The sequence below is a fragment of the Perognathus longimembris genome, chromosome 9 (assembly GCF_023159225.1).
Source record: "Perognathus longimembris pacificus isolate PPM17 chromosome 9, ASM2315922v1, whole genome shotgun sequence".
NCBI classification, from domain to species: domain Eukaryota; kingdom Metazoa; phylum Chordata; class Mammalia; order Rodentia; family Heteromyidae; genus Perognathus; species Perognathus longimembris.
In genome coordinates, this window is record NC_063169.1 from 43236042 (window position 1) to 43308130 (window position 72089).

Genomic DNA, 72089 nt, shown 5'->3' on the forward strand with positions numbered 1-72089 from the left:
TTATGAAAAATCCTGGCTAAAGAAAATCCGGCTTTATGTAGGTTAGAGAGAGAATTAGAAATTGGGTGAGAATTGAGGTCTTTTGGTTTTAATTTTATGTAACCAATATAATTTGATCTGAGACTTTAAATCCATAGCATCTCCCTGAAAATTTTCCCCCTGAAATTTTTATTGTTATAAGGCATTTACATTCAAATTTGAGACATCTTTATAGGTGGGACTTTATTACTAGAATACCTCTATTACTAGTACTTTATTACAAGTGTGTCATTCAACATCATTGCAACATTCTGACAAGCAATTTTGTACATTCCAGTCACCCTTAGTATCTATCAAAATGTTAATTTAGTTAGTAAACTATTCTGACTTATTTGAGAGATTTCTGGGTACAAAATATTTATCACCAGCTAGTAGTTCCACAAAGCTCAGTAACTGACAAGAAGATAGTGGCCTCACAACAAAGAAACATCTCAAAAAGTGTATCCTTTTCCTTGAAAGGGAAAGCCATCATGGTTGAACATAGACTTAATGGTTAAACAAATGAATGATATACAATAATCCATGGAGTTAAACCACGGTAGAATACCACATTCACTTCAAGCTGCCACACTACAATACGATAAACTGGGGAGTTTGTAGAAAACAGAAATTTATTCATTGTACTTCTGGAGACTGGATAAAGGCACCTGGCAATTTCAATGTCTGCTTCTTTACCTTGTTCTTGCTTTAACCTAACATGGCACAGTAGCAATGGGTCTTTCTGAGTCCTCTAGTTTTAAGGATACTATCTCATTCATAAGGACTCTGCCCCCAGGACATAATTATCTCCCAATTCCCTGCCTAATATCATCACCTTGTAGAGAGAGTTTCAGCATATAAATCTGGGGAAAGAGTAGAGAGGGAGAGGACAACTCAGCATATTTTCATACTGACAATTTTGGGAACAAGCACTGAACAAACTGAGCTATCATCCTTTCTCTTCCCACCTCATTTTTGGGAACAATCTGCCTAAAGAGAGTACACATTATTCTTTATCCTTAGCATGACTAAAATTTTACAACTCTGCTTTCTCAGGGGTAGTTTGTTATAGACCAGATAGGCTTGTGGTTGGGAAAATCTGCTTGTTTATGAGTGCAGTGTTTATGGAGGTCAATAATTTTGCCACACACACAGAGAGACAAATTTTCAAACAGCTCTGGCAGTAACAAAATTAACATGCAGATCTTCCCCAGCTATAATGCCTTGTCTATCTCAGTTGAATCAGAACTAAGAGAAAAAAATCAGAGGGATGTTATGTTCTCCTCCTCTCGAATATCAAATCTCTTTAGTTCCTAAATCTCATGTTGATCTTACCCCAAATAGATATTTAAAAGTGGTCTGTGGCAAGAACAATCATGTCAGGAGTACAGAATTAGATTTGGATTCGATTTGGTGGTAGATTGGTGATAGATTGGTACTATGTGGGTAAAATGAAGAAAACGTAATGATAAACACTGGATGTTTTACTTGGGGGGTAGAGAAGTAATTTGCAAAATGATAATGCTGCCATGAAGAAAATGAGAAGAGAACATGGATTCCAACAAGTTGTTTTTATTTTTTAACAGACATTTTCCTGGAATATACAATATGCCAGGCACTGTGTTATGAAGTAAGGGTACAAAAAAAATGAAAGGATATGGAGGCGGCTCTTTGTCAATTACCCATTGTCACTTGCTAGAAATCCCTAGCAACAAAAACATGGATACAGAATACAAGTTCTAGAACTTAAATTCTTTAATACAGTTATGAAGATCCAAATGCATAGATCAGAGCAACATGGAAGTAGCTCTCTCATCTCAATTCTTTATCATCACTTGCAAAAGTCTCTATTTAAAAAGTCTTAGTCTCTAATATTTTATCCTTTCTCTTCAATTTTCTTTGAACCTGATTGATGATCCTGAATATTCCCCATGGACAATGGACTTCCTGCAATATATCATCCTTAACATCCATGAATTTCCCCTCCCCCCCCCCAAGACTTTAATTTTTCCTACTGACTTTATCCTTTCCATGTGCACACCTATTTCCTCATCTGGCAACAATGTAAAAATATTCTCTATAAATTTCAGAACCCTGTGAAAGGTAATGGAAGGAATGAAGCTAAGTGAGCAAAGAAAATCCTTGTCACAAAAAAACTAGAAGAACTAAAAAACTTATATTTTAACCTCATACGATCTATGCTAAACATCACTCATGGATGACGCCATCTGTTGAAGTAACTCTTCAGGATAATAACTATTAAAATTCCTAATGCAGATATAAGGCTTAGCACAAAGCTAAATGGAAAGAAACAGAGTCCGTAACTAGAACTTGGTTCTGTCTGAAGACCTCAAGCTCTCACTCAGCTTGCTTCCTCTACCACCGGAACCATGCCTCTCAGCAAGAATTTTGATTACTACTTGGAGATGGAGTCTGATCGACTTCTATGCCCAGGATGACTTCAAATCTTAATCTTCTGATCTCAGCCTCCTGAGTAGCTAGGATTACAGGGGTGAAGCAATGGCACCATGCCTGACTTGAGATTACTCAACTACTTTATGTCTTTCTTTAGTACATGAAAACTGTGTTTTGCCTGTTTGTTCCTAGTACACACTCTCCAAAAAAATAATATTTTCACAACCTTTTGCCCTGCAAAAAATCAGAAAATGTAAGGACTTTAGAACAGTATGATATGTATAAAAACATATACATGGTACCAACACATTGTCAGCTCTAAGCAATATTTATATATTTGATTTATAATATCTAAAGCAGAATCACTTACTTTCCCCTACATCTCCAAATCAATATCTTGAAATTATCTTGCTTCTGTAAGACATATCATCCCCCTATTCCAGGCAAGGCCATAACATCAATTTAAAAATCCACTCTTTTTCAATCTGTTCAGTTAGAAAATAGCCTTAGGAAGAAATTTTTTCATTGCATGATTGGTATGACACTGAACCTAAGGACTCAAATTTTTTTTATCTTAAATCATCACAAGACCAAAGGAAAATCTTGTGTCTAGCTTTTCAATTACAATAGTTTCTACTCACTACATAGTACCTTTACTTAAACTCTTTAATGAATTTCAATCATCTATGTTCTTCAGTAAACTACATCTCTTACAGCTCAAATATAATATCCTCTGAACTCCTTAATCAAAGATTCCATTTCAAATTGCTTTACTTGTATTCCTCAAATATATTTTTGCATTTCTTTTTCTTAAGTGAAATGTGTACAAGCAATAATATAAATAAAATATCTCATCCTCACTCCCTAATTACAATGTATTTATAATTAAAGGTACACGAAATACAATGTTAATCCAGTAGAAAAGCATAGATAAAACACAATGATTAGTAACATTTAGTATTAATGGAGACTAATAATGGGGAAATACACTGTCATTTATTGGCAACAACAATTCAGTATTTGGAGAGCTATTTCTATTAAAAAATTGAAACAGTACTTATAATTATTAGTTCTACAGATATTTTTAAGCAGTTGAACAGAAACTCTAAGATTGTATACTAAATGTCATGTTATTGAAATGCTATCCAGTTCTGGTATTCTTGTATACAGCAGGAAAATTACCACTGACAAAATGTACTATGTATTTCGAGCAAGCTAGAAGGAGAGGAAAGGCCTCCGCATGCTTTCACCTCAAGCAAATGATGTTTTGAAGAGATGTGTGTGCTTACTTTTATTTGAACACTACACAATGTATACCCGTATCAAAACATTTCATTTTAACAAATAAATATGCAAAATTCTAATGTAAAGTTTTTAAAGTACTACTTGGAAATAAGTAACTAGTCAAGTAAATTATGATCCAATAGTACATTTCACTATGCAGAAAAGCACACACACACACACACACACACACACACACACACACACATTAGGCTGGTCCTTATATATTGTCATGGAAAAATATTTCTAATATTCAAAGAACAAGTTGCTACAGCAATTTCAGTGAATCTCAAGAAAATTATAATATGCTTTTAAAAGGGCAATCTCAAAAGGGTTATAGTGTAAAATGCTATTTATATAACCTATTTAAGATAGAAAAATTTTGGAAACAATGATTAAGTTTATTATTGACAAAGGTTAGGGGTGGGTGTAGTTATAAACGGGCTGCCTGAGGTAACTCTGGGGGGATGGTGCAATTTTATGTCCTGACTGTGATGGTAATTGCTGGAAATTACATATATGATAAAATCATTGAGTGTTGACACATATATACACACATACACACATGGGCACATACATAACTAATAAACTGTCAGTGTTCTCCTGTGGATACTGAACTATTGCTGTTAGTATTGGGACTGGTTAGATGAGCGGTACATAGGATCTATCCATGAATATATTTGTCACTACTTATGCAAATATTTACAAATAAAAGCACTTTAAAAACACATAGGAGGGCCTGGGAATATGGCCTAGTGGCAAAAGTGCTTGCCTCGTATACATGAGGCCCTGGGTTTGATTCCTCAGCACCACATATACAGAAAATGGCCAGAAGTGGCACTGTGGCTCAAGTGGCAGAGTGCTAGCCTTGAGCAAAAAAGAAGCCAGGGACAGTGCTCAGGCCCTGAGTTCACGGCCTAGGACTGGCCAAAAAAAAAAAAAAAAAGAAAAAACCACATAGGAAAAGGCAGAATATTGTTAATATTTGAAGGGTATAGCTAAAATACTATGTATTTCTTTCAGTAATTCACAATTGATCAGGAAGATAAAAAAGGAGAAATTGAAAAGAAAAATAAATGAAAATAAGTTTCCCCTCTGAGCCTTGGCCTATCGTGTTTCTACAAGACCTGTTTTAAGATTTCCTTCCTGTATGAGATAATAATAAAACTCTCAACTCCATAGTTATTGTTTGATACTAAACATTTGGAATTTAGGAAAGTCTTCCCTTGAAATACCAGGCCCTAATTTAGGTTCTTCAGAAATGTTTATAAAAGTAAACATGGAAACGAAAAATCACTAAGTTTTTATATCATAAAAATTCATATTAATATCTATAAAGTGATTTGGTCCAACTGTATTAGTCTTGTATTCATCCTACTGTATTAATCCTAGGATCAGTAATCAGTAATACCATATTATTTCCTCCAAAAGCTTCTCTGAACTCTTGTGGTGATTTTGCCCTATACAACAAGCACCTTCAGCAGTATTTACACTAAAGAGAAGATAATCCAAAATGTGTATGGCCTTGTTCAGATTTCATCCCTCTTCAGCATCAGGTTAAAAGATAATGATTGTTTAATGTATATGAGTACTTAGTAGCAATATCTTCAAGAATGAATCTAAAGTATTTGAATGTACTTGGACATAGATATACTTTACTTTCTACTCTGATATCCATAAAATGGTGATGACCTTAGCATTTTAATTTTTACTTGAAGTAACTGAATGACACTGATCTGCTATACATCAAAGTTTTCTTCATTGAGGGTGAGGAATTTATATTACAATCATATCAAGAAAAAATCCTACCTGCATTTTACTGCCCTGCAAGAAACTGTTGTCAACATCCTAATAGGTCAAATATACAATTGCCTACACTACTTAACTCTTGTGACTATATAGAAAAGAAGACAATTTGGTTTTTATTCACACTCAGTAAAATATACGAAGGCTTTAGGGATCTTTCTATTGACTTTCCAACTTAGATGTTCCATGTGTGCCATCTAGAGGAAATGAGTAAAGATCATCTGAAAATAAATGTGTTTGAGTTACAGACAAATGAAACAATATCATGAAATTCACAAAATAGAAACTGCTTCATCTGCTTAAAATTATTTTCACATAGTCTTGCTTGGATATGACTTCCATAATTATGTAGGTAAAGTCAGATAAAAACTGTAATCTAGTATTAGTATGTTTTATGGATGTATTACTTGACATTTTACTCAAATATAATTTACACTCTATTTTGCCTTAGGAAATTGGAAAGCCTATAACTAAATTTTCTTCTAATACTAAATCTATTTTTCAAAATCAAATATAACATTTGTGTTATCATTAGCATTAAAAATAATTTAAAGAAAACATGTCTTCTTGTTTTCCACACAAATAAAATTTGTATTACTGACAAGGAAACTACAACCAGTAAGTTCAGGCCCATTATGTTCTTACTTCTCCTGTGTTCTGTCTATGACACTATGAGACTTGGAAGTCCTCCTTGGAAAAATCCCCCTTTCTCTTTCCTTATCTCATCTATCATCCAGACCACTGCTTTAACAACAGGCTAAATCTAATGCCCATCTCCATGTCTGCAAGTCTAGTTCTAAGTACCAACACTCTGGTCTAGGCAGCTGTCATAACCTTAAAAATCATTTTCCTTCATCACATTGCCTTTGCCTAACTCTCCAAATAGAAACCAGAATATTCTCTTTGCTTCTACTCTCCAAATTCCTTATATTTCTGCTGCCGCTTGTTCCGAGGGACCAAGAACCTTATCATGAAAGTGCCAGAAACCACCTGTCCTGCTTCGCCAGTGTCATGTCACATTGCAGTTGCCATTTCTTTTCCCCTCCCACTAGAGTCATCGCAATTCTTCCGTTTGTGTTAAGCACGGTGCATTCTCTTCTCCGGGTCTTAGACTTGGTAAATGTAGTTGGTTTTTCCCGAAACACTTTCTTTCACTTCATTTTCACCAAACGATCTCATTTTTTAGTGACCATTTAGATGTCAATTTTGAGTCACTTTATTAGCGAATTTGCCGTCAGAGGTTATTAGGTCAGGCACTCCCTTTCCACTCTTACTTGCTCCATTTAGAGTCAACAAGCACAAAAACTTTGGAACAATTCATCTGTTTATTTTCAATAAAAGACACAGAGTCGGTAAGCACTTGAGAAATATATCTTGAGTGAAAACACAGATACATCAACAACCATAGTCATTTTTCTTCATTCTAGAAAGCTAACAAAGATGGAAGTCAGAGCACCTAAGTTATGTATATCCCCACTTTCTCAAAAAAAAAAAAAGATAGTCAAAAGTATACCAAAAAATGGTATAAACCAACAATAAAGAGAATGTAGAAAAGGTATCCAATAAAAAATTCAAAAACTGTTGTCAAGAGTATGTTCAGATGATGAATAAGTGTCTGATAAACAAGGCAAAGACAGATACCATGAAGTGTACACATAGGAAAGGCAAAAAAGTCCCCATAGAATCCAGCAGACTGAGAACCTTGATTTACTAAGGTGGGGAACAGAAGCAAAAATGGGGTTAAAAAAAAAAAGAGAGAGGTTAATCTTTGCCATACCCACCAACTTTATGTCATTCTTTTTTCAGAAAGTCCAACTGCTGCCTATCATTAATCCCTCTTCCAACTCCAGATGAAAAAGAAAAAGGAAAGGAAGGGTAGGAAAGAGTAGGAATAAAGCAAGAAGGAAAAGGAGGAAAGGAGTGAGACAAGAAGATAAGGAGAGTGAAGTCTCACGTTCTTCTCTACACAATATACTTATTTCTTTGGAAAAGTAAGGCACTTTATATGGGAATTGTACTTTTGATATTTCAGAGTCCAAAATTATAATGTTTAATACCCACCCAGCTTACCATTACAGTAATTGTACCTGACAGGAACTCACTCAGCTTTTCTATGGCCTGTTTCTTTATGCACACAGTCAAAAAAAAAAAAAAAAAAACAACAACAACAACAACAACCAAAAGTGAAGGGGGAAAAAATGAAGCTTGAGTGAAAAAGCTCAAAATAAAAACAAAATGACTCCAGGAAAAACAGAGATAATTCATCAAAGAAACAATCTTAGGGAAAAAAGGAAGAAACAAAGAATGAAAGGAGTTGCATCCTCAAGGGTATTTGAGGAGATATTATATCCTCTATATCTACAGAACAAATAGAAATGGGAACAGGATGTTATTATATGTAGAAATAAGGAAACAAACTTGTTCTCAGAAATTAAGATATGAACATGAAAAAAGCTTTCAGAATGACAGAACTAAACAAGCAACAGAAAAATAAGCACAGATGGATTACTTCAAGATGCCCATCATTAGAGAGAATGGAGACTAGAAGAGAAGTGATGAAGACAAATAATAGAAGAAACCTCCAGATGAAGTGAAAATTTGCAGACTGAAAGAGCTCAGGATGCATTTGTCTCAATAAGAAGTCACTGGCTGAGCCATGTCAATATAAAATGGTGCTTACAAACATCTCTCTGTGATCTTCCAAATAAAACTGCTTGAGTGGTTAACTCTTATTTGTTATGCTTATTTCTTTACCACCTCTGGTTTTGAGGGGGCAGTAAAGTAGTGGAGACAGATTCACCATGTCGCCTAGTAGGGCCTCATAGTCTCAATCCTCCAACTTCCCTTGGGCTATGATTATCAGCATCTACTCATTTCTTGCACTTCCTTATATTCTTTCTCTCTCCTCCTTTCTCTTTTCTTTGTCTTCTCTCCTATACTGCTTGCTGTGCCTAAACTTTAGTCTACTACTGATCTGTCATACAGTCTTGGTTTATTAGTTGACATTTAATATTTAATGGTTTGATTGTTATGGAAAGAGAATTTCAGAAATCAGTTGAGTGGTTGAATACAGTTGTTATTGTACATGAATTAAGTTTATTAAATGTTATAACTATATGCTAATGCTATATTTGTTTTCTAATATCTCAGATTACATGTATTTAAAGAAAATAACTTTTTTGTAGTGGAGTTTAAACCCAGAATCTCATATTTGATATCACACACTCCTATTTCTTTTTTACTTAATTAGTTTCACAAGTGTTTCCCCCCCCCCTCAGGAGAGGAAGGGTGTACTGGGCCAGTCTTAGACAATGTTCTTCATTCCCATGCTAAGTTTACAGCTGTGAACCTTTGACCCCAGTTTATTTGTTGAGATAAGGATCTCTCTAACACTTTTCCCAGGCTGGCCTAGAACCACCACATCCACCTCCCTAGGAGCTTAGATTAAACATGTCATCATGCCAAATCACTAAGAAAATAACTTTTTCTATAAAATGTTTAAATATTTATGACTATAAGAATATTCCAAATGCCACTTATTTAAATACATCAGAGAATTTATGTGACTTTAACATCATCTAGATTTTTTTTTTCAAAATAATATCCTTGAATAAAAGCATTTGCTCCACATTCATGTTTTATCATTAATCACAAAAAGTCTGATTATAGGGAAGGGGGAAAATACTCATCCTGGGAAACAATTCAATTCAGATGCATTCAATTCTAGTTCTAGGAGAGTAAAAATTAAGACAACAATCATTTAAACACCATTTAGGCATTCTGAAAATGAGATTCAGGTTTCTTATTTTTCCTACAAGTGGTCTTTTTCTTTTTTTGTAGGTAACAGGAGTAACACAGCATGAACAGAAGAGGGCGCTGCAGGCACAGTGCACCCAGTGAAGGTCAGTAAAATTACAGTGTTCTCTTGGATCTATTTGTGTTTATGCAAATCTCTGCACCTCTTGACTAAGATTACTGAGAAATTTCTTCAGTCTTCAAAAGAAGCCAAACTACTTTCAATATAGTCCATTTTGTGCCAATCTTAGAACAAATATTACTGTTATTTTTGTCTGATTTTAAAAATATTTTGCAAACATTAATTTCAAGTATCTCAAGCAAAAATTCTTGAAATTCTTTTATGATTCATCTTATGAGTATCATCAGCAAAGATAGGTCATCAGCAAAGGTAGAAAAGGGGTAAAACAAATCATCTATTTTTTTTAAAAAAAGAAAGAAAGAAAGAAAAGCTTCAAGTGACCTTGTTTCTGATGGGACATTCTTTTCATTCCTATTTGCCACTCCCTTTTCTATGCTCCGTGTTTTCTCACCTTATGTATTTTTTTTCTTTTGTATTTGTTATTATTTTTGCACCTCAGAAACTTTCTTTCCAAATGTTTCCTGTTTCTTTTGCTTTTACAATATCAGTTGTTCCACTCACATTTTATTTCAGCCTTGTTTTAAAATAATTTCTTCCCCTTTCCCTCTTCATCTTTTTTGTCCTTCTGATTGAGAAAGCAACATCATTAGCACTTCTTTCAAACAGAAACCACAATATATTTACGTGTGTTTATTAACTTGGTCATACTGTATGTATCGAGTGCTTATGATTATTCCTGGACCATATTAAATGCTGTAACAGTTGTTTTTTTTTAATTCGGGATTTTATTGTTATCCTAAAAATTGTTTAGAATGAGTTCACATAGTCTATGTTCTTTCCACAAAGACTTGTCTTAACTCTCCAAATCACTCCAATCTTCTATTTCATTCTACTGTGGGTCAGGTACCTGCATAATAATTATTCTCTTACTATTTTGTGTCTTCATTAGATCATAAACTACTCTTGGTAAATACCACAGAATTTTGGATTACTTGTCTGACTTGTCTCTGGAACTCTTATGACTGAAATATCTCATAGGCACTCAAAAGTATTAATCGAATGCACGTCCTAGCTTAGAAACAAAGACCAGTACTGTGAGACATAAGCTCATGCATCAGTTAACAGAAAGTGAAAATGGTAAATAAATTCATAGTATATCTGAGGAAAAAAAAAATTGCTCAAATAAAGGAACTTTCATTGTTTCAAGGTTATTTTGTAGCAAAACAGATTTGATATCTACTATTATGTATATATTATTCACAATGAATTAATTATTGTAATTTTTATAACTTTATGAGGTTTGTTATGTTATATAGTAAATTATCTAAGAAGCTGCATATTGAAGGATTGAATCTTGGAGTTTTTATTAGAGCATTAGCAGTCTGCAGACAGCCACTTGTTACAAAGGCCTGCAGTCCAGAAATATATTAACTCTATCAGGAAACAGGCCAGAGAGGGAAGAAAGAAAAAAAAAAAAACATACCAACAAACCAACCTAGCTCCTTTGGAGAGCTGACTTAGGACACCATGGTGACCAGAGACAAGCCAGGAGACAGGACACAGGACTGGAACACGGAGATATGTGGCATGGCCTAATGGCGCCTACACTGGCCTGACAGCTCCCAGTCCCAGGCACTTGACTGACAGGTTCGGTAACCTATAAGCCATGTGCCCACCCCTGTCTCTTGGGATTCAGGAACACCCTTCCCCAGGTGATGGGACTTCCCTTCCTCTAGGAATTCAGGCACACCCATCAAAACAAAATTCCAGATAGTATAACTTGCCATGTGGCCAATGATGGTGCTGACCAGATCGAACCTCCATACTACAGTAAGTGGGTTTGGTTCATAGAGGTCCTCAGCCTTACTGTTAATAGTAATAATAGACCTAAGATTCATATATATGTATATATGCATATATATACATATATCATACGTTAAGTGTATATTACCCTTTCTTTTATAACATCTTCAACAAATATAAGTAAATTATAAGAATAATTCTCATGTTTTATTATGTAAGTATAAATTTAAGCAGAACAATTATGGACTAAGCAAACTAAGTAAAAATAAGAAAAATTAAAAGGCATAGTTCTAGAGGTTCAAGAAATAATATAGAGGAGATACTATAAAATGTTTCAACATTGACTGTTGGGGGGGGGAGGTTCTGCCAGTCCTGGGGCTTGAACTTATGGCCTGAGCACTGTCCCTGATTTCTTTTTTGCTCAAGGCTAGCGCTCTACCACTTAAGCCCTGGTGCCACTTCTAGTTTTTTCTTTATATGTGGTGCTGAGAAAACGAACCCAGGGCACCATGTTTGCCAGACAAGCAGCATTCTACACAAGGCCATATTCCCAGCTCTCAACATTGACTGTTTTAAAAGATTTGAATCTTAGCTGAATACTCTTAAACATATAATATTGTCATTATTTAGTGGTGAAACAAATACTTTTTATGTATACATTGAAGTCTTGGAAAGGGTTTATTATTGAGAGTCACAGTTCCTAACAAAGATGAGCATTCAATTTCTGTTTTGTTCCCACGAATGAACTGTTTCATTATTAAGCAAAGAGAAAAGCCTTGCCTTTGTGTCAAGTTCCTGAAACAGATTCTTTTTATCTTAGTTAATTAAATATGTAGTAAATCTGTTCTTGCTCATCCATTTTAAACCAATGTTTATTGACCACCTATAATATTTCAGGTACACTTTGAGAGTAAAAAAAATAATAATCCATAGTTTTGGAAAATAAAACTCAAAGTGATTGGATTATGTGGGGTGGGAAGGGAATCTTCATGGAAAAGATGATTACTGAGCCAAATCTAGAAATAGAGGGAGAGAATTCAGCTCTGAGGAAATCTAAGGAAATAGCATTCCAGACAGGGGAAGCTGTTACTACAAATGCTCTAAGGAAAATGCTGTTGACATGTTTGACAGGAACCAGAGTAGTAGGACCTGAGCTGGGCTGGAGTAGGTGAAGGAGGTGGGAACACAAGTCAGATAGGTCCTTAAAAGGATTGAAAGGATTCTGGCTTTTACTTGGAGATGAGAACTCTGTAGAATTGTACCACAGAGGTAGTATGTTCTGAGATATATTTTTAGTTAAAAAATAAATTACATAATTCTTTTAATAAAATTCTCATCTAGGGGCTGGGGATATGGCCTAGTGGCAAGAGTGCTTGCCTCATATACATGAGGCCCTGGGTCCCCAGCACCACATATACAGAAAACGGCCAGAAGTGGCGCTGTGGCTCAAGTGGCAGAGTGCTAGCCTTGAGCAAAAAGAAGCCAGGGACAGTGCTCAGGCCCTGAGTCCAAGCCCCAAGACTGGCCAAAAAAAAAAAAAAATTTTTTTTTTCCATCTAATTGTTGTTAGAGGATATCTCAAAAGTAGGAATCAAGGAAAGAAGAAAAAGGATTTAATAACCAAAACATCAACAATCCTTTTTTCTTCTGAAGTATCAGGGATTTAGTGCATGTTCACTAAACCTTTTATAGCTACTGACAAGTATCATGTGGATACTTAATATAGGTAAATAACTGGTTGTTCAGCTAAGGCTTAGAATAATATCTGGATGTGTCATCAATAAGTATTAGTTATTTAAAAATATTGATCTTTAAATGTGTTTATTACTTTATTCCACCATTGTTAGTAAACTGTCTTAGTAAAATACTTTGGTTAAAGTTGCTCTACTATATGCATCACAGATTTTGGTGTCATTGAAAGTCATGAACATATGGAACATATATTCGCTGTCTTCACTGCAGGGTTTGCAGTAATAACAGTATGCAACTGAGAAAAAGGGAACAGGTAGAACCAGAGTGAGGAGTAGGAACTGGATTCAAGCCAGAGAGGAGTAGATGGAAACAACTTCAATCACAGAATTCAGTGAGTATGGTAAACTCCTCTGTTTAGGCCTGCAATGATTCCTAAGACCAGGAAACCACAGAAGAGCCGGAATATTACATTTTTCACCTAGTGTGTTCATGTGAGAGGCTGCCATAGCATAACACTAAGCATGGCACAAGGCAACTCACAGTTCTGGAGGCAACCAGGAGAAAATTAAGGTGTTAACAAGCATAGTTTCTTCTAGGCCTCTCTTCTAGGCTTGCAAATTCTGCCTTCTCTCTGGGCCCTCACATAGTCACTCCTCAATCAGTCTATTTTCTGTATCCTGTATCAGTCATACTAGACTGAGTCCACTCAAATGTCCCCATGTATCTTAATGATAACGTAGAGCCTTATTTGCATCTATAATCACCTTCTGAAGTACCAAGAGAGTAGGATTTTGACATCTATGAATTCTGAGGGGATATAAATCAGCCCATAACACCCACTATCCAGACCCAAATAATCTATCTGGTTCCAACAAGACTCGAGGGCCACTGTGCTCAATTACCTACCAAGACTCTGGGACAAGTAGAAGTACCCAAAACAGGCTTGTGTCTGTATGACTGTAGAAGTGGGGGTAAAAATCTGTGTTCATTGTCGACTCTGATATTATAAAAATTAACATTGTCATGGAAAGCATTTATTGTACCTTTTCACACTTAGTAATTTTAATTTTTTTATCTGGTTTCCAAAGCCTTAGTCTTCCCAAGAGAGCAAGTGGGTGACTATAGGAGGCCTGATTACACTGCACAAAAATGGCACTACAAGTCAGAAAATGATGAGAATGCCAAATTACAGACTTGAGAAGTGGGAAAAGAGACAGAAGGAAAGGCTTCTACTTTGTGCTGGGGATTCCAGGCATATTAAACATGGGTTCCTTGAGGAGTATTGGAAAAAGTCAAAGTGGAAATGTTCCAAGTATTCTGATTATGATTCTAAGAGAATCTGAGCTTCTCTCCATCTCCTTTACTTTTCTCTTTTCTCACAGCTGAGTAAGACTACAGAGAAAGTTGCCGAAAAGTGTGTATTGACCTACTGAAATAACAACAGAAATAAATCGATCACAAAGCAGCACCAAATATATTTTCAGCTTTTGATGTACCGAAAGTCACAAGTAATAAAATTTATTTTCCAGGCATTACATTAATGTTTTGTGAAGCTGCTAGAGAATAAATGCATTTCCTTTCATTCCTATTCAATGGTGAAATCTCTATTGAACACCAAATATTAGATTCTTTTGTCAAACTTAAACATTTGATATTGCCATAGAAGCATTATGCTGACATTTTATGTTGCTAGGAACTTCATAACTTTGGATGCATATATAATACTATCCTGCTGGTTCAAATGTAGGGCTTTAAAATCGGTGTAACCGGGCTGGGGATATGGCCTAGTGGCAAGAGTGCTTGCCTCATATACATGAGGCCCTGGGTTCAATTCCCCAGCACCACATATACAGAAAATGGCTAGAAGTGGCCCTGTGGCTCAAGTGGCAGAGTATTAGCCTTGAGCAAAAAGAAGCCAGGAGCAGTGCTCAGGCCCTGAGTCCAAGCCCAGGACTGGCCAAAAAAAAAAAAGTCTTAAAATCAGTGTAACCTCTTTTGATATGCTAGTACTAAAATGGAAAATACAGATTTACCATGCAATTTATACATGAAAATCTGCATTCACTATTCATAGAATAGAATCTGCATTCACTAATCAAAGAAATAGCAGCATCAGTAAGGACCTGTATTTAGCTGGGCATAGGACTACACCTGTAATCCTAGCTAATCAGGAGGCTGAGAACTGAGGATTGAGGTTTGAAGCCAGCCCAGGCAGGAGAGTCCCATGAGACTCTTTTCTCCAATTAACCACTCAAAAACGGAAGTAGAACTGTGATAGAGTGCTAGTCTTGAGCACAAAGAGGCTCAAGGACAGTGCCCAGGCCCTGAGGTCAAGTCCCACAACCAACAAAAAAGAAAAAAGAAATTGTGACACGATACAACGTGGATAAACTCTGAGTAAATGACACTAAGTTTAATTAGCCTAGTTTACAATCCCATATACTTGAGACATTTTCCTGTTGACCACTAGATCCACCTTTTTTTTTCATTTCTCATCATCCCCTCCATTCTGCGGCTTTCAGCAAGACTTAAAGTAGGAAACTCCATTTCCTCATATTCATCAAAGAGCTGGTGAAGTGCCTCTGTTGGAGTCCCTCCATTCTGTTGCCAGAAGATTAAAGCTTCATTAAAGTGCTTGCATATTCTGTCAATACTAGTCACTACAAAATATGTTTCTGAGTTAAGAAAGCTGCTTGCATAACATCAATCACTGGAAGAGGCTACAGATGAGGTAAAAAATCCTTCCTGTTTGGATTTAAGACAGTCCTTAGAGCATAGGACTTTTAGTACCAAAATGAAAGAAAATGTCAAATTAGGACTCATCCCCCATATTTGGGTGACTACCTGGATTCTAGAAAATGTATCATAAATGTAGATTTAATACAGCTACAGCTGATTTTTTCTAAAGAAATTCTTGTGGCTAGTGTGTGTTACAGCCAAGTTGTAACGTCTTGTTTGGTCTTCTTGTCAAAGTTTTAGGAAATGAACTTTTCACAGTCTTCTCACTAGTTCTGAAATGCCTATCCAGCTGTGCTCAAACACGTTGCCACTGTCATTTCTTGCGAAGTTATAAATGACCTCAACTTGGCCTTCTGTAACATTCCATTAACATCTAGCAATTCCAGGATTCTGATATTTGCCTGGTACTAATTCCTCAGCCATATGCCTTTCAGGGGAGCAATTTTTAACCTTTATTATTTCCAATCTATTCTTTGGAAAATCAAAATATTTATACTGACAGGGAAATCAAAAGAGAGAGTACATTTTAATTCTAAGAATTTTTAAAAACTGAAATTATTAAATTAACAAGTATTTATTGAAAAATTCCTATGAAATTGGCAATGTGTTCAGTGCAAAGGAAAAAAATGCAGTTTGCCAGCTTAATGAGGGTTGCTGAGAAATAAATGGGCAACTACAGCAGAATAAATATTATGAAGGTCATGTTCCACAAGCTATAGGAGCACATGAGAGGAAATTAATCCAGATCTGAGAGTCACGGAAGATTAAACAGATGGCTATAATCTCTCTGTTGATGTACTTAATGACTTATTCAACAAATAATGTTTGAGAATTTAATGTATACTAATAACCACTGTAGATGAATGAATATAGATGTAAGTCTTTATATCAAAATTTTCATAATACAGGAACAAAAGGCATATCAATGAAAAAAATCACAACTTGATGTAATAAGTGCTAATGGTCATCAAGAAACATTTGACAAATGAGTTCTAGCCAGGTTGCTCATACCTCTCATACTATCTTCTCAAGATGTTGAGATCTGAGAATGGATCTGAGGATGTTTGAAGATAGCCTGGGCAGGAAACTCTTTACTCTTATCTCCAATAACCACCCCAAAGCCCAGAAATGGAGTTGTGGCTTCAGTGGTAGAATGCTAGCCTTAGGTAAAAAGCTCAGAGATAGCATCCAGGTCTTATGTTCAAGTCGAAAAACTTGCACACACACACACACACACACACACACACACTTCTTGACTTTTATTGTTAAGGAGGAATTTGGCAGAGGTAAACACATGAGAAATGACACAGAAATTTGAAAAACTGTGACCCCCCCCCCCCCACAAAACTACAGCAAAGCAATCTGATATGGATAAATTGTCAAGAGTTTTTGTTTTTCTACTCCTTGGGGATAGAACTCTAGGCCTGGGAACTGTCCTTGAGCTTTTGTACTCAAGGCTAGTGTTTGCTCCTTAAGCCACAGCTATACTTCCAGCTTTTTGTGGTTAATTGAGGTAATAGTCTAGTGGACTTTCCTGCTCTGGTTGGCTTTGAGCCCCGTGATCCTTAAATCTCAAGCTCTTGAATAGCTAGGATTATAGGTGTGAGCTACTGGGACCTACTCAAGGTGTCAAGATTTTTAGACAACTAGAACTGTAGATGGCATTAGACCACTGCAGGTCTTTTATGTAGTCTTAAGCAATTTTAACTTATTTGGGAAATATGGAAAGCAACGAACTGTTTCAAGTTACAAAGTGACCATTACTGGATTTGAACTTTAGAAAGATATCTGTAAAACTGTGGAAGTGAACTACAGGAAGAAGCAATTCATTTTATCTTCACTTGTGAGGTAACTATAACAGGTATATGGCATATTATATATAAATGTTAAAAAGTTTACTTTTGTAGAATCCTCCATATTTTCAAATCACTTTCACAGCTAGCATACTGTTTAAGCCATTCATAATAAGTGACAAGATATTCTTACTCCGAATGAATAGGAAAAAAAAAAAACTGTCACCGATTAAGGAATAGCTTTAAAGGACATAGTACTAGCTGAGCCTAAATTTCTATTTACTACTTGTTCATTTTTTCTTTCTATACTAATAATGATCTGTAAAGTACATGTTTTAACTCATCAAAACAGTGTCAGACGAATTTGTTTCATGCTGGGCCTAGAGCAGGTGCCTGATGTTTGAATTCTGAATTCAAAACAGCATGAAAGTGCCTACTCTATTTCCTAAATTTATGCGCTTAGTAAAGTTATTTAAACCCGATCTGGGTAAATATATTTCAAGGAAGCCATTTCCTCCTCGTGAAAATTTAAAGGGGAGGTTAACTTTAGACCGGGTTCAATTCAGGGCCTAACACATCATGTTTACAGGCTGCTCCCATCCCCCGCCCGGCCCATGTGATCTATTCCTTCTCCTGGACTGGCGCACAATTATGATTCGCAGGTCAAACTTCTGACTCAACAGGATCAGGGAGGTTTGGTATAGCCGCTCCACCACGGTCCAAGAACCCAAAGCGGTTTCCACGCGAACCAACCAAACACTGTCTCCTAGGTCTCGGGACCAAAGATCCGCCGCTCCCGCAGAGGTGTCTGTATAAAAGACGAAGAGAAGAAAGCGTCTCTTTCTGCTCCCACCCTCTACGCCAGCAATAGCCAATCGGTTTTCTGTTTGAGGCGGTTGACGCCTGTGATTGGACAAGAGGAGGAGCGACGCGGAACGAGCGTTCATGGGTGGAGCCCAGAGCCTTGTCCGTCACGCGCAGTCACCCGGCTTGTAGGCTTCGCGACGCGGCTGGCCTAGCGGAGGGGGGCGGGGCTCGGCTCTGCTGCGCCTGCGCAGTGGGCGTTCTCCGAAGCAGCTGCTGCCGCCGCCGTCACCGCCGCCGCTGCCGCCGCCGCCGCCGCCGCCGCCACTTCCACTGCCTCCTCTCGGCCGCCGCGTTCGGGGGTAGAATTTGGAATTCCTGGTCCTCGGTAACAATGAAGCACAGTTCGAATGTGCCGGCTTTCCTCAGCAAGCTGTGGACGCTGGTGGAGGAAACCCACACCAATGAGTTCATCACCTGGAGTCAGGTACGGTCGGGGTAGCGGCGGCCTGCGAGCTTCCCCGGACAGAACAAACCCCCTCGGGTCTCTGGCTCCTCTATGGGCCGCTTGCCTCGAGGCCTGGGTGGCTCAACGCTGTGCCCGGCCCGCGGCGCGCAGCCTGGGCCCTAGCGGGAGCAGGGGCAGTCGAGGGGTGAGAGGACCCCGGTATTGTCTGCGTCGTGAACCGCGCAGGGAGGGGGAGACCCCGGTATTGTCCGCGCGGGGAGGGGGCGGGAGGAGGCGGCCGCCCCGCGCGCCGCAGGCCGCGGGGGAGGGGGAGGAAGGGGGCGGATGGGGGAGGGGCGGCCTCCTAACGGTTTCGTGAGGACGGCGCTCAGGACCAGCCGGGCTCTGGCCCCGACCCCCGGGGTCCGCGGAGCCAGGGCAGTGGACAGGCCGCGGGGCATCGGCCAAGCCCAGGTGTGGGAGCCACGTTCTTGCACACTCATCCTCCGGCCTCCCGCCCGGTCCGGGGATGAGGACCCGGAGCCTCCGCCGGGGTTGCGGGGGGGGGGGGGGGTTATCTAAGGAAATCTTTTTCCTATGCGTCCCGATTCCACGCTCGCGCCGCACGCGCGCGCGCACACACAGCACACCCCTCTGTGTGCGTCGGCAAGACTTGTAGGAACAGAGTAGGCAAATGATCCAGAGCAGGTTGTATGGTTTGTTTTGTTTTTTTAAGAGTATCTGATGGGGGGGAGAAAAAAGATAGGCAAATTATTGTTTGGGAACTGGGCCCTTTTGTATAATCGTTTTTTAAAATTATAAGATTACTAATAGACAGTTTAGTAATTTAGGAGCTAAAATATGAATCACCAAATTTCACTAAGTGGATCCTTACCAGCAGAGTGATACTGGGAGTGTTTTGCTTAGTTTGTTCCTCTCAGCTGCTTAGCAAGGATGACCATGACCTTAATCAAGCCCCTTATCTTCTCAGGCCTAAATTTCATGTCTATAGATGGACCGTTGAAGAGGTTACCAAGATCCCTTGTAGTTACAGCCAAGATTCTAAGCCAAGTGATTACAACAGTACGTTTGCTGTAGTGTATAATCACTGACTGTTGGCATTGTTTTGTGAAGGAGATTGGGTTTCTCAGTGTACATTATATAGTCACCTACTTCGGGATATCTTCACGCATACAGTTCTTGAGAAGAGTAGGACTTTAAGAATAATGCCTGGCACCTGTTATGTGCTAAACAAATGTTATCTCCTTTTTGCTCCTTTTCTGTTATACGGATTTTCAGTTTTATTTACTTTTAATTTGTTGACTACCTGAAACTACTACACCATTATATTTTGTCTTGTATTAGACTCAGTTATTCAGTTTTTACTGGGTTTAATTTTCTTGCGGTCAATATTATCAACTGGGTTTTTTTGTTTTGTTTTTAATGCTTGGAATGCTCTGTTTTAAGTAATTCATGAATTCTGTTTAGTTGTACAGTCAAAGGTAAAATAAGACCAGCAGCTACCAGCATGTACTTAAAATAAATAGATGTCTCATGCTTTCCCTCAGTCAGAGGATTAAGAGATGACAAGGAAGTATCAGCACTGGCTGTTGGTCAGCCATGAATTCATATTAGAAATTTGACTGAGATACTCTCCCCATTCAAGCTATCATACCTTTTGCACTGTCTAGAATAGTAGCTTCCTAGACATATTAGTAATTGGTTTTAATTACAGAGTATTTCCTTGTTGGCAGGTCTAATACATTCTCAGTTAAAATATCTTGTGTTCTTACTTTTTGGGCAATATCAAATGTGGAGGGTCTCTAATTTTTTGAATCCTAAACTAAATAACCCACTTAATTTTTATCAATCCCATTAAATCTCAGTTCCTGTTTTAACTATTCATTTTCTCATACACCAGTAGGACAATCAGAATGTAAAGTAGGTGAGGTCAGTGTTGGTGTCAGATCAGCATTTAATAAATGTTCCTTAAGTCAAGAGAAATCTCTGGGCTGGGAATATGGCCTAGTGGCAAGGGTGCTTGCCTCGTATACATGAGGCCCTGGGTTCGATTCCTCAGCACCACATATACAGAAAATGGCCAGAAGTGGCACTGTGGCTCAAGTGGCAGAGTGCTAGCCTTGAGCAAAAAGAAGCCAGGGACAGTGCTCAGGCCCTGAGTTCACGGCCTAGGACTGGCAAAAAAAAAAAAAAAAGAGAAATCTCTGAAAAATGTAATGGGTAGAAATGATGAACTTATATTTGAAAAGAATCTTGGAGTTGGATTTGTAGGCTTAGTCTAGTTAGACTACTTGCCTGTAGTTATATAGCCTATTCAGTTTGAAGATGAAACTTTAATACATATTTTTGAGCATTTCCTATAGTTGTTTTAAATGTAGCACAATCCTAACCAGAGGGCATATATTTAGCTAAAAGCAACTGGAGAAATGTGATATTCAGACAGATTATGGAGAATAAATATAAGTTCTTACTGATATTTGAAGAACAGTTTTTACTGTCAAATTTGATTTAAACTGCATAAATGAAGGAAAGGATTGACAGGTCATTGCTTTGTCAGTGTTCTTACCTTTGTTTTTCAGAAAGTTGAAAGACTGATTACTATTAAAGATCTCACACACATTTGTTTCACCTTTTTGTGTGCCCTGTGGCATTCTCTACTACTATTTTCCTCTTCTTAAGTCAGCAGATGGATTACAATATACGGAGGAGGGAAAAGGAGCAAAACCACAATAATTCCAGTTTTCCTGTGGGATGAATTTAGACTATTGTTGAACATTTCAACAACTCTTGGATTATTTTAGTATTCCAGAGTGAAACTCAGAAAGACCACATACTTGGCATCTAACATTCAACTTAGATAGACCTATAGAAAATTTGAGAGACTTATTTATTGTTATCTGTACACATAAGAGAGATGAGCTAAAGCCTTAAGGAATAGATGGTGAACATTAAGAAGTTAGACTCAATTAAAGTTATAAATTTCTATTCTGAAGAATGTTTTTCATATAGTAGGGCTGAGCATTAGTCCATTAGTAAGAATATTTTGAGTATTCAACAAGAAGTGCCAAAAGGTTTATTTAGACACTGGCAGTGCCAACTGTTACTACTTCTTTGGAAGGCAACTAACATTTGTGGCAAGTCTTAAGCAGGTACCATTCTCTCCTACTTCTTTTGGTCATGCTTTCTTTTAAAATGCTGAGGGAGAAGGCTGCTTGATCTTCCCAAGTATGACTGACTTCACACTCAAGTTTATTTGCTGGTATTAGGTAGAGATTAAGATACACAGAATGTTAGGAGTAATAAAGGGTATATGTGAGGAAGAGTAGATACAAGCAAGAGACATTTCCATTTACTATGAACACAAGTTGATTTTATATATTATATATATATGTTATAGTCCATTTGGCTAAAGATTCAGTAAGGTAATCATAAATGTTTATTATGCATCTGTTAGGATTAGTCTGTGTGTTAGATACTAAAAACTCATTCAGCAGTGCACCAAAGTATCTGCCTTTATGAAGTTCTAGTGGTGGATAATGATTTTTAAAAAAAGAAAGTAAGCAGACACAAGTAATGTGATTCCAAGTAGTGATAAGAACTAGAAAGAAAACAAATCAGAATAACCAGAAAGTATATGTTAGGGCCTAATCAGAGCAATCTACAATATATTTAGAATGAGAAGTTGAGTAAAATTACTATGTCAGGAAATTGGAGTAAAGAAAACCAGTAGGAATAGTTCAGAGCAGCCACTATTAAAGGGGCTGAGATAGCATGCCTAATGAAATACCCTTCACTGAAGATGCTGCTGCTGATCTTATTGAAGAAAGTTTGGTTATGTCCCACTGAATGACAAGGGAAGTCACTAGTAGTACACTGGAGGAATTTATTGGAAATCTATACATCAGAACTCTAGGAGAGAGGTTGACAACTATAGTTCATATAGGGCAATCATCTATTTCATAAATAAAATAACTTTATTATAGCATATTCTAGCATAATCTATTATCTGGCCTTTTAAAAGGGTTGTCAAAACCTAACTTTTTTTTCTTCTTGCCAGTCCCAGAGATTGAACTCAGGTCTTGGGCACTGTCCCTGAGCTTCTTTTGCGGAAGGACAGCACTCTGCCACTTGAGCCCAGTTATACTTCTGGCTTTTTCTGTTTATGTTGTGTGGAGGAATGGAACCCAGGGCTTCATGCATGCTAGGCAAGCATACTACCACTAAGTCACATTACCAGCACTCAGCCCTAACTTGACATTACTCTAGATGGTTGTTTCTGAGGAGGTACCTTATTAGAGACATTGATTTGAAACCTAAGAGGTAGAGGGAGTGGTAAGGAAAATTGCTCTTTTGGGGGATTCTTGAGAACAAGCTTGCACTCAAGATTGTGTCAAGGTCATGATAAAACCAGAAAGAAGAACCTTTTTCTCCTCTTTCTGCTATTCTCTGCTGACAAAGCTTGGTATTATGACAGAAACAGAAAAATGTTTAGGAGATTTTGTTCCATATTTTAACAAAAAATTAATTTGGATTGATAATAACTGAACATAAACAGAGTGAGATTTGTTGATATTTTAGGACAGGTGAAGAGTCAAGCCTTTCTGTAAAAGTTGACATAAGAGCAGAGACTTGAATGATTATAGAAAGGTTGGGCCATACAAAGGGAATACAAAATGTAGTTTTTGACTATGACTTGTGGAAGCAAGAAGGCCTGTGTGGTTGCTGTCTCTTTAGATAGTGAATTCAGAGAGGTAGGTAAAAGAAAATGATACTTATTCTTAAAGATAGAGTCAGGAGGTTGGAAATGAGTGAGTCTGTTACAAGATGACCAGTTTTCCAGTGAACTACTGAAAGTATTGATGGCTAAGAATAGGGTAGCTGTAGAAGTGGTGAGAAATGATACCCCTTTGAAGGTAAACTGCAGGGATTGACAGAAAAATGGCTGAAGTTGGAGGCTGTAGTTGAAATAGGAATCTTATATTTGGGGATAGTTCAGTAGTATAGTGCTGCCTAGAGCATTATAAATCCTGGGTTTGAGTCCCAACACCACACACACACACACACACACACACACACACACTACACACACACACACACACACACACACACACACAAACATAGATTTGGTCTGAGCAACAGGATGAATCCATTTCCTGAGACAGTGGATGATTAGAAGTTTAGCCACATTTTGAGTGTGAGATGGGTCACTGTTATTACAGGCTAAGCAACCCTATTAAGAAACAAAATGTTCTAAATCAGAAGCTTTCATGAATTTTTGGAATAGGACTGCACAACTAAACAAGTATGTGCATACAGCTCAAAATTTAAAAAAAATTGGGATCTGAAGCATTTCTTACCCCAAGAATTTTGGATTTGGAATACCAACCTATGTTTGAAAATTGTTTCCTTTTGCTTACATTTGGTTAATCACATATAGTCATATAGACAAACCCCTGGTTTTAACAGCAGTAGAGACATACAATGTTACAAAGAACAAGAACACCTTGACTGACTCCTATACTCAAAGAAGTCCGGTGGAAATGTTCAATAAATAGGTTGTTGAATATGACTTTGGCCATTCAGGGTAAAGTTTGGAATTAGTGAATGGTCAGGTAATGAGACTAAATGAAATCTTGGAAGACAAATTAAAAGAACATTGGGATATTTTTAACATGTAGAATCTGTGAAAACTAAATAAAAACAGGAGACTGAGAAGGCAGAGTAAGAAAAATTAAGACAGGTCTTTATTAATAAATAATTATGGTATCTTTTCTTCATCTGTTTTTAACTAAGAATTTGTCTTAAGATTTTTTAAAGGTCCTGTATATTTTAAAGATGTTTTTCTGCTGTTGACATATTTTACTCTGCTGTAGTTTCAAGTTGTTTTTACCTATACACCTTAAGGAAAGGAATATTTCCTTTGTTTTTGGAGAGATTTAGAGCTTTACAGTTCATATATGTCTTGAATTGATGTGGAATTGACTTAAACTTTAGTTCAGTGGCATTAAGTATATTTACTCTCTTTTGTGTCTATCACCACCATCAAGCTTCTGAATATTTTTCATCTTCACAAATTGAAACCATACTTCTTAAATAGTACCTTCCCTCTCTGCTGTTCTTAGCTTCTCATAACTATGGGCTTTTCTAGTTACTTCATATAAGTAGAGTTATATCCATTTTGTAGCAGGTGTCAAAATTTTTCTTAACTTTACATATTTCATTATACCTCATTTTGTTTTGACTAATATATTGTGAACATAAAGTGCTTTTAACCATCCACATTTCTACTCTTTCTTGCTTACTTTTTAGGGGAGAGGTGACTATATAGACATGAATTGCTGAATCGTGGTAATTCCATGTTCAGTTTTTCAAGGAACCATGACAATATTTTCTACAGCAACACACACATTTTATATCCCACTAGTGATTCATAGTTAAAGATTTTCAAGATTTTTCCATGTCTTTACCAATATTTATTTTCTGTTCTTTTTTAAAAAAAATAATTATCCTAGCAGCTAAATAGTTGTATCTTGTGATTTTGATTTTCCTACTGATTAGTGATATTGAACATCTTTTCATGTGCTTATTGGCTATTTGCATATTTTCATTTGGATAAATGTCTATGTAAGCACGTTCATTTTTAATTGCTTTTTGTTAGTGTTTTTGTTTTGTTTTGTTTTGTTTTTTGGCCAGTCCTGGGGCTTGGACTCAGGGCCTGAGCACTGTCCCTGGCTTCTTTTTGCTCAAGGCTAGCACTCTGCCACTTGAGCCACAGCGCCACTTCTGGCCATTTTCTGTATATGTGGTGCTGGGGAATCGAACCCAGGGCCTCATGTATATGAGGCAGGCACTCTTGCCACTAGGCCATATCCCCAGTCCCAGTGTTTTTGAACTTTAGGAATTCTGTAAATATCAGATATATCATTTACAAATCCTTTGCCCTATTCTGAGTTGCTTTTTTACTTTTTAGCATTATTTACACAAAAGTTTTAAAATATGATACTTTTATCAGATTTTTCTGCCTTTGTATTTTTTTAGTGTAATGCCTAAGAAATGATTGCCAAATCTAATATTTAGGTCTTCCATTCATATTTTTTACATGGCATCAGATAAAAGTCCATCTTTTTATGGGTTTGCATGTGCACATTCAGTTTTTCTGCTCCCTTGTCTTCCATTGAATGGCTATGGCATTCTTGTTAAAAAATAAATTGATTGGCTTTATTTTTATTTTTTCTATTGGTAAAATATGTGTCTTTCTTCCAATACTGTGGTGTTTTGAGGAATAGATTGGGGCTAGGGTGGGGATAGTAATGGGAAAAACACTAATGACAGTATTAATCTAAAAGCCAGATACCTTACTGAATTATTTTACAGTTTTTCGTTTTTCTTGTACCGAAATGCAATTATGACTAATATAGATAATATTGAAGTGCTGAGTCTCAAATATTACTAATTGTGTAAATTTAAAATAATGGTAAATACTTCTTAATAGTGTTTCAGCAAATTATGCAGCTTTTGGTTTGAGGTTTACATCAGATAGCTTAATTGCAGCCAGACTCAGTAGATTACACTTATAGCCACTTAGGAGGCTAATAACAGGATGATCAAAATTCAAGGCCAGCCTGGCCAGAAGAATTTGTAAGACTTCTTCTCAACTCATGGCTTGACACAGTGGCATGTGTCTGTCACCCCATTGCCATGTGAGGGCTGAAATAATGAAGATTCCAGGCCAGCTTTGGCAGAAAATTCTAAGAACTTTGTCTCTTAGAGGGAAAATGGACATTGTAGCATGTATTTGTGATTCCAGCAATGTTGGGAAGCCTGAAGTAGGCACATTGTGGTTCAAGTATACTGCTAGGCAGGAAGTCAAGGCATTCTACTAAAAATAACTAGCGACACAGGGCTGGACGTATTACTCAGCATATGGCACTAGCTTAGCAGGTGTGAGGCCCTTAGTTCAAACCTCAGTTCTAAAAAAAAACCAAAACATTAAAAAAGAAAACAGCTTAATTGTAATTTGGTACTTAATTGTCACTTGGTTTTTGATGTTTTTTTTTGCTGCCATTAACAAAGAAAGAATGTTGGTCTAAAAGTATCTAGAACTGCCCAGGACAGGTTTTGGCTGTGTGTGTGTGTGTGTGTGTGTGTGTGTGATGTATATACATACATGTATATGTATGTATGTGTCAGAAGACCTTGACTAATTCATCTTTTTTGTTTTATTTTTAGAATGGCCAAAGTTTTCTGGTCTTGGATGAACAAAGATTTTCAAAAGAAATTCTTCCCAAGTACTTCAAGCATAATAACATGGCAAGCTTTGTAAGACAACTAAATATGTGTAAGTATGGACATGAACTTGTTTGTTTTGTTCTCAACCCCTGATTTAACACCTTTTTTCATTATAATGGTAAAAGAAATCTATGGAGGCATCATCTTACTTTTGTCATATTTTAGACTAAAATTTGATTTTTTTTTTTTTCCAGATGGTTTCCGTAAAGTAGTGCACATTGACTCTGGAGTTGTAAAGCAGGAAAGAGATGGTCCTGTTGAATTTCAGCATCCTTACTTCAAGCAAGGCCAAGATGACTTGTTAGAGAACATTAAGAGGAAGGTGAGAAACCATGAACATAAATTTAGCATAGGGTTTAAATTTAGGTTATTTAAGATTTAGATGTAGTTTATAAGTCAGCCAACCTTTTCATTTCAGCTGTTAAAATTAAGAATATATAGGTGTAATTTGTTGAATTAGCCTAATAAAACTTCATGGTTATCACCTGCCGCCACACCATTTCCTTCCCTACGGGCTTAGTCCTCAAACGTTTTTGGGAAAGAGGAAAATGTTCGCAACTTTCTGACTAAGGGTGAAAGTGAAGGATCATACATTTTAATGGAATGGCTCACTCTTCCTAAATTAGGTGAAAAAAAGTAAGCCTCTACTAGAATGTCAGCTTTCTGAAAAACTTTTTCTATGCTGTAATTCCTTGTTCTGTATTCGGTGCCCAAAGTATTAAGTCCTTTTGACATCATGGGCATTAGTATTACTAAGCCTAAAAATTGGAAAGACCATGAAAGAAAATGACCTACTATGTAGCTATTACAGCAAAAATTTAAGTAAAATGTTTGATGTGTGAATAAAGAAGTTGGATCTAGTTTGTCAGAAGGAAAAGAAAAATACTCTTAAGTTGTTTCTGTTCCTGAAAACTTTAGAAGTAATTATTCCTTCTACCAAGCTATAAAGTTTATTCTTTTCCTACAGTTCCATCCTGTACTTTTTGAAACCAGATCTTAACTTCCTTAATGGGATATAAAACACTTAAAATTACAATTATGGATGTTTAGTATACATTTGATTATCTAAATCTACTTTTTAAAAGGTTTCAGCTTCAAAACCAGAAGAAAATAAAATTCGTCAGGAAGATTTAACAAAAATTATGAGTAGTGCTCAGAAGGTTCAAATAAAGCAAGAAACGATTGAATCCAGGCTTTCAGAATTAAAAAGGTAAGGTATTTTTCCAAATAAAATCCTAATATAGGGTACTGGGTATGTGTGTTATGGATTGAAGTTGTTTGGTGTTTTAAGTACTATTGTTTTTCTAAACAGATTTTCTCTAGTCTTGGCGAAGTTAGAAAAAAAGCTGTGATAGACTTTATCTTATTATTTTATGTTGATCAAAAGAACATTTAAATACAAGCACACAAAAAAAATAGAGTTGTGTATAGTATTCATGCACAAATGAAGGGACCACATTAAAAAATCTTACCTATCCATATTTTTTATCCTTTTTGTTTTTGTAGTTGTTTCTTAAAATTCCTTGATTTGACCTACTTCTTAGGAAAAGTAGGGCACAAAAAATAGGAAGAATATACAGGAGACAGTAGCCCTACTTGATACTTACTTCACATAAGCTTGGAAAACTATTAATAAGATCTTTTACTTTCAGAAATTTATTTTGCTTTACTATAATACTAGGTAGGACTTTTTCCTACCTTGCCACAATAATAACTTGTATGTATTTTGTCTTACTAAGTAACAGATTTTTTTTTCCTCTTCATTAGTTGATAACAGCTTGAAAGCTATTTTAGATGTTTTCTTTCCTGTTTCAAATGTGAGGCATTCCTTCCTGAAGTATCTTCATTAAGTATAACCTTATAGTTTGTAAGCATAACCTTATAGTTTGTTCCTTGTTTGAATAACACTCTCCCTTTTTACATATTTTTCTTTAACCATTTATGCATTATGTTTTGTTTGCTGGTTTCTCTTTGGCCAAATTTTACTCCTCTAAGAAAATTGTATTTCTGAATCAGTGATCCTTTAATTCTTTTTTTTTTTTGTGTGGTACTAGGCTTAGAATATTTAAACCATTCCCTCAGCCCTTCATCCTTTAAATTCTAGTCCATCACCTCCTACTGTAATGGCAGATAAGAGCATCTTTAAATTTCAGTCTGAAAATATTCAGTAACCAGTAAATGATTAAAAGTCCTTTTTGATACCTCTATATGCGAATGTACATCTTTTATATATGTGCAGATTGAAGAAGGTGTCATTTGTAGAGATTAACAAAAAATGAAAAAAAATTTAAGTATTTTGTTATTGGATTATCTTTCATATCTTTTCACCATTCTACTAATATTTAATAGCACAATTTCAATTTTTTAAAAGCAGTGAAGGAAGGAAAATAATAACTATTAGGCAAGTTATTGGTTTGGTCATTATGTTTTTTAAAAAATGATTTTAGTTTTAATTTTTGCTTGAGACAGTATAATAGTTTCGGAGTTTGACAGGCTTAAGTTTGGCTTTGCCACTTACAGATTTATGTCTTTGTCATTTCTGAGCACCTCATTATCCTCATCTACAAAAATATGATAGTGTTTCCTTTCTTGGCAGTGTTTAAATAGTTAATACACATAAAATGCTTAGCACACAGCTTGGAGCATATTAAGTACTAGGTAAATATCACTTACTTATGTTTTATAAGGTGAGTCACAAGGTCTGAAGTCAGTTGGTAGCTATAGTTTAAAGGTTAGCTTGTTTTTAGACATAAAATACTGAACCAGATGGTCAAAGGAGTAAATTACGTATTAGTAGGTAAATAAAGGAATGTGTCTTAAGCTTTGTGTCTGTATCTCCATAACTAGTAGATAATATAATAAAAGAGTGATCCTAGAGTTGTGTTAAGACTCCAAGATAGAAATGTAATTTAACAGGTTTTCCTGGTCTCATATAAAAATGTAATAGAGTAAAAATGAAGTGTAATTAATCTTTACAACATTTTGGGGGAGGGGGGAGTTAGGGCAGGCATTTGGTTTTGTAGTTTTGAGACAGGATCATAAGCTAGCCTAAAACTCACTCTAGACCAGGCTGATCTTGGTCTTGTGGTCTTCTGCCTTGTAAGTGCTTCTCTACTGTTTAATGATATCGAGGCTTGGTTTTTCTGACTAAATCTTATATTGTTTGGTTTATAAATAAATTATAACAGTGAGAATGAGTCTCTTTGGAAAGAAGTGTCAGAATTAAGAGCAAAGCATGCACAACAGCAACAAGTTATTCGAAAGGTAAGAATTTTTTCTCTGTGACTATTATTCACATTGTTTAGTAAATACTATTTATGAGTAGCCAGTAATTGGGCATAATTTCTTTATTTAATATGCAATAGTTTGTGTGTATATAGGTATGTAGTATATGTGGTATGTATATATACATATATGTATACTCATATACATATATACTGTATGTGTGCATATTTCTCTTTACAGATATGAAATCACATTGAGCCAAGTTATATAAGTGCTTTTTAATAACATGGCCAACTTTTCCTTAACTAAAGATGATTATTTCATATTCTCAGATACTGTTAGAGTAGCTTTTAGTAAATGATATTTTGCCTGGTAGAACAGTTAAAATCCTTTTTGCTGAGTAGCTTAACATGCTGCTAGTTTCTTAGCGTATGTTTATTATAAAACAGTCATTGTGAGTTAGTTTGTTGTTTATTGTTCTTGTGAGGTTTTACTCCTTTTCTTTTACTGGAATAGATATAATTTTCAGATTACTTGACCAGATTATGAGTTCAACATTATTTTTCATTGTATGTATACCATTATAATCTGTGCACAAAAGCAAATAGTGTTAAAAATGAATTCTAGATGCTAGACTATAAGCTTAAAATTCATAGAGATATTAGAATCCCTCTTTGGCATTGTACACTTGTGGTTTTAGTCTTTGTGTATCAACTTTCATTTGTTAATAAGAGATGAAACATAAAAGTTATTAAGGCAGCTATTTTTTGCTTATGACTAAACTAGACTAAGCAATAGGTCTTTTTGAAGATGAGAGTGGGGGAGAGCATGTTTTTGCTTAGAAGGCCTTGACCTAAAAGTAGGACTATGACTGATAAAATCTGCGTCTAGGGAAAGGAGCTTAAGGGCAAAGATGAATAGCACTTTGAGCCTTAGCTTATAGTTAGATACACTAGTTTTCTGTATTTTTAATTCATAAACTGAAGAGTGAATGTAATTGAATGCAATTTAAGTGTTAAACTAATTTATAAGTCTTCTAAGAATACTTTTCTGTTTTGGTTAAATATTAATTTACAATACTCTTTAATCTACTTTTTTTTTTTCCTGAAAGCACAGATAGGTAGTAAAAATGGTTACGTTGTATTTCAACCTTGTGTGAATGCTAATATTGTTTGCTTAAATTTGGTTTTTTGGGTTTTTTGCTTGCTTGTTTTGCTTCTGATACTGGGGATTGAACTCAGGGACTAACACTGGCAGGTGCTCTACCTCTTCAGCCATGACTTCAGTCTCTTTGCATTGGATGTTGTTTTTTTTTTTTTTTTTTTGGCCAGTCCTGGGCCTTGGACTCAGGGCCTGAGCACTGTCCCTGGCTTCTTCCCGCTCAAGGCTAGCACTCTGCCACTTGAGCCACAGCGCCGCTTCTGGCCGTTTTCTGTATATGTGGTGCTGGGGAATCGAACCTAGGGCCTCGTGTATCCGAGGCAGGCACTCTTGCCACTAGGCTATATCCCCAGCCCTGGATGTTGTTTTTTTGTTTGTTTGTTTTTTTGTTTTGTTTTTTGGCCAGTCCTGGGCCTTGGACTCAGGGCCTGAGCACTGTCCCTGGCTTCTTCCCTCTCAAGGCTACTCTGCCACCTGAGCCACAGTGCCCCATCTGGCCATTTTCCATATATGTGGTGCTGGGGAATCGAACCGAGAGCTTCATGTGTAGGAGGCAAGCACCCTTGCCACTAGGCCATATTCCCAGCCAAGCATTGGCTGTTTTTGAAGTAGCTATGATTCTCCTACTCCTGCTTAAATATATCACCAGGATACATGTGCCACTGCACTTAGCTACTGTGCTCTTCTCCTAAGATAAAATAACAGGCACAAACTGTGGTTTGTGCACCCAACCATTACTGAGATGGAGTCTTTTATGCCTGAATAGTTTGTGCATTCCAAGTACCTAGAATTACAGGATTGAGTCAGCTACAAGCAGTTTTGAATCTCTTGTATGAAAGGAATTTACATAATATATGACAACCAATAATATTTATGCTGCCCGTGCAATTAGTCCTAATTACTGTTTAATATTTGTGCTTGGATTGAGGTTATACTTATCAGGTACCACTTCTAAGACTTCAAGTTCAAAAGTTAGATACTCTAAATGAATCCTCAGGGGAAAAAAAAGTCTCTGTACCTACGATGCAGAAGTATCAAAAGAGAACTAAGATAGCTGGGTGTCGGTGGCTCACCTATAATCCTAGCTACCTTCAGGAAGCCAAGATTGGAGAATTGCGGTTCAAAGCCAGCCTGGACAAAAAAGTCCACAGTGGTGGAGTACTAGCCTTGACCACAAAGAGGCTCAGGGACAGCACCCAGGCCCTGAGTTCAAGCCCCACAGCTGACCAAAAACAAAATAAAAAAGAAGACAAATTAGCTGGTGCTTCATGTTCTTACACCTAATCCACCAATGTTTTTAGAATTTTCCTGTAATATTCATAAATTTCAAACACTGAGGTTGAATTGTCCAAAGATAACCTTTAAACCTAAGCACTGTCTTTATTTAAAGCTGTTTTGTATTTTCACTTGAATTAACGATTTAATGTCTCTAATACTTTGTTAAAGTGTTTACTTTTTTTTTTTTGGCCAGTCTTGGGGCTTGCACTCAGGGCTTAAGTGCTGTCTTCTGGCTTGGCTTCCTTTTGCTCAAGGCAATCACTTTACCACTTGAGCCACAGTGCCACTTCTGGATTTTCTGTTAATGTGGTGTTGAGGAATGGAACCCAGGGCTTCATGCATGCTAGGGAAGCACTCTGCTGCTAAGCCCATTCCTAACAAATGTTTACATTTTTGTCCATTGTAAAGTTGATACTGATTGTAAAGCAAACAACTTAGTAGTCTCTTTGTAGAGAGATATACAATGTTTAAGGTATGCATAGGTGTTTTAATTGATAATACTGCATTTTACCCATGTAATTTACATTTCATAAAGATGAGAAGCAAGTCTTTAGTCCATCAGTCATTTTGATTTTTATTCATAATCTCCAGTGATTCACTGTTTTTCATAGTTTACCTTTTAGTATTTTTATATAGGAAATTGACAGTGTATTTCCCACATATATAATCCATAAGACAGTAGTTCTCATATATCAATGGCAACTAGAATGCTTACTATAACCTATGACCAAGTTCTACCCTTTTCATTCAGTAATTCTGTAGTGAGAATTTACATATCTAACATGTTCCTAAGCCACTGCTGCTGGACTGTAGACCAAATTTTAAGAAACAAGGCTATAAATATGAATGCATGTGTGCATGTCATGACCAGTTAAATAGATTTCCTTATAAATATAATAAGGTATTGAAATTAAATCATTATGTGAGTATGGGAAAATTTTGGCAAATACATCTCAGCTATAATCTTGGTAGCTTTTTCTAACTTGAAAATGTATGATCTCTTTGGAGAAAATTAGTGATTCCTTTTGCCTGTAATTATATTACCTATTATGAAAACAATATTTCCTATCAAATATCAGTTTACTGCTGTGCCTCATAGTATAAACTTTTGTACAGCATAGTAAAATGAGACTTCAACAAAACAAATAACTGACTATAAATTAGTATTTTTGCCTCCAACTTCCAATGTTGATGTGTAAGAAATAATTCAACCTTGTAGAGACCATCTATCATCTGAATGTTTTATAAGACTTGATTGTATAGGTTCAAATGATTGGTTCTGTGATGTGTTTTTATTTATATTTTTCAGATTGTCCAGTTTATTGTTACATTAGTTCAGAATAACCAACTTGTGAGTTTAAAGCGTAAAAGGTAAGTTTTTATGATAAAACATTTTGATGTATATAGAGACCAACAGTTTAGTAGCTATAACCATTAATATCTAGACATGAATGTCCTAGATTTGCTGAGTGCATGCCTGATGTAAAGAACAAAAGAACGGTTCTTCTTAAGTTATATTCTTAACATCTTAAGACTTATCTTAAAGGTTGAATACCCTTTATCTGAAATGCTTAGAATCAGAAGTGGTTTGGATTTCAATTTTTTTCAGGTTTTGGCGTATTTGCATATACATGAAATATCTTTGTGATGAGAGATATAAATCTGAACTTGAAATTTCTTTGTGTTTTATACACACCTTATGCACTTAATCTAAGGTAATTTTATATAATCTTTTAAATAATTTTGTGCATGAGACAAAGTTTATATATTAAGCAAATGAAAGGGCTGAGAGAATCTTTTTCCCCCTTAGGGATCATGAAAAACTGAATGTCGTGTGTTTGAATTTGATATGAGGACATGTGAATTTTCCACTTGTGAAATCATGTTGATGCTCAAGAATCTTTTAATTTTGGAGCATTTCAGATTTTGGATTTTCAGAATAGTGTTAACATGTGTTTTCTTACTGCTGACATCTTTGTTACATTTTTTGAGAGCTAAGGATACCCTAAATGCTAACTTTATAGACATACACCTATGGTTAATAAAGAACCTGTTTTTCATTTGAATTAGCATCTTAAAGTAGCAGTAGAAAATCCAAGTGAAATCAACTCTTAGAAAAAGAACATTTGTCAGGGAAAAAAAAAACAGAATTTATTTTATTTGATCTCTTACATTCTTAACCATAAGTTGATTGTGGTACCTATTAGTATATTGAGTACTGTGGCCAGTGCCACATTTAAGCCAGAAGAATAAATGTCAACAAGCATAGTTGGAAGGTTAAGAAAGGTTACTACCAGGTGCCAATGGCTCACCAATGGCCCACTCCTTGGAATCATAGCTACCCCCAGTAGGCTGAGATCTGAGTATCCAGATTCAAAGCCAGTTCAAACAGGAAAAGTCCTTAGACTCTTATCTAATTAACCTTTAGAAAGCCAGAATTGGAGCTGTAGTTCAAGTGGTAGAGTGCTATTCTTGATGGTAAAAGCTAAGGGACCCTACTCAGAACCTGGTGCTAGCTAGTCTTGATGGTAAAAGCTAAGGGACACTACTCAGAACCTGAGTATAAGCCCCAGTACTTGTACACACACACACACACACACATACACACACGTGCGCACGCGCGTGCGCACCCCTCCCTGAGATGCTAAGATTTTTTTAGTTTGATTATGATTAGAACTTTGTGGCTTTAATTCTTCTTCCATTAGCTAGTAATATTATCTTTATTTTTTTATATGTGTAGTTTATAAAGAACTGTATAGTTCAGTAGACAGTGAAGTATGTTCTGGAGCTGTTTATATTGTATTTACTATAATAAAATTATGTGGAAAAATTATATTCCTAAGATATGTAAAGGAATCTCTATTTGCTTACAGAAGATTTTTATTCACTGTTGAAGTAAACATTTTTGATTATAGGTAAATTTCTAGAAACTTTAACCATTATTTTTGCTTTCTGAATATTCTTCTGCTTTCCAGGCCTCTACTTCTAAACACTAATGGAGCCCAAAAGAAGAATCTGTTTCAGCACATAGTCAAAGAACCAGCTGATAATCACCATCATAAAGTAATTTTTAATGTATATTTTATATTTATTTTCTCAAACTAAATTTTATTATGGCAGTATTTTCAAAGAAGTTAAGTGAATAATAATGTAAGTGTTCATTCCCTAGCTCTGTTAAATCATTAATTTTTTATTACTTGCTTTAGATTATTTAAAGTAATAAATTATTGTAAATATAATTTTTCTACTTGCCTATTTCCAAGTTTCTTTTTCTGTCTTGCATTAATGTTACTTTCTATGCTAATTTTATATGCATAAACTTAGGAACAGTGCTTTGTTATTATTTATGTATCTAATCTTTAGAAATCGCATTTTATATAGGTTGTTTTGAAATGTGGCTGTGTGTGTTCCCCAAGGTTTGAACTCAGGGCCTTAACTGTGCTCAGCAAAAACTGTATCACTGAACTTAATATAGCTGTTTTTAGTTGGTGCTTTGGGGATTTTTAAGCCACATTTAGTTCGTTTCAAGTCTGTATAAAAGCTGGACATTGTAATTATGATTGTGTAATATCAGTTTTTGTTGGTTGTTTCTAACATTTTTTTTTTTTTTTTTTTTTTGGCCAGTCCTGGGCCTTGGACTCAGGGCCTGAGCTCTGTCCCTGGCTTCTTCCCGCTCAAGGCTAGCACTCTGCCACTTGAGCCACAGCACCGCTTCTGGCCGTTTTCTGTATATGTGGTGCTGGGGAATCGAACCTAGGGCCTCGTGTATCCGAGGCAGGCACTCTTGCCACTAGGCTATATCCCCAGCCCCTCTAACATTTTTGATAGATGCATTAAGTAGGTTGCTTTTCTTGAGTAATTTTAAGGTACTTTTTTTTACCTTCATTTTTGTCACAAAGTGGATAATTTGTCCAACTCTATGTAATGGCAGATTAGTCCACCATCAATTCCAGAGACCAGACCAGTTTTTATTATCTCATCATCTTTGTTTTGTGGTACTGGGGATGGACTTGAGTGCCGCCTTGTACATTCTGTCAAAGTGCTTCTACCACTGAGCTACCATGTTTACTTTTATGTCATAGAATTCTTAAATATTGCTTCGGATTTTATTACTGAACTAAGAAAATTATTTTGTTCTTGGGCAAAGTAGCAGTAACATATATTTGATTTCTAGTCCCACTTTTATTTCTAAATAGTCAAGTGTATCTAGCTTGCTTATAGAATTGAATTCTTATGTTAAGCAGAGGAAGATTTTTAACTAACTGCATTTATATTTTTTAAACTGCTTCATTTTTTCATTGGTTCTGGGCTTGAACACAGGGCCTTGTGCAGTTTTTTTTTTTCACTCAAGGCTGGTGCTCTACAACTTGAGCCAGGCCTCTACTTATGGCTCTTTATTAGTTACTTGAAGATGAGATTCCTGAAGATTTGTCCATCTGAACTGCCCTTTAACTGCAGTTCTTAGATTTGAGTCTTCTGAGAATCTAGGGTTATAGGCAAAAGCTATTGATAAATGACTGTTTTGTATCTTTTACCTCTCTGTTAAGCAGTGTTGAATCTTTTATATTATCATTTTTAAATTGTATTTTTACACTATAAAAACTGGGTTAGAGAGTTGGATTTTTAAAAATTGATAACTGACCTGATGTACTTATCTTAATAAAAAATTTAAACTTTGCTAAAAATGTCAAGTTAACATTTCACTATGGAATAGTTTGAAGAGTTTTCTCTTAGTGAAGCCAGTTTGTGGTAAACTAACCCTCATCAACACCCTGACACATACCTCATAAGGCTTTAGAGTTTTGAAGGCTTAAAATTTTTGTATTCTTGAGGTATTAAAAGGATGTTAGAGCCGGGCGCGGTGGCGCGTGCCTGTAATCCCAGCTACTCAGAAGGCTGAGCCTGGAGGATTGCTTGAGTCCAGGAGTTCTAGGCTGCCGTGTGGTATGCCAATCAAGTGTCCGCACTGTTAGGCATCAATATGGTGACCTCCCGGGAGCAGAGGAACACCAGGTTGCCTAAGGAGGGGTGAATCGGCCCAGTTTGGAAACGGAGCGGGTCAAAGCTCCCGTGCTGATCAGTAAAAGGATGTTAGAATCTGAGTACCAGTGGCTCACGCCTGTAATCCTAGATACTTGGGATCTTTCAGATCTGAGTATTGCAGTTTTGAAGCCAGCCTGGGCAGGAAAATCCATAAGACTTTTATCTCCAAAAATACTCAGAAAAAGCTGAAAGTGGCTCTGTGGCCCAAATGGTAGAGTGTTGTAGCCTTGAGCAAAAGAAGCTCAGGGACATCACCTAGACCCTGAATTGAAACCTCAGGACTGGGAAATAATAAAGTTTGTCAGAATTTGAAGATTTTTCCACAGAAATATTTTTGGACATGTTGTCTTCAGGATATCTTAGAATAATAGGAGTTATAGCTGAGCACTGGTGGCTCATACCTGTAATCCTAGCTACTCAGGAGAGTGAGATCTGAGGATCACAGTTCAAAGCCATCCCTGGGCAGGAAAGCCCATGAGACTCTTATCCCCAATTAACCACCAGGAAACTGGAAGTGACATGCTGAGGCTCAAGTGGTAGAATGCTAGCCTTGAGCTGAAGAGCTCAGGGATAGTGCCCAGACCCAGAGTTCAAGCCCCATGACCAAAATAATAATAATAATAATAATAATAGTAATAATAATGTAGAATGCAGATAATATGATTCATACCTCTGAATTTGTATCAATTGATACAGAAGTCCAAAAAAAAACCTTGCTTTTTTGCTTACTGTTGTGGCTATAGTAAATATCTGTGTAATTATGAATGTTGTCTTTGCAGTTGTTTTTAAATGACACCTTTTATGGTCCCTTTGATTTTTATATTTCTCCCTATTTTTTAAGGTTCCGCACAGTAGGACTGAAGGTTTAAAGACAAGAGAACGGATTTCAGATGACATCATTATTTATGATGTTACTGATGATCATGCAGATGAAGAAAATATCCCAGTTATTCCAGAAACAAATGAAGATGTTATATCTGATACCTCTAAGTAAGGAGCTTACGAGATAAAAGTAGTGAAAATATTAGCCACTTTTCTAATTAAAGTTCTTCTGGAAGAGTAGACCTACCTGTCTCATATTTAAGTTATTTAACTGGGAAGTTAAACCAGATTATTAAACTAGATAAAGCCATCCCAGAAAGTAAATAAGTAATGACAATTAGTTGATCCTTATTTTTGCTTTTGAAATTAAATACCTTTTCGTTTATATTGTGGCCTTGTATTTTATGAACTGTCAATATTTATGATTAAGCCAGCTACCCAAAAAATACAAGCCTCTTGATATATGCTTTGAGAAATTTCTATGGAGAATGGTGGAGAAAGTGAATTTATTGAATTTGTCTGAAAGTGTAATTGGTTCTTCTTTCTCATTTTACGGATCTAGCTGTAGCCAGTACCCTGATATTGTTATTGTTGAAGATGACAATGAAGATGAGTATGCACCTGTCATTCAGAGTCTAGATCAAAGTGAACCAGCAAGAGAATCCTTCAGTTCAGGAAGTGATGTCACCAACCCTCTAATGTCTAGTGCTATCCAGCTAAATGGGTCATCTAATCTGACCACAGAAGATCCAGTGACCATGATGGATTCCATTTTGAATGATAACATTAATCTTTTAGGAAAGTGAGTGCTCATATAAATGTTGTGTAGAACTAATTGCTTTCTGAACTTAACATTCTATTGTATTTTTAGTGATCTTCCTTTTAGATGATGAACCCTCCCTGTCTGTTTTTCTGTTAGTCAAGGTTTGAGCCTCAAACTGAAATGAATTAACTAATTTAAGAGTAGAATTGGATGTTTAAATTTTTTAAAAAAGTTTTTGGTAGTATTGATGTTTGAACTCAATGCCTTGTGCTTCTTAGGCTGGTGCATCTACCACATGGTCTACTCTCCAGCCTTTTTTGCTGGTGATTTTTGAGAGGTATAGTATCAAACTTTAATGGTGGGACTGGCCTTGAATCATGACCTTTCTGCTCTTGGCTTCCTAATAAGCTAGGATTACAGTCAGACTACCAGCACCTGGCTAGTTGTGGAGTTTTTCTTAGCAGTTCTTCAGATTTTTAAAGAAATGAAATATTTGTTTGGATGTTTGTATTTCTATTGGTACTATGAATTAGTATAATTTCTATTAAAGGACTTAGGGCAAAAAGAAAGCTAGTAATTAGAACTCGTGAGACTAGTATAAAAGTGATTAGAGTAGTAGAAGTATTAGAGACTCAGAAGATAATGGTATATCAGACTATTATTGCTCAATCTTCTGTAAACTCTGACGTTTGTGTAAAGGCTGTAAGCTCCCAGTCAAATTATCAGGAATCCCAGATTTTGAATGGAATATTTCAAATTTAAGAAATGGTAAGCATTCAGCAGCTAGTAAGGTAATGTAATTGTAAATGTAAGAATAAGGAAACTTAATAAATATTCAATCTTAATCTTTTTTTTTCCCCCCCTTAGAGTTGAGCTGTTGGATTATCTTGACAGTATTGATTGCAGTTTAGAGGACTTCCAAGCTATGCTATCAGGAAGACAGTTTAGCATAGACCCAGATCTCCTGGTTGATGTAGGTACTTTTTGCTGTACTGATAATTTATATACTTACTCATATTACTTAAAAATCAATACTTCTTTTTCTTGTTTTTATATTCTACATTTTTCTTTCTTAACTGAATATTATCAGAAAGGATGATGATCTGTTTGGAACACTCACGGAGTGTCACTACTTGCATTTGAGTAGCAGTTCAGTTAATACTTAGTAACATATTCTGTTCACTAGTACTACTAAATGTGGCCTTGTCTGGACTTATTCCTGTGCTGTTTTATTCTAAAGTAATGTGTCATTGAATAAAAAAAAAATCTGTGGAAATTATTATTAGAAATACCTAGCCAGGAAACACCATGGGAACACCTTTTAACCCTTTGGAAATGAACAATTTCTCTTCAACTGTGCTTTATTGCCTTTGCTGTATTGTTATATTTTTTTGTCCCAAATTTTCTTGCTCTAGTCCTTATCATTGTCTGTCAACTCTGTTCTAGTATTGTCTGAACTGTGAATCTTTGTCTAATCACCTTTCTCACTCACTTTTCTCTTGCTGCTCACCCTTACGTTATCCAGAACTTTGTATGTACTCTAGCCTGGTCCCCCTCAAATGAACCTCTACTGTTGATGATCTTTCTACTGTTTCCGCATTCTTATTTTTCTGTCTTTATTCTGGAAAGTTTTTTGTTTTCTGTATTCTTGCCTTACAATATAGCTTCTCTTACCCCAAAAGAGTCTATAACTTTTAATCTCACTGAGGCTAAAAGGAATCAATCCTTTCTTATCACTTCAGCCTTGAATTCATAATTTTATCCTTTACATCTGTACTTTTCATCAGTCATTGTCACATGACATAATCACTCTTCTGAAATCATGAGCACCACATAGTTTTCCTTCCTGTACTGACCAGTTACCATCTTAAATGAATTCCATTCACTCTTTTCCAACTTAATCTGGAGATCTTTCAGAATATCTATCCCTTATAGGATAAGTTTGTGGCTTAGGTAGTAAAACAAAACATCTCTCCTTTAGGTCCCTCTAGAATGAAATCCTGTCATTCTGGACATTCTTGGTTATTTATAATCTAACTTTGAATATTATTTATCTTAAGTTTCCCTTGTTTGCAGAAAATAATTTACTCTGCCCTGGTCCTCTCAAAAGCTGTAGCTGTTTTCAATTCTGTATCCTTTCTTTGAGGAAGTTAAGCCAATTTATATTCTTGCCCTCTGCCTCTCAATTCTTTTCCTCTGAATTTAATTCTGTTTGTCTTTAGTGAATACAGATCTTTAAAATCAAATATTTTCCTATTTTGCTTTGCTCCTTTACTATTCTTGTCTTAACTCTACTACAAAACTTTAGAAATTAATATTACCTATTCTTACTGATTGTCTTCTGAAATTATGACTGTGAAATGTCTGGCTCTTGACACTTTCCTAGGTATTGTTTTTTTGTTGTTGTTTTATTTTCCATACTGAGTACTCTGTGTGTATTGTGTTTTTTTGTGCTTTGATTTGGTTGTTTTCATAATCCAGTGAGTTAGTGGAAGTTTGTTTAGAATCATATGGGTCTGGGTTCTGTTCCTGACTCATGTTATTAAATGTGGAAAAACAAGTAACTTTTCTTTTTGTTTCCCCTTTTTTTTTTTTTTTTTTTTTTTGCCAGTCCTGGGGCTTGGACTTAGGGCCTGAGCACTGTCCCTGGCTTCTTTTTGCTCAAGGCTAGCACTCTGCCACTTGAGCCACAGCGCCACTTCTGGCCATTTTCTGTATATGCGGTGCTGGGGAATTGAACCCAGGGCCTCATGTATACGAGGCAAGCACTCTTGCCACTAGGCCATATCCCCAGCCCTGTTTCCCCATTTTTTAAGTCTGCCTAGCTAATGTCTAATATAACAGGCAATTGAAAGAATTCTAATTGCGTTCTTATTAGTACTATAATATTGTTAGTATAATATTATTGAGTATTATACAACAAAATTGGTTTTGTTCATTTTAGAGGTACTAAACCTCTGTTTTCTTTTTGTCTCTAACCATTCTGTTTCCTCTAAGAACTTTTCTTCCTGTGGTCTTATACTTGTGGGCATTCTCCAAGACATTCAATTTGGTATCCTTTTATTTTTGCTTCCCCTGTAAAGATACTTTGTTTTGTAGGATTACTCTGAAACATACTATCTCATGTTCTTAATAAAAATATGGCTTGAATTCCAGTTCTTTGCCTTTGGTATCATAAATTGTATACTCAGATTATTTGTGCTCAAAACTAAACATTCATTCTTCAAACTATCCTTTTTTTTTTTTGTCATAGGGCTTGAACTCAGGGCCTAAGCACTGTTCCTAAGCTCTACCACTTTGAGCCACAGCTGTGCTTCTGGTTTTTGAATGGTTATTTGGAGACAAGAGTCTCATGGGGACTTTCTTTTTTTACTGGGGCTTGCTTTGAACCACGATCCTCAGATCTCATTCTCCTGAGCAGCTAGGATTATAGGCAAGAAGAACCACCCATGTTCAGCAGCAAAACTTTTTCTAGTATCAAACATCAATATACCTACCCACTGAAGATAATTTTCACAGAATCATCTTGATTTTGTTTCCTTTATCTCATTTATTCATTCCTGTCTTTTTCAAAGTAACATTCACAAGCCATTCCAACTCTGTATTTTCATGTTTACTTCTCTTATTTAGGATCCTTACTTTATCCTTGAATTAGGGTGTGCTGTCATCAACTTTTAAAATATCCAATTGTAGGCTGCCTTGTGTTCTGAACTAGCAACAAAGATGGTCATATGAATAAGCATACTGTAGTTTGTGGCTTTTGCTGTTCACTATTGAGTTAGAATTCAGTTCGCTGTTTTAGTGCTTTATACGTGGTCTAGTTTTTTCTACCATGTCTCTGCTGGTAACACACATGTAAGAGGGGGTACAGTGTGTGGAACAAAGAAGGGAAGAAAGGAGTTTACACTACTGGCCTTTCTCTGGCACCTACCCTTTAGAGAAGCAAAGTGCAGGGCCCTGGGGTCATGAAAAGAGAGCTGGTAGAGACTAGTAATTGTGTGTTGCTGTCTACTTTCAGTACTATCAATTCCTTAACTCTTCAGTGATCAGTAGGTGAAATTAAAAAAAGGAAGAAAAATCCAGTAATATTATTACTCCTACCATGAGCTTTCAAAGAACTTTAGAGAGAAATGAATGTAGAAAGGATGTGCTCATGGATTCTTTGCATTTCATTCTATTTTATGAATCATTTGCTGTGCTCATTCTTAGAAAATACAAACTTGCTGCCTAAATTTTGTTGGTCTAGCCATTCCTAAGGCTCTCTCATTAGTGATAGAATCTGGCCTCATCAAATGACTTGCTTTACTCTAACTTTTGAACTTAAGTATTTACTGTTTGGTTCAAAACTTGTCATTTGGACTGGGCTCATTCATTTCTAGAATATAACGTGTGTGTGGGTGTGTGTGTACACTTCTATCTTTTCCATTCCAAGTCCTAACTCTTCTATAGGAACTGATGTCACATGGCCTTATTAGGTCTTTTTGTTTCATCATATGTCTGCGTGTGTGTACTTTCCTCCTTTCTCATTCTCTTTAAGTCCTTAGTACTTTTAAGCCCTACCACCCTTTGTTAATCATATTGGATTGCATCTATCTGTACATTTGTTGGCTATTTAACGTTGGTCTTACCTTGTTTAGATTGTAAGCTCCTAGAGAGCAGGAATAATGTTTTCGTGATGTTAATTATTTCTCAGATACTTAATAAATTCTCATGGAATGACTGATTTTGAAGTTTATGACTTAAAATTACATTTATAAATTGGGTTAGGTAAGCAGTGATTAGTACTTCTCTTCCCTTGTTGGGTGAGATTAAAAACAAAAACAGTAGGTAAGCCACTTTGTGAGAGGGCTCCACTTGATGTGTAATTTAGGTGCCACTGTCAGATAGATTCTATACATTTATTATCTAATTAAGAGGTACTCAATGATGGCTTATTTATCAGGGTATAGGACTTAACCTTCACTTGCTCATAATGCTAGAATCAAGTAGAGAACTGGAAGGAAATAAAAATGAGTGGGGAATAGTGCAGGTGGGAATTAGGGGAAAACCACCATTGTTTTGTAAAGGAATTCTTGACATAAAATTTCATCTAGTGCATTAGGCTAGCTTGCTCTGTTTCTGTTTTTCTTTTGTGCTTACCTGATTTTGTTATTTAATGTAGAAACTTTCTAGTGTAGTACTAACATTTCTTCACTCAACATGGTTCTACAAAAATTTTTAACACGCAGTTCTATTTTTGTCATCTTTCTAGTTTGGTCTAGCTTTTTCACTAGTTCTGTGCAAATGAATCCCACACATTGCATCAGTAACACAAAAGTAAGTTATTCATGTCATTTTGGATCCATAGCTGTAGAAGTATGAAAAAGGCCTATTAAGTAGATAGATAGTATCACCCTCAGTTACTTTTTTTTTTTTTTTTTTGGGCGCCAGTCCTGTGGCTTGGGACTCAGGGCCTGAGCACTGTCCCTGGCTTCTTTTTGTTCAAGGCTAGCACTCTAGTATTTGAGCCACAGCGCCCCTTCTGGCTTTTTCTCTATATATGTGGTGCTGAAGAATCGAACCCAGGGCTTCATGTATACGAGGCAAACGCTCTGCCACTAGTCCATACTCCCAGTCCCAGTTACAAATCTTTTTAAATACATGTTTAACTAGTATGTGTGAACAAGATGAATGGAAAGTTAGCTTTTGGTTATTCTGTCTGTTTTTGCCCAATACTCATAGCACACATGAGATTCACTCCTAAGTGTGACCATACCTGCTGGGAAATCACCTAACCACATGTCCAGGTATTTCATCGAAATAAGCAATAATAAGATTTTTTTATGCTTTGTATGCTACACTTTACATTTTTATTCCTTTATAAGTAACTTCTCAGCTTTTGTTTGAGAATTTACTAATAGCCATATTCTTGTATACGTTCTTCCTTTTATTGGCATATATAAAAAAATTGAAAAAATTGCACTCATTGTAGGAAAGGCAGACCAAAAAGTAAGACATCCTGGCCTTTTTTTAAGCTACAAAGATTGTCATGGAAGATGATAAGAACATACGTTGGATTTAGCAAGTTGTTAGCAAGAGACTCTTTAGAACTAGCTTATTAATGAATATTAAGGGCAGTTAGAAGTAGATATCTGTAATTGTTTGATAATTTGTACAGCCTATTATCTTGATTAGAGTTTTCAGTACTCTATCTTGTATTTACACATAATTGTTTAGGAATCTTTTCATTGACTTCAGAGTACATGAAATCCGAATTTCAGATCAGTGAAATCAGGGTTCTGTCAATTCCTGTTTTTTGTAGTCCAAAAATGAATACATCTAAATGGATGAATAAAGTCATAAAGTTGACTTTCTGTTGGGTGAGGAAATAACCTAACTGGGTTTTTTACCTTTTTTTTTTTTTTTTTTGGTATGGGGTTAGAACTTGGGCCTTGCTACGCTGGGACTCTACCACATGAGCCACAACTCTAACTTGAACTTTCACTGGTTATTCTGAAGGTGGATTTCAGCATACCTTCTTGTCTGCACTGGCCTCTAAACCTCAGTTTTGTGAGTAGGTAGGACTATAGGTGTAAGCCATAAACTACTGGCTCCCTTCTATTGCTTTTTTATTTATTGCCAGTACTGTGGTTTGAATTCAGAGTTCTCATACTTGGTAGATTAGCCACAACTCATGGCAGATTTTCTGTGTTTTTAGTTAGCCACCTGTCTAATTGAGAAACTAAAACTAAGTTACTGATTATGCATTTAGTATTTGGATCATTTAATAGTGTCCGGCATACATTTTTATATAAAGACAGCCAGTAAATACTTTGTTTTACAGGCCACATGTTCTTTGAATGACTTGGTGCTGCAATTATATAAAACCAGTTGCACTAGAAAAAGCAGTTCTACATGACATGTAAAGTAATTAGATAAAATATAAGATAAACTTTTTTTTTTTTTGCCAGTCCTGGGGCTTGAATTCAGAGCCTGAGTACCGTCCCTGACTTCTTTTTGCTCAAGGCTAGCTAGCACTCTACCACTTGAGCCACAGTTCCACTTCCAGTGCTAAGGAATCAAACTCAGGGCTTCATGCATGCCAGGCAAGCACTCATCACAAAGCTGCATTCCCAGCCCAAGAAACTCTTTTAATAAAACTTAAATAAATAAACAGATAGTGTCCTTGATTTGGCATGTGGACGCTCATAGGCTTGTTTTATAGTATAAAGTTCTGTGTCACCTTAGCTCTGTTTCAGTAAACATATATGAACATATTGTCAGTCATGGACCTAATGGACCATGTTATGGGTTAATTTAATGTACATGCTTACTGTATACTTATTTTTACTGTATACTTACTGTTAGACATTGAGCTATTCTTAGGCTTTTCTGAAAACTTTCCAAGTAGTTAACAGCAAAATGTTATTCTGTAAAACTCCATTAACTAATCTGCGACAGACTTTTGTTACAGTTCTAGCAACTGGCATATCATCTTGTCATTCCATCTTCAATGAATAATATGACACGGATTATGGCATATTCTCAGTCAGGATACTCCTCGGTACTGCTGTCTAACCACTGCTAAGGAATAAGAATTTTCATGGGACGTGCATTTATAAATCTGGTACTCATGTTTTAGAGTATCCATAATAGTATCCTTGGATAGCATCTACTTTAGAGAGTGTAAACATTAATTTTGACTTACATACTTATTGTGAATGTTAAATGGTGAAGCATTTTTTATTTAAATACTTGAAATGACTTTTTATTTGATCATAGGGATATTTCCATTTCTTAACCCAGAAAGCTTACATTGCTTAATATTATGATGAGTATCTGTAGAATTGTAGGATTTATGTGTACAGATGTTTGTTAATACCATATATATTTAACCAGCATTCAGAAATTCGGGGTTTTACAGGTATCGAGGACTTAATAGCTATACAAAAATTAAAAAGGACAAAAGAAAGAAGAATCATCTCCTTTTTTCTTCAGAGTTTGCACATCATTGAAAAGATCACCTGAAGAATTTAATATCACTAGAGGTTAAATTCATCTGTGATAATCAGAAGTAAAGAAAGAGTGGTCAAAAGAAGCAGTTTAGAAAGGGGGTGGGAACGACACAACACCAAATGGACAAGAAGAAACCCCGCCTCAACTTTGAGGTTTCCAGGACAAGGGATCGTTTTACTGAAGGCATCATGTCCTATATTTATCTAAATATAATTTCCCTAAATGTTCTGTTTACACATGAATTAATACTTTTAAAATCTTTCAATTAGTATATTAAGCTGGTTGTGTTTGACTTATCCCTATCTTTTGTTAAATTCCGTCTATTCTGCTATAGAAGTACTACCCTTACATTCTACCATCCTAGTTCTGGTCTGTTTTTCTTCCTCTTGAAGGCAGATTTTTTTAACCAGTTTTGTTTCCTCTGCTGAAATGTCTAGTCCATTTTGTGTTCTTTCAGATAATATTTCATTATTTACATGCTAAATCAACTTTTTTAATGTACTTTTCAGGAGTACAAAATAAGAAACAGCTATTTTTACAATTTTTTTCTTTTAGTCTGAGAATAAAGGATTAGAGCCTATGAAGAACAATATAGTTCAACCAGTTTCAGAAGATGGAAGAAAATCTAAGGCTAAACCAGGTAGGTATAGAGGTAGTATTAAATTATGTATGGTTTTTTAGTTATTTTAGAAAAATTTTTGTATGGAAACTGCAAGCCAGGGAAAATCTTGTCATAATAATTGAATGCAGTGTTGTACCAACTTGACTTTGCACAGTCTCGAGGTTTTAGCATATAGAGAAAATTGAACTGACCTAGCATGCATGGACCCCTGGGTTTGATTCCTCAGTTCCACATAAACAGAAAGAAAAAAAAAAAAAAGAGAGAAAATTGAATTGAAAAGCAAGTCATTTTTTCTTAATTTTGAAATCTAAAAGATTTTTTTATTTTATTTATTTTTGCCAGTCCTGGGCCTTGAACTCAGGGCCTGAGCACAGTCCCTGGCTTCTTTTTGCTCAAGGCTAGCACTGTACCACTTGAGCCACAGCGCCACTTCTGGCCATTTTCTGTATATGTGGTGCTGAGGAATCAAACCCAAGGCTTCATGTATATGAGGCAAGCACTCTTGCCACTAGGTCATATTCCCAGCAAAGATTCTTATTTCTTAATTGAAACACTAACTTTTCTGACTTGTATATTTTAAAATTTACTAGTAAATGTCTTTTTTGTTTGAGTATATGAAGATTTTTTCCGATCTTTATAGATAAGCAACTTATCCAGTACACTGCCTTTCCACTTCTTGCATTCCTTGATGGGAATCCTGCTGCTGCTCTTGAACAAGGGAGTACAACAGCATCTGAAGTTATGTCTTGTGTAGATAAACCCATAGAAGTTGATGAGCTTCTGGGTAACAATGTGGATGCAGAACCAACCCAAAGTAAGCTTGTTCGCCTGGAGCCATTGACTGAAGCTGAAGCTAGTGAAGCTACTCTCTTTTATTTATGTGAACTTGCTCCTGCACCACTGGATAGTGATATGCCACTTTTAGATAGTTAAATCCCCTGAGAGGGGACTCTATATGTACATATTCATCAAAATGATGAAGTATTTATTTTAAAGTATCATTCGGTACTTTTTTTGTAAATTACTTTGTTTTGTTTTAATCAGATACTGTGGAATAGAAAGCACCTTTTGCTTTTCTCATTAACATACATTCTTGCAAAGCTTGCAGGTGTTACTCAGCTTTGGAGGTATACAAAATTTAATGCACATTATTGGCATATCTTTAAGTTGGAGTGACATGGCCTTTCTTCTCCAGTTTTTTACATATATGATCATTTGCTCCAGTTAAACTTTTCGTTTTTTGTTGGATGCTGTTTGCATTTGGCTAAGTCCATTGAACTAATAGTAAACCTCCTAAGCTTCTTCTGTTCCAGTTAATTTTATTAAAATTTTTTCACTTGGTTTGTTTTTAAAACTGGGAACATAAAGTGCCTGTAATCTTGTAAAGCTTCATTTGTCTCTCTTGGTTCAGAAAAGTTCATTTATGTTCAAAGATGTTTATTCATCTTTTAACAGGAAAGGCAAAGTAGTGTACACAAGTGTTCACCAATACGGTTCCAGCTCCTTATATGTAGAAAGACTGTGGGATGGGATTGGAATCAACCTCATCCATTTTTCACTTAGATTAGTATAAGTAATAAAAGTTTTCTGGTTTGTGTTTTTATGAAGCATACTATTTAGTAAAATAAATAAAATGAACATTGAGTACTGCTATTTGTTATGTGTCTTCTTTGGGGGTGAGTTGATAGCTACCTGAAATAGTTTACCTGCTTCTGCGAAGAAGTTTGCTTTAAGCTGTCTGTCGTGCATTATCATCTTAATGTGAGACACATCAGGATGTTTGTGACTCATCTGAAAAAACAAAAACACATTGCAGTGTTTCTGTATTATTTATGCAGTGCTGAGGAGTAAACCCACGTTCTTGTGCATGCTGAGTAAGTACTCTCCGTCTGAGCCACCCTGACAGCTTTTTAAAAAAATGTATTTTGACCTTCTTTGTTTCAAGATTATACAGGATTACTTTGTTTTTAGTAAAGAACTGAAATAGGCCTCCTTGTTGCAGCTGACATAAGAACATTAGTACTTATGTCACTAAAGCTCTACAACTTTTGTCCTGAGAGATGATATAAATATTCAAAATACATCTTCCTTTGGGAGCAGTTACTTACATAATTTGAGAGACAACCAGGGTACTTACTGAGCATCTGCTTTGTTCCAGTTTTTGTTTTTATCAACATAAAGTCATAAGAAACTTCATTTGTTAATATCAAATAATGAGAAAGAAATTTTCTTACAGCTTTTAACTTTTTCAAAATTATGTACCAGAATTTTCTTATTACCAAGTTACCTTTATGTTCTGTTAGCTGGTAACTTAAAATCAGATCACCTTTAATTTTGTTTAAAGCAAAACAGAACAAAACATAATTATGAACAAATTTCAAAAATGACAGATACTCAAACTATTTTAATAGTTATGTTAACCCTATAAATACTAAATTATATGAGTAAAGACTTTCCCCAAAGAAATACCAGATGCAGCTTTCCAGTAAATAACCAGCAACATGCTTCGATAGGAAATATATATAATGTATTCATGATAGAGTACATATATATATATGGATGAAACAAAGGAAACATACAAATGATAGGGAGGGTTTAGGATTTTCTTTTGTTATTATAAATTACTCAACATTGCCCTGAAACAGTCTGAAAATGGGCTTGGAAAGGAAGGAAAGCAGATTGATTTAAAAGAAAAATTAAATTTAAAAAATTTAAATGACAGGAAGGCAAAAGTGGAAGAGCAACAAATAGAAAGCAGTACTACTAATACTGTACAGCATTGTTAAAGTGGATTAAAAGCAAGACCCAATTCTGTTTATTAGTTTAAAAAGTTTTGTAATGTGTAGACATGTACAGATTAAAAGTAAAGAGCTGAGTGTTGGTGGCTCACACCTGTAATTCTAGCTACTCAGGAAGCTGAAATTTGAGGATCTGAGTTCAAAGCCAGCCCTGGCAAGAAAGTATGTGAGGCTTTTTTATCTCTGTTTAAGCATCAAGAAAAGCCAGAAGTGGAGCGTGGCTCAAGTGGTAGAGCTTTAAGCAAGATCAAGCACAGTGCTTAAGGTCCGAATTCAAGCCCTAGAATCCTCCACCCCCCAAAAAAGTAAATAGATGGAGAAAAAATGTTAATTATAAGAAAGTATGAGTAGTTATATTTCAGGTACTATGACATAGAGCAAGGATTATCGGGAACAAAGAGGCATTACATAATAAGGGGGTCCATTCTTTAAAAGCCAATAAACCTTTAATGTATATCAGCCTAACTACAGAGACAAATAAATGAATCCACTATGCCAGTTGAAGGCTGCTTGTACACAATGATTGTACACATCCAGCATAGAGAAAAAATTAAAGACCATTATATATTTAATAGTACACATTCAATCACATGAATAGCCACTCCTCCAAAACATGTTTTGAACCATAAAAGTATACCTTAGAAGCTGGGTGCTGGTGGCTCATGCCTGTAATTCTAGCATCTCAGAAAGCTGGCCTTTAGGTATCACAGTTTGAACTGAAAAGTCTATGAGGTTCTTACCTCCAATTAACCAGCAAATAGCCAAAAGTTGAGGTGTGGCTAAAAGTGGTAGCATGCTAGTCTTAAGTGAAAAGGCCAAGTAAGACTTAAGAGTCCTGAGTTCAAGATGAAGTACTTGCATCAAAATAATAAGATAATTGAGATAATGTGGTGTTGACAAAAGAGATGAACAGTGGAACTGAATAGAAAAGACCACAGCAACGCAATGAGCAAAGACAGTGTCAGTAAATGGTACTAGAACAGCTGGCATTCACATGCAGAAACCCTCTGCAAAATCTCAAGAGTGTGGGGCTGGAGATATGGCCTAGCGGCAAGAGTGCTTGCCTTGTATACATGAGGCCCTGGGTTCAATTCCCCAGCACCACATATACAGAAAACGGCCAGAAGTGGCGCTGTGGCTCAAGTGGCAGAGTGCTAGCTTTGAGCAAAGCAGAAGCCAGGGACAGTGCTCAGGCCCTGAGTCCAAGGCCCAGGACTGGCAAAAAAAAAAAAAAAAAAATCTCAAGAGGGGATCACAGAACTGAATGTAGTAAAATGCTAGCTATAAAACTCCTGAGGTATAACACGAAATTCTAGATGATTTTGAATTTGGTTAACACCACACCTCTTTCCCATGCTAGGAATTGAATTCAGAGCCTTGCATATGCTAGGCAAGCACTCTACCACAAAGCTCCACTTCTAGGTCTTTTTGATGACTTCCAAAGACTGTTCTATGAAAGAAATGATAAATGAAGTCATGAGAATGAAGTCAAGCTGACATTGGAAGAAAATTAACAAAAGTCAGTTCTGAAAAAGGAATAAATACTATAAAATATACAAAATTCAACAAAACAATGCAGTTAAAAATTGATTAAAAACCAGGACATGGTGGGAGAAAAACAGCAAAAATGATTTTAACAGATAATTTAACAGAGAAGATACACATAGGGCAAAGCATGTGATAAGTTGCTTCATATTGTTATTAGGAAATGCAGAGAAAACTCATAAGCAGATCCAACTATATATGAAAATGTCAAAATCTACAATTCTGATAACACTAAATGCAGCGAGGATGTAGAAAATCAGAAATTCTAATTGACTGTAGGAATGGAAACTTACAGCCTTGCTAAGTAAGCATTTAACAGTTTCTTACAAATTAAATATCTTTGACTACCACATGATCCTAGCATTTGTAATCTTTGGTAATTATGTAAAAAAGGTGAAGGCTTAATGCCTACACACAAACTTGGACGTACCTTATTTTTAACTGCCAAAATAGGGAAGCAGAATGCCGTTTAGTAAGTGAAAGTAAAACTGACATGGCTATGCAATGGAACAGCACTAAAATGGAATGAGTACAAAGTCATGTAAAGACATGAAATTTAAGTGTATGTTACTAATGAAAAAAACCTCAGGTTATATACTATATAATTCCAGTTACATCTATGATTCTAATTATATGACACTCCAGAAAAGGGAAAAATCGAAGTCAGTTTTGATGACCCTGTGTATTTGAGTAAGATAGGATGAATAGGCAGTTCACTGGAGTTTCAGGATAGTGAAACTTGCTGTGATGTGAATACAAGTCAGCATAAATTTGTTCAAACCCATGGGTATGTACAATAACAATAATGAATTGTAGTGGGCACTAGAATATAATATAATGAATTGCAGCAAATGTACCACTCCAGAATAAAATGTTGAGTGCTGCAGGAAAAACCATGTATGGAAATTTTCTGTACTTTCCTCTCAATTTTGCTATAAATCCTAAAACTGCTAAATCTTCATAGATAACAAGAACTTCGGACTCTCAAGTAATCACAGGTCTGTTTTTATTAGTGCAGAATAAGGAAATTATACTGTAAGTGATCCTTTTGGATTATCATTTTCACCCAGAATGAGCTGTCACATGTATCAATATTTCTTTACTTTTTATTAAGTACCACTAAATGGTATAGATCTAACTTTAATCATGTGCCAAATGAAGGACAGCTGGGTTTTCTAGTTTGGACTATTACAAGTAAGGCTATCAAAATAAATGTACAGGTTTTTAATGTGACTAGGAATTTTTTTTTTTTTTTTTTTTTTGCCAGTCCTGGGCCTTGGAATCAAGGCCTGAGCACTGTCCCTGGCTTCTTTTTGAGCCACAGCACCACTTCTGGCCGCTTTCTATATATGTGGTGCTGGGGAATCAAAGCCAGTGCTTCATGTATACGAGGCAAGCATACTTGCCACTAGGTCATAGTCCCAGCCCCTATGACTAGGTTTTTATTTAGGTGGGATAATGCTAATAGTTTTACAAGCATTTATTTACCTATAACACTAGAGATATTCAGACCATTTCAACAGAATTATTCAGCAAGGTATTGAAATAAGGGTACTGTGTCTAAGTAACATCACCTGTTCTCACAGCTATGCTGGTGCCTTCCTTGGTGGACAGGGCTTTTCATCCAGCTCTGAAAAGCCTACAGGAGAGCTAGGCCATTCTTCACATTGCAAATATCAGCCCCAGGAAAGCTTTGTTGCAGAGAATGCTTGCCCTGTGAACAGTATTTCCCTCTTTGGATTGTCTTGCTTATGCGTCACAAGCTTTCCAGTGAAGACTCCTAATTCGACCTCTCTAAATGTGGCTTCTGTTTCTTTCTTCTGTACAGCATTTAGAGGCCCCAGTCAGATTCCAGTGCCAAGGTGGGGCAGTGGAAGGGAGGGGATGGGTTTCTTGAAGCCACTGGCAGAGAGCCTCAATGAGCCAGTTTCCAAAGTATGGGTCATTCCAGAGGGCAGGCACCACATGAGACCTTTGTTAAGGCCCATGGGCTCTTGCGCTGCTCTGACATATCCAGCTCATGGATGCCTGACAGGCCACCAAATTTTTTGGAGTCATTCAGGAGAGCTCCAGAGTAAGTTTCTGTTTTTCTGTTTTCTGGGGATAGATCCATCTGGAAATGTGGAGGTAAGGGGGACCCAGGTAAGCTTAAGACACTCCCCACAGCCCTCAGGGTTAGTGATGACAACAGAGGGTTCAGCGTTGCTGAGGTGGGAGAGGCAAGTTCTCGTGCTGTAGAGTTCTGGTTGTGGTTGAAGTGGGAGATCTGTGATCAAGCTTGCCTAGTGTGTTCACAGGCCAGTAGAGTTCTGGTTGCTGCTGAAGCGGGAGGTATTTGGATCGGGCCTACCCAAAAGGCTTCAGTTTTTGTTTCTGCTTGTCTTGTCTAGTTTTGTTCTCTGTATTAGTTTATAATATAGCTCCTCTGACCCCTGGTTAATTTTGGCAATTGGTAAGGTTGGAATTGGTAAGATTGGAATTGGTAAGGTATACTAGTCTAAAATTGTAAAAAACAGAGTAAGGCAACCTGGTGGGCTAAGAGTTTAGCCTCAGGTGACCCCTACCTTTCCTCCATCTAAAAGTATGCAAACGTAAATTCATATGCTAATGTACCTTGCTAGCAAAGTTTGTCTCAGTATCTAGGTCTTGGTTGTCTGTAAACCGTACCTTTTTTTTTTTCCTTTCCTATTTCCTTCCTGTGGTTTTACCTGCTATCACTGTTTCTCATTTTAGTACCCTGGATACTGTATATATGTGTATTAGAACTAGGGAAGGGAAAGGGAATACCAAAATCGAGAGACAAGGGATAAAAAGACAAATATTTGATTCCAAAAGCAATACTTACAAAACCATTTGGTGTAAACCAACTGAAAGGGGGGGGAGGGAAAGGGGGAAGGGGGAGGCGGGGGGGGGGGGCTGGGGAGTGTGGGGGGGGAATGAGGGAGGAGGTAACAAGGTGAACAAAAAAATGTACTCACTGCCTTATATGAAACTGTAACCTCTCTGTACATCACTTTGACAATAGAGAACCCGACACCAAAATGTGATATAAAAATAAAAAGTAAGGTATTTAATTTGGTTGTTGGCAAAAGTTTTCAAGTTTAAGTTTTCTAACACCGACCACTGTAGTTCTAAAGAGCTTTGGAAAAGTATCCCTTGCCACTGGAATTCCAGACAATGTATGACCGATATGCATTTTTGCACTTTGTGCATGCACACGTGTGTGCGTCTGCGCGCCCACACGCGTGTGTGTATGGACATCGTCAAGATAAAAGCTATAAAAGATATAACAAGAATTATCTGGCGTAGCAAAAATGTATTTTGAGGACTTAGGGTATATTTCCCTCCACGGGTTAAAATTTGCCACTAAGTATCGGATATTTAAGTATAAAGATTTGTCTATCACTGTCAAGTTATCCATTCTATCTGTCTGGAACTGTTTTAGTTTCCACCTCAAGAAGGAATCAAAAGAAAAGCTTACTTCATTTGAGCTCCTCTGGGAATGCCCAAGGCTTCTCTCCCCTCCCCACAGAAGACATGTCCCCTCACCAGGACATGGCAGATTTAAATGGGCTGGTGTTGCCTATCTTTGTTTCTTTCTTTTCCATATAGACAGACACTGAAAACCTAATGTGGATCATGTGATTAGTATTCCTAAAAACTGCCCCTTGGGATGTATTTAAAAAATTGTATAAGTTTTAAAACAAAGGTTAAAAAGGGGGTGGAAAAGGGTTTATCTCTGTGTAATGTAATTTGATCTCAATATAAATTAGCATGTGTTACCAATAACTCATTACTTTTGCAATTAGATGCATTTTGTAAAAAGCAAAATATGGTCTGTGATGCCTTAAGTTTTTAAAGTCTGGACTGTTGGTGCAGCGTGAGTCTTCTTACATGTACTTCTTACATTAAGAAAAGCTGTCACCTGAGTTCAAATGTTTTGAAAGAGTTAACTCAGTCTACCAAAAAAAAAAGTTTTAAAATCAGGCTGCAAAAGGTAAAGGGGCATTACCCAGTGTTTCAAGGTTTTGTAAAGGGTTATTTTTTAAATGCAAATTAAAGCAAAGGGTGGGTAAAGTAAAAAAACAAGTTAGTTAAGAAAGGCTTTGGAAAGGGTATTAAAAATGGCTTCCTCTGATACAAAGAAATGTGCAAAGTTAATGGAGAGTGACTTTAGGAAGATTAAAAATCACTTACTGGATGAAGGGAATTTGGGCAGTAAGAATTGTCCTGAATGTTTGTTTCAAAGTGGAGAAAGGGGGAAATTAGTACTACCAAAGTTCACTTAAGTATTTATGTCCTAATGTTTCCAAAGTATGTGGAGCTGCCTTGGATTCAGAGCCCTTTTCTTGCATTCTTCATTGTAATCAGAAAGAATTGACTTGGTAACAGTGGCTTAGTGTTTGGAAGTGGTATATTTAGTAAAAAAAAAAAAAAAAGAGAGAATATTATCATTCAGTTGCTGTTTTTTTAGTTTTGGCTTTACAGATTTGGTCCTCTATAGCAATTATAGCCAGACCCACCAAGCGACAGATGACTCTTGGAAGTTTGTCAGAGGTAACTTTGATTCCTAATAAGTTCCAGGTAAGCTCTGCTTAAAACTATTGCTATTGATCTCTGGTTGGTTCAATTGGAGTAAAAGGGGCTAGACTCATTTGATCTGAGGATCATGGCTCAAAACCAGCCTGGGCAGAAAAGTCCCTGTCAGTTTCTCCAACTAACCAGCAAAATGCTGGAAGTGGTGCTGTGGTTCAAAGTTGCTGAGTGCTGGCCTTGAGTGGGAGAGCTCAGGAACAGTGTCCAGGCCTTGCATTCAGGCCAGTGACAGCAAAGGTAATGCTAAGCAGGGCATTAACCCCACCTGGAGAAGACACTTCTGAGACCAAGCTTGTCTTGGTCACAAGGGAACATCAGAGTAAGTTGGAAGACACTGCCCAGATAAGAGGGTTAGTATCAGATCATAAATGAAGACACTTGTGCTTGGCTCTTCAAAAATAATCAGAGCCTGGGGCTGGGAATATGGCCTAGTGGCAAGAGTGCTTGCCTCCTACACATGAAGCACCACATATATAGAAAGCAGCCAGAAGGGGCGCTGTGGCTCAGGTGGCAGAGTGCTAGCCTTGAGCAGGAAGAAGCCAGGGACAGTGCTCAGGCCCCGAGTCCAAAGCCCAGGACTGGCCAAAAAAAAAAAAAAAAAAAAAAAAAAAAAAAAAAAAATCAGAGCTATATAACAGTATATTACAGTTAACTTCTAGAGTTTGGATGTCAAATCTTAAAGGCACGGTCCCCAGGGTAGTCTTGCTAGGAGGTTGTAGAACCGTGGGGACTTTTACATCCTTAGATTTGGGGGCATATCTTTAAAGGGATTTACTCTCCGGGCTGGGAATATGGCCTAATGGCAAGAGCGCCTGCCTTATATACATGAAGCCCTGGGTTCGATTCCCCAGCACCACATACATAGAAAACGGCCAGAAGTGGCACTGTGGCTCAAGTGGCAGAGTGCTAGCCTTGAGCAAAAAGAAACCAGGGACAGTGCTCAGGCCCTGAGTCCAAGGCCCAGGACAGGCAAAAAAAAAAGGGGGGGGGGATTCACTCTCTAAGCTCCAAGTGATGCCATGAATTTTGTATTTCATCAGCTCTGCCACATATTCTCATTATGATGAGCTGCTTTGCCAAAGGTCCAAAGAAACCTTTTCTCTTGTAAAGTTAGTGATTTCAGACATTACAGTGACAGAAGCTAATGCAACTCATGGGTTGAAAGATGTGAATTTTTCAAAAGAAAATGTTTGTCTTAACGTGCTATAAGAAAAGTATTAATTAGAAAAATAGGCTGGAAAACAGTAGGTGTAAAATAACACTTTATAGAGGTATTAAACTGAAGGAAGAATAAAAAGCACCTTCAAAACAATTCAGTTGGCAGGACAAAAGATGGGCACTTGCTCTCGTCAGGTTGTTCTGTATACTGGAGAAAAGGTTTTAAGTATTCTATTCACCTAGATTTGAACTGCTAGAAAATTAGTAACAGTACAAACGTTCTCTCAAATGATTTATTTAAATAACAGAACACAGCCACTCAATATCATGGAACACGTTAACAACACACAGGATAAGGTTGGGGAATTAACTGAATTATTACTCCATTTACATTAATAAATATTAAGGGGCAACAGAGTTCAAAAACCTTTACACATACAAATAACTAAGTGTTCCTATCTAAAGTGTCATCACTTGATTTTCAGGTTGAAGATTATAATCTGTATTTCCAATACATGGCAGTAAATTGAAAAGCAACTTAAAACATTTTTTGAAATGCGTAGTGTATGGTAAGCGGAACTTTATTCTACAACAGCCCATCATCCCTTTGGCTTTAGTGCATGGATCAAAAGCATGCTCAACAGCATCAACATATATCACATAAACTTTCCACACTAATGAGGTATGCAGTCAATTATGAATAGAAAGTACATTTTATGTCAAAGAGAGTGTAACTATTTTTAGTAGACTTGGAATTCCCAGCTTTACTACTACTTGGCTACTTAAGTCCGCTTCAGGGTCTTCATTTCTGTAAGTGAAAGAGAATTGAACTATATTTTTAATATACTGAAGCCTAGTATTTTCCTGTCTTATCATAAGTTTCTCACCTTTGATTTTTCAAAACTAGCTTTCAACAAGTCCCTTCTACCACGATCATCCTTTTCAAAACTGTCTAAATACTCATAGGCTAAACCCACAACTTGGCATGGATTTATAAAGACCAAAACAAAGTTCATTTGTTGGTGATGGCCATCATTTCTTCCCAAAGCCACCTCAGTGGATTTTTTTTTTTTTTTTTTGCCAGTCCTGGGCCTTGGACTCAGGGCCTGAGCACTGTCCCTGGCTTCTTCCCGCTCAAGGCTAGCACTCTGCCACTTGAGCCACAGCGCCGCTTCTGGCCGTTTTCTGTATATGTGGTGCTGGGGAATCGAACCTAGGGCCTCGGGTATACCGAGGCAGGCACTCTTGCCGCTAGGCTATATCCCCAGCCCCATCAGTGGATTTTTGATATAATACATACCACCAATAATAAAGGCTCTGTGCCTTTACCTACATCCACAACCTACATTGTTTTTAATTAAATATGCCTTACCTGTGTAATTTCCCTATCTTCATATTAAGGGAAAATCCCGACAAAGAAACTTTTATTTTCTAGACAACAAACATTATTTACAGTTTTAGAATAGCCATATTATTTGTGTTCTTCCATAAGGCAAGGCAAAACATTACATATTTCAAAAGGTAGCTACCCCATGTATTTGTATGCTTTCTGAAACAGCTTATGGTCTAACAATTTTAAAATCAAACTCAGTTTGACTTTGTACAGAGCAGAGGATAGGACTACCAATGTCCACTTTTCCTAACTCACCACCACAGTCATAAAAGTTTGCACGTTCCAATTGACATGATCAGAGCACTTAGTAAGTAATGAATGGCAAGCAGTAAAAGCTAATTCATGCAGAACACAGAAGTTACAGTGAGCACATATACAGATGTAACTGTACAAAAGTTGTGAATACTGTTAATTTCAAATAAACAATGAAATGACCAAAGTGGGACTTGCATGCCAAGAAGTCCCGCTCAGTCAAAATCACGATTTGTAAGAACAAGTGGTGCCACTAGTGTCCACACATAGAGCACGATGCCAATCCAGCTGGAAGAGATTTTCACCCAGACAGCTGTCCACTGACTTTTCATCTCATGGGAAGGCTCATACCTAAAATTTGACAGAAAACAAAAGGACAGGGGCAGAAGGATTGGGTAATTAGCCATCAAGCCACTAAACTTATGATATTGACTTAAATGTTACATTTAACCTGCCTCATTTTTCCATACTAATTTAAACACTAGTATGAAGCTTAAAATTAATAATTTCCTTTACTGGACTAAATTTAGGCCTTTGAAATAGATCTTTACTGCAATACTGAGGCTTTTTGTTTTCCCTGCATATTATTAGAAATAAAATGTAACTTGTGGATAAAGTACTACTATTCCATAAAAGATTGTTCAGAATGTATATAGGAACCAACATGGGCTGGGAATATGGCCTAGTGGTAAAGTGCTTGCCTCATATACATGAAGCCCTGGGTTTGATTCCTTAGCACAATATAGATAGAATAAGGCCAGAAGTGGTGCTGTGGCTCAAGTGGTTGAGTGTTAACCTTGAGCAAAAAGAAGCCAAGGATGGCTCTCAGGCTCTGAGTCCAAGCCCCAGGACTGGCAAAAACATAAAAAAGAACCCACATGAAATATATCCCTTATTTCAAATTGTTTCTCAAATTTGACCCAGTAGGAAGAAATATATTTCAATTCGCTGAATTTTGTGCTAATGAAAATCAAGATTTTTTAAAAATCTAAATTCTTAAATTCACTATTATCTGACAGCCCAAACTCTGAAGTGTTGAAAACTATTTGGATTTTTATATGCTAATATATGTAAAATACATTCTAAACAACATTACAACTCACTAAAAGCAGATTTCTAAAAGTGCATAGAATAATTCTTTCCTCCATCTTTTGCTGATATATAAGGTCATTTTATCCATTAAAATTTTAAAACATAATTTCCTAGCCCAAATAGTTCAATTAGAATATTTTTCTGATTATATTTTTAATAGCTTTAAGTAGTTGCATAGAGGAGTGACCATTCAACAAATCGGTGTATAAGTAAAATGTATGTTCATGGATGTCCTCTTTCCTCACTTTCTCTCATCTGATCCTTCCCCTCAACTGTCTTAATTTCATAGGACATGAATATTATGATTACATTCACTCTCATTTTCTTCATCAACTCAGAAGAAACTTAAGAACTATGGCTAAACTATGATTGAAGAAATAAAACAGTTTTGTAAAATTATAAGAATCCATCTGCATTAACATCACACCTCAATTTAAAATTATTCAGATCATTTAATGATACACTTCAAATGAAATGTTATTTCTTATTGTAGTATAGTAGGATTTGGTTTATAGCATTGAAAACATAAACATGTTTTTTTTGATCAACTATTAACATGCATTTTTGTTAAAACATTATAGTGTAATTAATTTTTCTATTTTAATGATTCTAGATTTGGAACTATTTCAATATTTCTGTTTTTGTTAGAGTAAAGAAGTATTTATTTCTAACACTGGTCTAAATATTCACTTAGCTATATTTTGAGATATATCGGAAGACACTTTTAAGTTCTTCATACTGGGATTTGGTTCTGCACACCTATAATCCCAGGCGCTCTGAAGTCTGGGACCCCCAAGAATCCAGTCTGGGCAGAAAAGTCCTTGAAACTCTATGTCCAAAAGTAACTACCAAAAACTAGCTGGAAGTATATATCGCTCAAGTGGAAGTATAATGTGAGGAAAGTTGAGAAAACTCAAAGCCCTGAGTTTAAGACCCAGTATCACAAAAAACAAAACAAAATACTCCTCATCAAATCATGCTTTATAACAGAATCATGAAAAGGCATCAGAATTCTCATACTCCAAGTTTTCATGAAATGTAAGTACCTGTACCAGTTGGTAAGGGTCATCATGATATAAAGTGAAGCCAGGAAAAGCATGAAATGAAAGAAAGAGTAACTGTATGTGACACCATCTCTTTCATTATCTATAGCTCTGTGAACATCATCGCCATCCTCCAAGGATCCATCACTTCTGGCTCCGTCTTCAATTAATGTTGATTCATCACTTGTAAGAGTCAGTTTGTTGACCTGACTATTGTTTGAGGTACGAATGCTGCAAGAAAGAAAGAGAAAAAAAAAACAACTTTTTTTTAAAGTTCTTAAATCAATAGTTACACTGCTTGTTAATTTTTTTTTCATGCCTTTTCTTACCTTGAATAAAACACACACAATAAAAAGAGGATTAGTCCTATAATCCCTTGAGCATGCCACCACTGGACAGACTGACCATCCTTTGGGACAGAGCTTGTGGTATTGAAGCCAATTATGCTTAGTAGACTTGGGTTGCAATTTGTTTCTGTAAAGTTAAAGTCAAAATGTTGTAAGAATAAGATGTTTTATTTTTAAGGCATCTTTAATTGTATACCTTGCAATTTAAAAGTTGTGTTCCAAAAAGGTACATATATAATAAAATTCTTGAGGAAAATTTGTGTTATTATTAATGAGGCCTTAACATTACTATTTTGCCAGTCCTGGGGCTTGAACTCAGGGGCTAGCCACTGTCCCTGGTTTCTTTTTGCTCAAGGCTAGCACTCTACCACTTGAGCCACAGTGCCACTTCTGGCTTTTTCTATATATGTGGTGCTGAGGAATCAAACTCAGGGCTTCATTATATATGAGGAAAGCACTCTACCATTAGGCCGTATTCTTAATCTTATTTATTTTTTTGTCAACTTTTTATATTGTGAATTTAGAGCAGTACTTAAAAAACTTTAACCACTGGTTTCAATTTTTACAAGAGCTAAAATGAACAACTTTCAGAAAATTCACATAGCTTTTTAAAAATTAGTAAAGGCCTAAAAAAGTTAGAAATAAATTCATGTCTTAAGTCTACATTGCATCATATTAAAAAATACTGAGAAAAATGCCGTGAATCAAAAAACAGCAAGACCACTTACACATAAAACTAATACCATTTGGTAAAAGGCGAAAGATTTATATGATCTGAAGAGAAACCAGAGTATACTAATACCATTTGGAAATAATCAGATAAGGCATAACAACCAAATACTTATTCAATTCCTTTAAAGTTTGGTAAAAATTAAAGAAAAGGAATTCACTGAAGTTTTCAAAATTTCTTTTTTTCTCCCACAAAATCAGATCAAGCCAATTATTTTTAACTTTAAATAATTACTTGGAAAAAATGAATTATCCTCAGAGTATAAAAGGAATTGATCTGTTTCTAATGTGACAAAACATTTAAGATAAACGATTTGTAGGCTAAATGAAATGTGATTCAGAAAACAGAGCTTATACATATATATTTTAAGAACATTCTTTTCTAAAACCCAATCATCTTATTCAATTGCAAGGTATAGTCAGACAAAAAGAACAGTAATGTAAAAATGTATAATCAAGCATTTAAATTTATAATTAAAAAGAATTCTAGGTGACTTTCTAACTACTATATACTTACTGTGTATAAGAATATGCCATAAAACTTTCTCTTAATTTTATAAACTCATAGTTTTGTTGAAACAGAGTTAAGAAAGTAAGTGGAAATACTTAATCTATCAAAAAAATTGGTAGCATTCCCACATTTTATTCGCCTAATACCTTAATTTCTAAGTAGCTTGAGCTTCCAAAATGAATACAAAGGACTATTGCAGGACTCTTTAAGAAAAAAACAAAACATACCCGGCTCATTGGTCATAGCAGACCATGTCAAGTACATTGTGTAGACTGTAATTACTGATGACTGTAACAAACCAGATCTTGGTTGTGACTCCTATAAAGAATTAAGAGATAAAGATAAATATTCTGACATGATTCAAGATTTATGAAAATTTATAGAGGTAAGATTTATAAAAACTAGTGCTATGAAAAGCATACTTGGATTTTTGGCAGTATAGACATCACAGAAGCACCAATGCAGAGGAGCATGTTGACACTGATGAATGCCTTATTTTCAGAACAACTGGCTGGATGAGTATAGTAGACAAAGAACAAGACGATGGCAACTAAAGATAGCAGATAATTCAGAGCTGTAGCCGATAATAAGGCTGTGGAAGAAATACAAATGAATAAGATTTTGTCAAAGATTAGGAAGTAGCCATGCGATTAATTTTTAAATAAATTCTTCTTAAAAAGCAACGAAATTAGCATTATGAAGTTTCAAAATCAGGAAAAATAACTGAAATTTGTTACTGAAGATTTCTACTGTTTTTCATATAACTCACTGATATTTTTAAGAACAATAAAGTAGCAACATACAAATAAAATTTTATTAGTAGGAATACCTATATTACAGTGCTTACAAACCATGTTATACTTTAAACATTATTTAATGATAATTAAAATTTATTCACTCTCCATCTTTCCTTTTCTTTCTCCCTATTCTCCTAAATAGTCCAGCAGTTAGCATCATGTTTTATGTGTGTGTGTGTACACCTATGTACATTTCTATGAATATGTATGACCTAGTAAGGTCTAGTTTCAAAAAATGAGATTCCAGGTGAATAAACTTGAAGTACTTTGTAACTATGTATGAAGGTAGCATCAACTCAATGATGGCTGCTGATAAGTAGTATATTGAGGTAAGAAAAGAGAAAGCAGTAAGAGGGTGTTACTGTGACTAAAATACAGTACATATCAATGAAATCTTGGAGTGAAACTCATTTGTACAATTAACTACTTTAAAAAATGAATGACAGGAAAATAAAACAGGCTTCAGAGGATGGGTAGTAAAGAACGAGGGGCTAATGAGGGTGTTGAGTAAGGATGGTAAAGAATGAATAGAGTTGAAGTAGTTTATTTCCATGTATGAAAATAGAATAATAAAATTCGTTGAAATTCTTTTAAGAAGCAGAGGTATGGTAGAGTATAACATGGACTTGATAGAAATACACTGTGTGTATGTGTATATATATATATATATATATATATAATGTCAAAATGAAACTCCCCATTGAATAAGGTATGATCATAAAAATATTTGCAAAGAAAATAGATGAAAACAATCCCAAACTACTATGTTGTAAATGAGGCCATTAAGAAACAAAACTATTATTATTAAGGTTGGACCCATAAAAGGAAGTTTTTCTCACCAACTAAAATCTCAGCCTCCACATTAGGTAGGATTATAGGTATGGGACACACAATTCAGGAAACAACGTTCTTTTTAACTATTCAGGTTCTTTTGGATTCGTTCCTGAGCTGTTGGGTATATTTCTAATTTATCTGTCAAAAGATCTTAAAAATGCTAAGTTGCTAATACACTATGACATGATGTCACTCATAAACTGGAACTGAAAACCTTTTCACAGGTACTCACCGTATCTAAATCTTGTAATTCTAAATTACTTGGGAGGCAAAGATGGAGAACTGGGGTTCCATGCCACCTGGGCATAAAAATTCACAAGACTATATGTAACCTCAACAAATGGCTGGGTGGGATGGTGTGTACCTGTTCTACCAGTTATATGTGGAGCACAATGGCTGAGCATTGTAGTTCTCATCCATCATCACAAGTAAAAAGATCCAGCCTAGATCACCCTGTGCACAAAGCCTTGAAAATAAACAAAAGGGGTCGGGAAGCATGGTTTAAATGGCAGCGTTCCTGCCTAGCAAGCATGAAGCCCTCAATCTCCAGAATGGCCAACAAAGAAAAACCTATTCAAATGAAATTAGACCATAAAAATCCCAATTGACTTACCTATTCAATATGTATATGTTTTTTACAAAAGTTTAAATACACTGAAGACATTCTGAGATGTTGGCTTACCTGCATACCAACATCTTGAGTTCCCTTCTTCCATTTTTTCAACCCACGATTCATTCCACGAATGGGCAAAATCAATAAGTAGGACTAGTTGAATGAGGATGAAACAAAATGCACCTGCCATGCCTACATAAAACCACACTGAAAGAAAAAATTAACACACATACAAGTGAGTGGCTAGTTGAGTTTTTATTACCTTTTCATAATGGCAGTAAAATAAAAGGAAAATAAATGCCCTTATTTTGCAATTGAACAGGTAACAATGATGACAGTCTCCTTTACATGGTATCAATGACATCAAGGTCACATAATTAAAAAACACAAAAAAAACAAAAAACCTTACCAGTTGTAAAAGTTCCTTCTGGAATGAAGAATGCCCCAATGATAATAGCAACTGCTGCAGCAAATTTAAAAAACCAGAATCTAAAACAGATACAATTTTTGTCACTAATTCATATGAGAATATGGGTTCTATTTTATAGGTTTATTTTAAGTTGGATAATGTATAGAAGTATAAGGCACAATTTAATTTCACAAATGAATAGTTTTTATAAAACAAATGACTTCATCCTGAAGTAGTAATTTAAAAGAATCAACAACCAAAAGACTGAATAAGTATTTCACAATTTTTCATTAATATTCCATTTGTTTATCCTGTCTTTGGTATCACACAATATCAGAAAACAGCAGATACTAAAAAAAATCAATTTGTGAGGGCTGGGATGTAGCTCAGTGGCAAAGCAGTTGCCTAGCAAGTGCAACATCCTGGGTTTGATCCCCAGTACCAAAAAAGAAAAAAGAGACCAAAAAAAAAATCAATTTGTGAGATAAATAAAAAACATACAAAAGCAAAATCAAACTTCTACATAAAATAACATACATGGTGTCATTAGCACATGTGGAGATTTATTAAAAAAAGATCTCTCTCTTCCTTTCTTCATTAGTATTGGGGTTTGAATTCAGACCTTTGCACTCACTCAGCTTGCATCCTCAGCTGACGCTCTACTAGTTTAGGACTGCTTTTTGCTGGTTATTTTGAAGATAGACTCTCACAGACTTTTCTACCTGAGCTGGCTTTGACTCATGATCTTTTAGATTCTAGTCTTCTGAGTAGCAAAAATTCCAAGCAAGAGCTACCAGTGCCAGGCTTACCTTTCTTTCTTGGTTGCCCAGTACAATCAATCATTTAGAAAATCAATAACCTGTTTGGAAATCAAGTTTTCTATTTTGGCTGCATTATAACCTAGGAAGTGGAGAGTTCTATATGACAGAACTGGTCCACTGAAAACTAAAAGAAGGAGGAATACTTCTTGTTTTAGTAAAGATATAGCTCTTCCTTTTAAGCTGAAACATAGAACATTATAAATCAATCAAAGATAAATAGCCAAAGATACCAATAAATGACCCAAAGCTATCATTTAATATAAACACTTGATGCTCTCTAGTAGAAACATCAAGTTTTTCTGACCTTATTAATGAATAAAGTATGTATTTTGTTTTAAAGTTTCTTTAGAAAAGAAGTTATCCATATTTCTATACTAATTTCACTCAAAAACTTACCCATTGTGTATTGCAGCTCTGGGATCACTGCTACTCTTCACTTTGATCATTAGCAAAGAGAGGAGAAGGTAAAACATAGCCAAGCCAAAGCACAAACGATACACAGCTTTATATCCAACCAGAATACTGCAAGGAACTACACCTTTCTCATTCTCACAAAACCCAGGAATCTAGGAAAAACAAGAAACATTTTTCATTAAAAATGAAAATTCTATATAATCAGTTTAAATGTTTGAAAATTTTAAGTTTGCTTTATACTGTATGATAAATAATAGACACCTAGTACATTTTATTGGATAAAATGAAAAACGTAAGTTAAAATTCCATGTGAACAAATGATAACCTACCAGTATCAATTTAAACTAGATGCTTCTTTTCAGAGAGATTTATTGTATTTTTTTTTTTAACTATTGAGGGGTTTAGAATACAGGGGCGGATGCTTGCTTAGAAAAGTGCTCTTATTTGAGCCACCAGCACTAAATTTTTAAAATTTGCCTTCTATTGCAAACTACTGAATTGAAATGTCAGAGCTTTAAATAAAAGCTTAAGCAATTGTAAAGGAAGTCTCTTTCTGAAAACTAAAAAGAATAGTAAGTCCTTTCAAGACCAATGTTACTTTAAATACATGTCTACTTTTGGACCTTTTATTCTACAAGTGTTATTTCTCATCATGAATGGATTTGACCTAATACCTTATGAACTGACAGTAGTTTTATACTTTAGCTGAAAATTCTGAAAAAGTTGGTGGCTCATCCCTCTAATCCTAGCTACTCAGGAGGCTGAGATCTGAAGATCCTGCCTGGTTCCAAGCCAGCCCTAACCGGAAAGTCCTTGATACTCTCATCTCCAATTAATCACAGAAAAAGCTGGACTTGGCAATGTGGCTCAAGTGGTAGAGTCCAAGCCTTGAGAAAAAAAGCTCAGGGAAAGTGCCCTGGCCCTGAGTTCAAGCACAATGAACAAGAAGAAGAAGAAAAAAGGACCAAGGACCACTTTAGGAAGTCACATTGTAAGGGACTGGGAGTGTCAGTGGTAGAAGTCCTTGCCTAACATGGGTGAGACTTTGGGTTTGACCCCCAATATCACAAAATTTAAAAAAAAGGGTAAAAACAGTCACACTGTCATCAGAGTACAAAAAAGAATTTTTATGTAAGATCACATGTGGCAGCACTGTTGAAGACTACAAACTACATCTATATACAAGAATGAATTATATGTCCCCATTTCTAGCTCCAGTACTCTAAAAATATGGTCAGACACAATCTGTATCCTAAAGGCGAATATAAAAGCAATTTCTTAGTCTTTACATTGTTTTATCCTTTTTTTGTTTAATCCTGACCCTTTCCTGTTATCCTTAAAACTTTTCCTAATCTCCGTCTTGGTTCTCCCTTTTTAATTGCACTGTCAGAGGATTTTCTTCTCTGCCAGTTCCTTCACACAAAAACCTTGTGAACAAAGTCATAGCACTCCTCCATCCGAATGGGGCCTTCAGCAAATGCTGCCAAGGCTTGCTTCCCTGTCACCTCTCCTAAGACAAGCGCCTACTGTGACTGCTCCTTTCCCCATGCACTCATGTTTTCCACTTCCTGCTGTAAACGGTTATGGACTTCAAGTACATGATTCATACATGGAAACTTTAACCCCACACGGGAGAGACTGCAATTTATGGGATTAGTGGGATTTTTTTAAAAGAAGACACAAGAGATGACTTTGCTCCATCTACAAATAAAGAACTCCCTCACTGTAATTGAACCCCTGGCACCCTGACCTCAGACTTCTAGCCTCTATTTCTATTGATAAGTTAACGTAGTAACAAATTCATTAAATTTCTCACCAAATTTCTGTTGAAAAGATTACGTTATTATTATTATGGCAGAAAAAGTAAGACATGCAGATTACACATGCATGTGATGAGTATCTCAAATACAATGTACTAGAAACTAAACTGATGACATTTTTCTGACTCCTTCTACAACTTGATCCACTAAAAATAATTCAAAAAACAAAAAAAAATAAAGTATCCTTAATTTTATTTCTGAGTTAACAGCACAACTGTCATGCTTTCAGCAGATCAAAGTCACAATCAGACACAGTCTCAGTCAATTTTACATCCATAAACTTCCTTCTATATAATCTTTCATTACATCACTGCAACAGCCTCAACACAGAAGTGCTTTATTTCTATCCAGCTCAATCTTCCTAAAGCACATATGCACGCTGCTCAAAAACCTTTTATAGGGGCTGGGAAAATGACCTAGTGGTAGAGTGCTTGCCTTCTATACATGAATCCCAGGGTTAGGTTCCTCAGTACCACATATACACAAATAAGCCAGAAGTGGCACTGTGGCTCAAGTGGCAGAGTGCTAGCCTGGAGCAAAAAGAAGGGACAGTGCTCAGGACCTAAGTTCAAACCCCAAGACTGGCCAAAAAAAAATCCCAAAAACCTTTTATAGTCATATGCTTCCTGATTTTCAATCTTTGTATATGAAAGCCCTATTTATTTTTAGAATGTCCCTTTTCAGTGAAAAAATAATATCCCATTTTCCATGACACTTACATCTGTTTTTGTTTAGATTTTTCCTCACTTGCCAAAGCATATTCTCTGTATCATCAACTATCTCATACTGCCATTGTCTTTTCTCAAGTATGAGCTACTAAAATTAGGATGACATATTATTTTTACATTATTCTCTTATTAACAACCAAAAATCAGTTATAGTGTATTTTACAGTTCATCATAAGACAGAAAAACCACCAACCTTATTCAGTTGTTCTTCCATTCCTGGTATCAACATTACACAGGCCACACACACACCAACAAGCAAGAAAAGTGCATAGATCAATCTAGTCACTGTGGAGTTGTTTCCACTAGGACAGCATCGGCACAGCAGACAGGGAGCACTACCACATAGACATGGTATCTGAGGAAAGAATATTAATAATCAGTATTGTTTAAAAGGATATAATGAAGTTTTATGTTCAAATTGTCTTTAAAAAAAGGAAAAAAAGATAATTAAGATGAAAACTTTGTATAAGAACTACAAAATGCAGACAAGAGACCTAAAACTGTAAAATACATTGGATTCATGCATAAAGAGACCTGTCAGCTCCTTCTAAACTAATACAACTTCAATCACATTGCCAGTAGAAGTTTTCTAGGAAAAAAACTAGCACTTTTTAAGTGCTTCTATATAAAGGCAAAGAAGAATAGCTGAAAGTGTTTTGAAAAAATATAAAGCTGGAACATTTATAATAGGTTTTAAGAAAAACTTTAGTGACAGTATAATTACTGAAGACAGTGATAGACAAATTAGTAGATACAAATAAAACAGAACTCAAAAAGACTAATAAAATACAATAAAACAAAAAAAAGACTCGTAGAAATATGGTCAAAAGATTTTTGTACAGATATTAAAGCAAGTCAATTTAGAAAGGATAATCTTTCTAACAAATGGTGCCCAAATAGATATCCATATTTTAAAAAAGCAAACCACCTATGAAAATGAATTTAAAATGTAGTAACACAAAAGTTTTAACTACCAAAATTTTTTTGATGAAATATGTCTCATTAACATTGATACATCATCAAAAGAAGATACTGGGGCTGGGGATATGGCCTAGTGGCAAGAGAGCTTCCCTCGTATACAGGAGGCCCTGGGTTCGATTCCCCAGCACCACATATACAGAAAATGGTCAGAAGTGGCGCTGTGGCTCAAGCGGCAGAGTGCTAGCCTTGAGCAAAAGGAAGCCAGGGACAGTGCTCAGGCCCTGAGTCCAAGGCCCAGGACTGGCCAAAAAAAAAAAGAAGATACTGATTTAAAGATACTATTTAAAAATTAGGTTTTCTAAGAAATTATTTTTATCCTGAATATAAAAGAAACTCTCAAAACTCAGTATGAAAACATTTAAAATAGCATATGAGCAGGTATTTAACACCGAAACTATATGGATGGCAAGTAACCATAATAAAGTGTACTTACTATAATTATTAGGGATACGGATCTTACTACATGCACATTACAGGCAAGAGCATACCAAGTAACTAGAAAGACTAGAAACTGGAGAAATACTTACAAATACTGGATGATTTAGAAAGACTAGAAAGTGTAATCCTTCTACACTAGAAGTCTAGAAAAAAATGATGTCTAAAGAAAAGTATAAAAATGGTGTAGCTATTTAAAAAATTGGTAGTTACTTGTAAGTCAAACAATCTAGTGATTCCATTCCTAGGTATTTACCCTAATGAAATAACAACTTTCTAGTTGCACTTAAATTATTGCTAGGAAGCTTACAGATAGTTTATTTATAAATACTAAAACCTGGAAATACTCCTTGTGGTGAATGAACAGATAAGCTGTGGAACATCCACATAACAAAAATGTTTCTCAACAACAAAAATGGACAGAGTTTTAACACCCGCCACAACATGTACTACTTGGAAAATGTTCAGTAGAGGAGTAGACTCAAAGTCTACATGCTATGATTTCTAGAATGACATTCTAGAAAGGTAAATTCTACTCAGAAAACTCGTACTACACATAAGTAAAACAGGCTACAAAAGTAGGTAACATAAGATAGATAACACAATGGAATACCTGCAGAGTGAAGAAAGCACATCCAAACTGGCTTTCAAATTTTACATTTTCAACTATAGTTCCTCAGGGACTTCAAAACACACAATCCTTTTTGGAAGATCTACTAGATTCCTTCATGCAGTCAATCAAGAGCTAACATTAGGGCTGGGGATATAGCCTAGTGGCAAGAGTGCCTGCCTCGGTATACCCGAGGCCCTAGGTTCGATTCCCCAGCACCACATATACAGAAAACGGCCAGAAGCGGCGCTGTGGCTCAAGTGGCAGA

General features: G+C 36.1%; 2 protein-coding genes across 3 annotated transcripts in view; one reads left to right on the forward strand and one right to left on the reverse strand.

The window, feature by feature from the left end:
• The first annotated feature begins 18515 nt into the window (after nucleotides 1-18515).
• Hsf2 (heat shock transcription factor 2) lies at nucleotides 18516-49542 on the forward strand. Of its 2 annotated transcripts, XM_048354002.1 has the most exons (12): nucleotides 18516-18715; nucleotides 26927-27035; nucleotides 27181-27308; nucleotides 28072-28196; nucleotides 30175-30250; nucleotides 33960-34021; nucleotides 35626-35713; nucleotides 38535-38683; nucleotides 39078-39317; nucleotides 40146-40251; nucleotides 47829-47913; nucleotides 48536-49542. In XM_048354002.1, the coding sequence occupies exons 1-12, from the start codon at nucleotides 18623-18625 to the stop codon at nucleotides 48826-48828; spliced, it is 1554 nt and encodes a 517-aa protein (XP_048209959.1). In that variant the 5' UTR covers nucleotides 18516-18622; the 3' UTR covers nucleotides 48829-49542. The 2 variants fall into 2 exon arrangements, with proteins under 2 accessions (XP_048209959.1, XP_048209960.1); XM_048354003.1 differs by lacking the exons at nucleotides 39078-39317; nucleotides 40146-40251; nucleotides 47829-47913; nucleotides 48536-49542 and having other exon boundaries at nucleotides 35626-35800; nucleotides 38535-38646.
• A 9689-nt stretch (nucleotides 49543-59231) lies between these two features.
• Serinc1 (serine incorporator 1) overlaps nucleotides 59232-72089 on the reverse strand; it is a 17121-nt gene continuing 4263 nt past the window's right edge. Inside the window, exons 2-10 of the mRNA XM_048354004.1 lie at nucleotides 69989-70150; nucleotides 67230-67399; nucleotides 66013-66092; nucleotides 65673-65810; nucleotides 63782-63951; nucleotides 63587-63677; nucleotides 62102-62246; nucleotides 61776-62003; nucleotides 59232-59988 (exon numbers count right to left, since the gene is read on the reverse strand). Coding sequence (XP_048209961.1) covers nucleotides 59853-59988; nucleotides 61776-62003; nucleotides 62102-62246; nucleotides 63587-63677; nucleotides 63782-63951; nucleotides 65673-65810; nucleotides 66013-66092; nucleotides 67230-67399; nucleotides 69989-70150 — 1320 coding nt within the window. The 3' untranslated portion in view covers nucleotides 59232-59852. The remainder of the gene's footprint in view (nucleotides 59989-61775; nucleotides 62004-62101; nucleotides 62247-63586; nucleotides 63678-63781; nucleotides 63952-65672; nucleotides 65811-66012; nucleotides 66093-67229; nucleotides 67400-69988; nucleotides 70151-72089) is intronic.

What these genes read in the sequence shown, in the direction of transcription:
- Hsf2 (XM_048354002.1), top strand. Translation starts at nt 18,623, where the DNA reads ATGAAGCACAGTTCGAATGTGCCGGCTTTCCTCAGCAAGCTGTGGACG. An exon ending in AGCAACAAGTTATTCGAAAG is followed by an intron (nt 30,251 to 33,959) that starts GTAAGAATTTTT and finishes TATATTTTTCAG; the next exon opens with ATTGTCCAGTTTATTGTTAC. An exon ending in CTGATAATCACCATCATAAA is followed by an intron (nt 35,714 to 38,534) that starts GTAATTTTTAAT and finishes CTATTTTTTAAG; the next exon opens with GTTCCGCACAGTAGGACTGA.